Below are 63,908 nucleotides of genomic sequence, written 5' to 3'. Positions count from 1 at the left end.
GCGGTGACACCGCCATCCCCAGCGTGTCCCCAAGCACTCACCGCCTGCAGCCGATCTGTCAGCTCCCGGCGCCTGTTACGGCACTTAGCTGCTGCCAACTTGTTCCTCTCCCGCCGCACACGGCGCTTCTCCTCCTCCTCTGGTGTCAGCTGCCAGAGGGACACAACCATCAGCCAGCTGCCACCAATGTCCCCAAGGTCCCACCATCCTCTGGGTCCCTCCCACCCACCCAGGGGATGGGGATGCCACTCACCGTCTCCTCGCGGCTGCGCCGGGGCCGGGCGCGGGTGGGACGTGCCGGCGGCGGCGCCGGCCCCGTGGTGAAGGCACCCATGCCGGGCGTGGAGTAGCTGGGTCCCGGGAGGTCATAGGGATCGACGGGGGCGGTGGGGGGGGGATGTGCCATGGGTGCCCCCAGGGGCTGCGACTGGGCCACCGAGGAGATGAGGGTGGGCTGCACCAGCCACTGCAGGTCCTGGCTGGTGGTGATGGCCGTCACCGTGGGCACGAAGGAGCCGGGCATGTCCCCCAGGCCGCTGCACTCCTGCAGAGATGGGGTGGGGGGGTCAGAATCTGCCCAGCAGCACCCATGGGTGGGCTGCACGAGGGCCTTGTGCCCCCAGCACCGGTGTGTAAGAGCTCCCTGGCACTGGCGTGCAAATCCTTCCTGGCACTAACGTGCAAGAGGTCTCTGGCACTGATGCACGATGCCCTCGTACCCCTGGCACCAAGGTGAAGGAGGTCCCCAGCACCAATGCATGAGGCTCCCTGTTCCCTGAAACTGACGTGCAAGAGCTCCCTGGCACTGATGCCTGACACCCTCGTGCCCCTGAGACCAATGTGCAAGAGCCCACCGGCACCGATGCATGACACCCTCATGCCCCTGACAGCGATGTGCAAGAGCCCACCGGCACCGATGCATGACACCCTCATGCCCCTGACAGCGATGTGCAAGAGCCCGCCGGCACCGATGCATGACACCCTCATGCCCCTGGCACTGATGCCTGACACCCTCATGCCCCTGGCACTGATGTGCAAGAGCCGCCTGGCACCAATGCACGACGTGCAAGAGCCCGCCGGCACCAATGCACGACACCCTCGTGCCCCCGGCACCGACGTGCAAGAGCCCGCCTGCACCAATGCACGACACCCTCGTGCCCCCGGCACCGACGTGCAAGAGCCCGCCTGCACCAATGCATGACACCCTTGTGCCCCTGACACTGACGTGCAAGAGCCGCCCGGCACCGATGCACGACACCCTCGTGCCCCTGACACCGACGTGCAAGAACCCGCCGTCACCAATGCACGACACCCTCGTACCCCTGACACCGACGTGCAAGAGCCGCCCGGCACCAATGCACGACACCCTCGTGCCCCCAGCACCGACGCGCAAGAGCCACCTGGCACCGATGCACGACACCCTCGTGCCCCTGACACTGACGTGCAAGAGCCGCCCGGCACCGATGCACGACACCCTCATGCCCCCGGCACCGACGCGCAAGAGCCGCCCGGCACCGATGCACGAGGCCCCCCAGCACTTGTGCACCAACGTGCAAACCCCTCCCAGTCTGGCACACGAGGGGCCCCAGCACCCAGCTCAGGGTGGGCCCCCCCCCGACAGGGTCCCCTCTTCTGCTTCCAGCTGTTTGCAGCTGGCAGACACCCCCCCTCGCTGCACCAGGACACCCCCCCACTTTGCACCAGGACTTGGCACGCTGCCAGGGCACCCTGAGGGACCCCCCCCAAATCACACATGGAACTGGGGGGGGGCACTGAGCCCCGCCCCTTTCCCGGTTGCACCGGGGGGCGGTGGACGGGGATGCACTGAGTTCCCCCCCCGCGGTTGCACTGGGACCCGTTTACGGGGGGGATGCACCGACACCCCCCCGGTTCACGCGTGGGGGGAACCGCAGCCACACTCCCACCCGCCGCCGCAGCGCGCCGGCGGGGGCGTGGCCAGAGCTGTGGGCGTGGCCACACGGCGAGGGGGCGTGTCCCCCACGCGCGTCTCCCCCGCCCCCCCCCCTTAGCAACAGGGGGCGGCCGCCGCGTTCCAAAATAAACCCGCGCGCGCCGTACGTGCGCCGCGTCATCACGGAGGGTTCCAGCGCGTCACGCGTTTACGCACGACCCCGCCCCCTCGGCGCCGCTCGCCCGCCTCCCCCTGGCGGCCCGGCGCGGAGCTCACCTGCGCGGCCGCCGCCGCCGCGGGGCTCCCGAAGGAGTCGACCGAGGAGAGGTACTGGGACTCGGCCGAGGGCGAGGAGCTGCAGCGGGAACCCGAGTCGTAGTCACCGGGGAAGCCCTGGTACATGGCCCCGGGGGCGCGGGGGCCGCCCCGCCACGCCAAGGCTGCGGGTCAGGCTACCGGCATCCCGGTTTACCGAGCTCCGCCCCGCTCCTCTCTCTCCCCCTCGCCGGATTAGGGTGACGGTTTTGGCGGTGGGGGGGGAGTCTCTCGGTGCGAAGGTCCCGCTCCGGTCTGCCGGACCGTGGGAAGTCCCGGTGCGCCGCTACGAGCCCCGGTGCGTCCGTCCCAGGCGCCGGTTCACAGCTACAAAGCCTCGGTGCGCTGCTACAAGCTCCGGTTCGCCGCTATAAGCCCCGGTGCATCCGTGACAGGCTCCGGTGCGCCACTACAAACCCCGGTGTGCCGGTACAAAGTCCCGGTGCAGCCGTCCCAGGCTCCGGTTCGCCGCTACCAGCCCCGGTGTATCCGTCCCAGGCTGCGGTTCGCCGCTACCAGCCCCAGTGCACGCGTCCCAGGTTCTCCGGTAGAAAGTCCCGGTGCGCCTCTACAAACCCCGGTGCATCCGTTCCCAGGCTTCGGTTCGCTCGTACAAAGTCCCGGTGCGCCGCTATAAGCCCCGGTACATCCGTTCCCAGGCTCCGGTTCTGCGGTGCAAAGTCCCGGTTGGCCGCTATAAGCTCCGGTAAATCCGTTCCCAGGCTCCGGTTCAGCCGCTACGAGCCCCGGTACATCCGCTCCGCCGGTGCAAAGTGCCGGTGACGCTCCCGCCGCTTCCCCCGGTCTCCGCTTTTTATGAATGAAATGCTCACCGCCGCGCCTCCGCTTTATACGGCGGCGCCCCGCCCCCTGCGCTGACGTCACGCCCGCTGCCGCCGCCGCTCTGGACCCCCCGGGACCCCCCCGACCCCGCAGCTGCCGTCGCTGCCGTTGCCGCTGCCGTTCTGCGGCCCCGGGAGCCGCCGCCGCCGTTAAGAGGCTCCGCGGCGGGCGGGGAACGGGGGGGATCCCTCGCCCCGCCCCTCCGGAGTTCCTGTGACGCAATTAGCCATATATGGGCTTGTCTCGGAGTGTTTGTTTGGTATCCTAGCAATGACGTCACAGGGAATCCCTTCGCCGCCGCCGCCGCCGCCGAAACGCGTATTAATAGAAACGGGCGCCGCGGTTCTAGAAACGGCCTGAACCGTCCGGGGCAACGGCCCCGCACCCCCGGTAACTCCCCCGGTAACCCCTCCGGGACCCCCCCCCAACCCGGTGACCCCCCCCCCCCGGGACCCCCCCCCAACCCGGTGACCCCCCCCCCGGGACCCCCCCCCCAACCCGGTGACCCCCCCCCGGGACCCTCCCCAACCCGGTGACACACCCCCCGGGACCCCCCCCAACCCGGTGACCCCCCCCGGGACCCCCTCCCCCCCCAGCACGTGGCCCCGCGGCCCAAAGGACCGTCCCGGGATGGGAGGGGTCCCGGTAGAGGGGACGGGACGGGACCGGACTGCAGGGCCCCGGTACCGGAGCACTGGGAACCTCTCCCCGCGGTGTTACCGGGACCGGCCAGTGAGTCACCGAGGGGGGTCCCGGGACCGGGGCACCGGGAACTTTCCCCCGGGGTGTTACGGGCATTGGGCTCCAGAGCACCGCGGGGGTCCCGGTATGGGGGTCCCGGTACCGGGCCAATGGGAACTTCCCCTCTGGGGTATTTACCAGTACCGGACTGCAGAGCACCGGGGGCTCCCGGTACCGGGGCCATGGGACCACCCCCCCACCTCCGGGATGCCACCGGGGCTGGGCTACAGAGCACCGTGAGTCTCCGATACCGGATGGTGGCACACCGGGGGGGCGGTTCCCGGTACCGGCGTGCATGGGCCACGTTCCCCATGCCCCGCACTCCCGGGATGGGCATGGGGAGGGGGGGTGGTCCCGGTATGGGGGTGTCGGCAACCAGAGCCCCCGGGGGGGGTCCCGGTCCTGTTACAGGACCGGGGTTGACACCGGAGGCTGATGTCACGGGCGGGAACGGGCGCTGAGTCACGGCGGGGCCACGGCGACCCGGGGGGGGGCAGTTCCCACGCCTCTTCATTCATTCATTCCTACATTCATTCACACCTCCTGTCATTCATTCTTGCCCCGCCCCCAGCTCGAGGGGGCGGGGCCGGGGGTCCCAGCCCCGGTTGTCCCCGCCCCGCCTCCCAGCTGCCCCCAGGCCCCGGGTGTCCCCGGTCCCGGTGCTCCCCGGTGTCACGGGCCCTGGTTGTCCCCGGTCCCGGTGCTCCCCGGTGTCACGGGCCCCGGTTGTCCCCAGCCTGGGGGGTCCAGCCCCGGTGCTTCTGGTCTCAGGTGCCCCCGGTCCCGGTGTCCCTGCCCGGTGCTCCCGCTGCCGGATGGCCGCAGCCCCGGGGTCCCGACCAGGCTCTCCCCGGTGTCTCCAGCCCCTGTGTTCCCGTCCCCGGGGTCCCGGTCCCGGTGCCCCCGGACTCCCTCCTGTGTCTGGGCCCCGGTGTGCCCATCCCGGCGGCCGGGCCCTGGCCGGGCTCTCCCCGGTATCCGGGTCCCGGTGTCCCGGCCTCGGGGTCCTCGGACCCCGGCTGGGCTCTCCCCGGTGTCCCGGCCCCGGTGGCCTGGTCGGGCTCTGGCCGGTGTCCCATCCCCGGTCCCGGGGTCCTGGCCCCGGAGTCCCGGCCGGGCTCTTCCCGGTGTCCCGTCCCCGGTCCCGGCCCCGGGGGTCCTGGTGTCCCGGCCGGGCTCTCTCCGGTGTCCCATCCCCGGTCCCGGGGTCCCGGCCGGGCTCTCCCCGGTGTCCCATCCCCGGTCCCGGTGTCCCATCCCCGGTCCCGGGGTCCCGGCCCCGGGGGTCCTGGTGTCCCGGCCGGGCTCTTCCCGGTGTCCCATCCCCGGTCCCGGGGTCCCGGCCCCGGGGGTCTCGGAGTCCCGGCCGGGCTCTCCCCGGTGTCCCATCCCCGGTCCCGGGGTCCCCATCCCGCCGTCCCGTCCCCACGTGTCGCCGCCGCGGCCGGAGTAAACACGGCGCGTGTCGCCCCGGCGACGGCGTTCCATGCCCCTGACGTCACCACGTCCGGCGTCCTTTGTTTACGTCGCGCGGCAACCGCCGTGCCCTTGGCAACGGGAGGCGGGGCGAGGCCGGAGGGGGGCGGGATCAGGACGGGGGCGGGGCCTGCGCCGCGGGGTTCCCACGCGTTCCGCGGGGCGAGAGGGGACGCGGGGGAACACGGGGGGCCCCGGGGGGGGGGGGCCCGGGCGCCCAGGCGCCCCCCTTCCCCGGCTGCTGAGTCAGCACAGCCCGACCCGGCTGCGGTGGGGCTAAAAATACCTGGGGGGGGACCCCAGTGCTCCCCCACCGTGTCCTGGTGTTATCCCCCCGTGTCCCCCTGTGTCCCTCCGTGTCCTCCCATGTCACGCTGTGTCCCCCCACTCGTGTCCCCGTGTGTGTGTGTCCCCCGTCCCTCCCGCTCTCCCCACGTCCCCTGCACAATCACACACGTGGCTGTCACAAGAGTTTTTATTAAATTGTGCCCCCCCCCCCCCCGCAGGGTGGGGAGGACACGGGGGGGGCATGACACCCCCCTGCCCCCTTCGACTGACACCCCCACGCAGGGGCGGGGGGGGGATGTGGGGGGATCCCGGCCACCCCCCCCCCCGCAGTCACCTCGGGGGGGACACGGGGGGGTCACTGCGGCTTCACTTTGGCACTTGGGAGCTTGGCCTGGATCCTGGGGGCAGAGGGGAGTTGGGGGTGGGCACTCCAAACCCCCCTGGGGGCACCCCAAGACCCCCCAAGGGCACCCCGGGCTAGGTTTGGGGTCCCCAGGGGCAGCTTTGGGGTGCATGGGGTGGTTTTGGGGTGCCAGGATGGGGGCAGGGATGGGGTCTCAGAGTGGGGGTGGTTTTGGGGTGCCCAGGGTGGTTTTGGGGGGTGGGGGGTGCCCTTACCTGGCACGGAGGTGACTCAGGTGGTTCCTCACCAGAATCATGTACTGGTCGATCTGGGCCTGGGGATGTCAGGGACCGGGGGGCAATTGGGGACATGGGGGGGGTGCAGAGGGGTACCCCTTGACCCTCCCCAGACCCCTGTGTCCCCCCATGCCCCCCGTGTCCCCAACACTCTCCATCCCCTATGTCCCCCCGCATCCCCCACCCTCTCCAGCCCACGTGTTCCCCCATGTCCTCCCATGTCCCTCACCCTCTCCAGCCCCCGGTTCCCCCCACAACCCCCACCCTCTCCAGCCCCTGTGTCCCCCCACATCCCCCACCCTCTCCAGCCCCCGGTTCCCCCCACGTCCCCCACCCTCTCCAGTCCCTGTGTCCCCCCATGTCCCCCACCCTCTCCAGTCCCCGTGTCCCCTGGTGTCCCCGTACCTGGTGGTGCCGGTAGAGCACGGGGAAGGTGAACGCACAGATGACGCCTGGACAGGGAGTGCCACCTCAGGCCAGGTCCCTGTTCTGTCCCTGTGCCATACCCCCGTCCCCGCAAACCCCTGTCCCCAGGCTGTCCCCATGCTCTGTCCCCTGTCCCCATGGTGTCCTCCATCCCCCTGCTGTACCCATCCCTGTGCCATCCCCCTGTCCCCAGGCACTGCTCACGTCCCCTACACCTGTCCCCTTGTCCCCCAGCCATATCCACACTCTGTCCCCTGTTCCCATGCCAGCCAGCATCCCTGTGCCTATCCTCAGGCCCCATGCTGTCCCCTGTCCCCATCCCCTGTGCTCTGTTCCCATGCCCCATCCCTGTGCCCTATCCCATGTCCCTGTCCCCATGCCCCATCCCCTACCCTATCCCATGTCCCTGTCCCCATGCTGCATCCCCATCCCCTGTCCCATCCCCATCCCCTGTCCCGTGTCTTCCACGCCAATGCCCTGTCCCCATCCTGTGTCCACATCCCATCCTGTCCCCATGCTGTCCCTGTCCGCGTCCTGGTGCCGTACCCACTCCCAGCAGCGTCAGCCCGTTGCAGACGGCCCCCACGTAGGTCAGCAGGTAGAACAAGAAGGCGAACTGCAGCCAGAGCCCAGCATCACGTCACCATCACCACCCTGGGTGACCCTCATGCCACCAGTGTCCTCATGCCCCACGTCCCCAGTAGCCCCCCCCATGCCCTCATGCCTGGGGGGCATCCCATGTCCCCCTGTCCCTCAGTGTCCCCTGTACCCCCATGCCCAGGTCTCCCCATGACCCCAGTGTCCCCCACATCCCCCATGCCCCTGGTGTCCCCATGCCCCGAGTGCCACCCATGCCCCCAGTGCTCCCCATGCCCCCAGTGCTCCCCATGCCCCCAGTGCCCTCCATGTCCCCATACCCCCAGTGCTCCCCATGCCGCCAGTGCCCCCCCAGCCCCTGTGCAGGGTGACAGTCACCTTGAGGGACTCAGGGAGGCTGTGGACGAGGAAGAGGCGGGCGAGGGTGCGGGTGGCGGCGGTGAGGTGCCGGGCCAGGCGCCGGGCCCAGCGCTGCTGCTCCTCGGGGCTCAGCCCCACGGCCCCCTCCAGCTGCGCCCTGCGCGAGGACAGGGACAGACACGGGGTGGGGACGGGGACAGCAGGGACAGCAGTGGGGACGGGGACAGCAGGGACAGCCCATGGGGTGGGGATGGCAGGGACACACTGTGTCATGGGGATGGGGGCGGCAGGGACACCCCATGGGATGGGAACAGGGATGGCAGGGACACCCCATGGGATGGAGACAGGGATGACGGGGACAGGGATGACAGGGACACCCCATGCCATGGGGACAGGGACATCAGGGCCACCCAGGGCGAGGGGACAGGAATGGCAGGGCCACCCCACAGGGACAGCATGGGCACCCTGTGCCACGGGGACAACAGTGCCACCGCACACCGTGGGGACAGTGACAGGCAGCGGGACAGGCAGGAGACGGCACCGGGAGGGTGACGGTGACAGCCCTGTGAGGGTCCGCGGCGTGGCACTCACCGGCAGGGGTGCTCGGGTGGGTGCCGGCGCAGCACCCGCAGGGCGGTGCGGTGCAGGCGCAGGGGCAGGGTGATGCCCAGCACGGCCAGCGCCCCGTAGGCGCCCACGCTGATGGCGCTGAACCGCGCCAGACACCCCAGGGTGCCCAGCGCCCCCACCAGCGCCAGCGCCGACCACCCCGGCGCCCGCCAGTACAGCAGCTCCCACACTGCGGGGACACCGCGCTGTGCCCAGGGCTCCCAGTGCCCCCCAGTGCCGCCCAGTGGCCCCCCCAGAGCCTCCCTGTATCCCTTCCAGTGCCTCCCAGTATTGTCTCCAGAGCCCCTCAGTGCCTCCCAGTGCCCACTCCAGAGCCCCCTGTGCCTCCCAGTATCCCCTCCAGTGCCCCACCCAGAGCTCCCTCAGTGCTCCCAGAGCCCCTCCAGTGCTCCCCAGTACCCCCTCCAGAGCCCCTCTAGTGCTCCCCAACGCTCCCCAGTGCCTCCTCCAGTGTGCCCCAGCTCGCTCCAGTACCCCTTCGAGCCCCACAGGGCCCATAGGGTGCTCCCAGTATCCCTCCAGTACCTCCCAGTGCCCCCCGACCCCCCTCTGTGCTCCCAGTGTCCCTCCAGTGCTCCCCAGTTCCTCCTCCAATGCCACCCCCAGTATCCCCTCAAGCCCCCCAGGGCCCCTCTAGTGCTCCCAGAGCCCCCCCAGTGCTCCCCAGTGCCTCCCAGTATCCTCTCAAGAGCCCCCATGCCCCCCCCCAGCACCCAGCTGTCCCCACCCTGAGTGACAGTCCCAGGTGTGGGGAAGGGCAGCACCCACCCCCCCGGGCCCCCCCCGCCATTGGTGCCCCCTGCACCCACCTTGGCCCTCCATAGCTCCCGCGGGTGCTGCTGGGTTTGGGGGGGGACTTTGGGGGGGGACCCCTATTTTTAGCCACCAATCCCGCCCGGACGCCTGGGTCCACCCTGCAACCGGACGCCCGGCTCCCCCCCCCCGCCGTGATCTTCCCCCCCCAGCAGTGTCCCGAGCCCGTGATTGGCTGCTCACCTAGGACCTCGGCTCCCGGCAGGCTCGGTGATTGGTCGGGGGGGTCCGGGGGCGGCTCCGGGATGGGGGGGGGGGTCTGGGGGGGGCGGGCGCGGGGCGCCCCCTGCGGGCGGGGGGGGGAGCGCGGGCGGGGGGGGGCCCGCGGGCACTGCTGCTGTGGGAAAGGGGGGCAGTGGGGGGGTCAGGGGGCTGCGGGAGGGGGGGCCCGAAACAGTGTCCCGGGACCCCCATGGCCCCAAGCCCCCCCATTGTCCTGAGACCCCCTCGGGACCCCTCCATGGTTTCCAGCCCCCCCCTCCTTTGGGTACCCCGTGACTTCCCCATTGCCCCCAGCCCCCCCAGGGGTGCCCCAGGACCCTTCATATCCCACGCCCCCCTTGGGGACCCCCCATTGCCCCCAGCCCCCCTGAGGATGCCCCATGACCCCCAGCTCCCCCAAGGTTCCCCAGGACCCCCCATGGCCCCAAGCTGCCCCCCAGGGACTCCCATCACCCCAAACTGCCCCCTCAGCCACCTCCATCACCCCAAGCCCCCCCCCGACCCCCCATACCCAGGCTCATCTGGGTCTCCTCAGTCTCGGGACCCCCCAACTCTGGCAGGGGACCCCCCACCTCCAGCTGTCCCTCGGGAGGGGTCAGGGGTTCCTCGGGACGCTTGGGGGGGACCCTGGCAGCCAAGCGGGGGTCCGGCCCCCGGGGGGACCCCCCGGGGGGCCCCGAGCTCAGGCGGGCAGGGCGTCCTCGACGGGAGTCTCGGCGACAGCGGGGTCCCGGCTCATTGGGGGGACCCCCCCCCTTAAAGGCGATGTAGGAGAAGGTGAGTTCCTGGTGGGGTCCCCAGGGTCCCCCCCATGCCGCCGTCGCCCCATCTTCATCCTCCTCTTCCTCCTCGGGGGGCTCTGGTGCCGCCTGCAGCTCGGGGAAGTCCGGCTCCTCGTTGCCACCTTGTGGAGGGGGGGTTTGGGGGGATCAAAGGGGGGGGTCGGGGTACCCCCATGCCCCCCCCCAAAGTTGCACCCTAAAATGGGGGGCTCGGCCCCACTCACCCTCCGTGGAGTCCGGTGTGGTGGAGGCCGTGGATGGAGCCTCTTCTGGAGGGGTGCAGAGGGGATGGGGGGGGCGTGCTCCCACCACCACCGTGTCCGTGCCCCCCCCCCCGCGTCCCTGTTGCCCCCCCCCCGCAGCACTCGTGTCCCCCCAGTGCACGGTGCCCCCCCCAACCTGCTCCCAGTCCCTATGTCGCACGCTGGTACCCCTCCCGGACACGCCCTGTCCCGGTGTCCTGTCCCCGGTGTCCCTGTCCCCCGGTACGCTCGGTGCCTCCATCCCCGGTCCCTCCATCCGGTTCCCTCATCCCTCGTTCCCCCATCCGCAGCCACTCCCGGTGCCTCCAGCCCAGTGCCTCCGTCCCCAGCCGCTCCCGGTTCCCCCATCCCAGGTGCCCCCATCCTTGGCCCCTCCCGGTTCCCCCATCCTTGGCCCCTCCCGGTTCCCCCATCCCCGGTTCCCCCATCCCCAGCTGCTCCCGGTTCCCCCATCCCCGGTGCCCCCATCCCCAGCCGCTCCCGGTTCCCCCATCCCCGGTGCCCCCATCCCCAGCCGCTCCCGGTTCCCCCATCCCCGGTACCCTCATCCCCAGCCGCTCCCGGTTCCCCCATCCCCGGTACCCTCATCCCCAGCCGCTCCCCGTGCCTCCATCCCCGGTACTCCCATCTCAGTTCCCTCATCCCCGGCCCCTCCCGGTACCCCATCCCCGGTCCTCCCATCCCCGGCCCCTCCCAGTGCCCCATTCCCGGTGCATCATCCCTGGCCCCTCCTGGTGCCCCCATCCCCGGTACCCCCATGCCTGGCCACTCCCGGTCTCTCCATCCGCGGTGCCTCCATCCTCGACCCCTCCCGGTGCCGTCGCCCCGGATACCTCCATCCCCGGACCCTCCCGGTTCCCCATCCCCGGTGTCTCCACCCCCGGTACCCCCATGCCCGGTGCTCCCATCCCCGGTCCCTCCCAGCGCCCCATCTCCGGTACCCCCATCCCGGTTCCCTCATCCCCGGCCACTCCCGGTGCCTCCATCCCCGGCCCCTCCCGCTGCCGCCGCCCCTCCCGGTTCGCGGTGCCGGTGCGTACTGCAGTGGGCGAAGCCCAGGACCTGCCCCATGGCGGCGGCCCCCGCATGGGGCTCGCGGTTGCCCTCGGCCCCGTTGCCCCCGGGCCGGCCCCGCCGCGCATCACCACGGCGCCATGGCGGGGCCCGCGGCGGCGGCGGCGGACAAAGGGCGGCGGCGGCGGCGGCGGGGGCGGGGCTCGGGCAGGCGGCGGGCGGGGCTCGGGGCGGGGCCGCACTGGAGAGCCGGGAACCGGGCACCGGATACCGGGAACCGGGCACCGGCACCGGATGCCGGCCACCGGCACCAGGCACCGGGGTCTGGCATCGGGCACAGGAGCCTCCCAGTACCCCTCCCCAGCACCCCCCGACCCTTCCCAGTACCTTCAAGACCCCCCCAGTATGCCCCAGTGCCGCCCAGTACCTGTCAAAGTCCTCCAACGCCCTCCCAAAGCCCCCCAGTGCTCCCCACAGCCCCGCTACCGACTTCCCAGTGCCCCCAGTATCCCCTCAGAGCCCCCCGTTGCCCTTCCAGAGCCCCCCAGTAACTTCCAGAGCCCCCCAGCACCTCTCAGTGCCCCCAGTACACTCCCAGAGCCCCCCACAACACTTGCCACAGCCCCCAGTACCTCCCAGTGCCCCCAGCACCCTCACAGAGCCTCCCCAGTAACTTCCAGTGTCCCCAGCACCCTCCCAGTGCCTCCAGTCCGCGGAACTGGAGAGCTTGGGTGGACAGGGGTAGGAGGGGCTGGGAGGGCACTGGGCGTACTGGGCACCCGCCCCTCTTCGGTGGGGCCCCTCAGGAACCGTTGCCCTTTTAAGACGGCGGAGCCACTCCGCTGCCGTTACCGGGAGGGGCAGGGCCTCACGGGGGGCGTGGCAGGGCGTGGCCGCGGGCCGGGACCGGCCGGTCCTTCCCCCCCCACCGCGCCGCCACCGGAAGGGCCCGGCCCGACCCCAGCGCGTCGCCGCCGCTGACAGCATGAGGTGAGCGGCTGGGGCGGGGGGCACCGGGAGTACCGGGAGTGGGCACCGGGGAGCACCGGGAATACCGGGCACTGGCGCTGGGGGCACTGGACAGTACTGGGAGCTGGTACCGGGGGTACCGGGAGCACCGGGGAGCACTGGGAGCTGGTACTGGGGGGTACTGGGAGCACCGGGAACCGGTACTGGGGGGGTTCTGGGAGCATCGGAACTGGCACCGGGAGCACTGGGAGCTGGCACCGGGGGCTACTGGGAGCACCGGGAATCACCAGGAACTTGCACTGGGAGTTTGCACCGGGGGCACTGGGAGAAGTGGGGCGCACTGGGAGCTGGCGCTGGGGAGCACTGGGAACTGGTAGCGGGGGCATTGGGAGGACTGGGGGAGCTGGGGAGAACCGGGAGCTGGCACTGGGGGAACTGGGATTACCGGGAGCTGGCACTGGGGGATCACCGGGATCTGGCACTGGGGGAGCTGGGGATCACCGGGAGCTGGCACTGGGGGAACTGGGGATTACCGGGATCTGGCACTGGGGGAGCTGGGGAGAAGCGGGATCTGGCACTGGGGGAGCTGGGGAGAAGCGGGATCTGGCACTGGGGGAGCTGGGGAGAAGCGGGATCTGGCACTGGGGGAGCTGGGGAGAAACGGGAGCTGGCTCCGGGAAGCACCGGGAGCCGCCCCGGTGATGGGTGGGACCCCCGGGGGACGGTGACAGCGGGGACCCCTGGCCCGGGGGCACCCCTCCGCATGGGTGCTGCCCCCCCCGCCTCAGTTTCCCCGTGGGGGGGGTCAGGTCGGTCCTACATAAACACAGCACACGCTCCCCCCACGCGTGCCCCCCCTCGACCCGGATGTCCCGGCCCGGGGCTGGGGGAGGGGCAGCGCTCGGGCTCTTGGGTCCTCCCCGCACCCTAAGGAAGTGGAAAAGAGGAAGGAAAAAGGGGGGGGCTGGTGGGGGTGTTGGGGTGCGCTTGTGGGTTGGGTGCTCGGGGAAAGGGGGGGTGCGCTTGTGGGTTGGGTGCTCGGGGGAAGGGGGGGGGGGCGGTGTCCATGGGTGCCCCACGGCTGCTCCTGGGGGGGGTCCTCCCACCCCCGGGGGTCCCCAACCCTGGGGGTCCCTCCCACCCAGGGTTTACCTATGTGTGGAGGGTACCCCCACCCAGGGGGTCCCCCACCCAGGGGGTGCCTGTGCTGGGGGGCATCCGTGCACCCAGGGGGTCCCAAACCTGAGGGGTCCCTGTAAAGGGGGGTCCCCAAGCTGGGGCCTCTGGCACCCTGGGGATCCCCTGATCTCCGCACCCAGAGGGTCCCCAAGCTGGGGGCTCCGGCACCCTGGGGGTCCCACACCTGGGGGTGCTTGTGCTGGGGGGTCCTGCACCCAGAGGGTCCCAAGCCATGGGGTGTGCCCACACCTGGGGGTCCCACCCCATGGGACGATGCCCATATTGGAGCATGCCCACCCAGCGTTGCCCCCACCCCACTCCCCCCCCCCCCCCCCCCGCAGCGAGACGGTGGTGTGCAGTGCCCGGGCGGCGGTGCTGCTCTACGATGACACCCACAAGCAGTGGGTGGCGGCGGGTGGGGGTCCCCAGACCCTCAGCTGCGTCCAGCTCTACCACCACCCCGGCGCCAATGCCTTCCGCCTGGTGGGGCGCAAGATGCAGCCCGACCAGCAGGTGAGGGTGTCCGGGGGGCACCCATGGGTGCAGGGGGCTATGGGGTAATGCTGAAGATGGCGGGGGGGGGGGGGGGCTATGGGATAACACTGGGCATGGGGCACCCATGGGGGTAGGGGTTATGGGGGAACACTGAGCATGGGGGGGGGTATGGGGCACCCATGGGTGCAGGAGGGGCTATGGACCAATGCTGAGTATTGGGCGAGGGTCTATGGGGCACCCATGGGTGCAGGAGGGGCTATGGACCAATGCTGAGTATTGGGCGAGGGTCTATGGGGCACCCATGGGTGCAGGAGGGGCTATGGACCAATGCTGAGTATGGGGGGAGGGTCTGTGGGGCACCCATGGGTATGGGGGTGCTCTATGGGACGCCCATGGGCGCAGAAGGCTCTATGCGTCAACACTGGGCATAGGGTGAACACGGGGCACCCATGGGTGCTGTAGAGGCTATGGGGCAATGCAAAGCATGAGGATGCTGTATGGGGGGCCTCTGTGGGCCACCCCTGAGTGTGGGGGGCTGGGGGCACCCCTGGGTGCGGGGCTGCCCCCCACACCTGCGGGTGCCCGCAGGTGGTGCTGAACTGCCCGCTGGGGCGGGGGCTGCGCTACAGCCAGGCCACCCCCCAGTTCCACCAGTGGCGGGAGGCCCGCCGGGTCTGGGGGCTCAGCTTCGGGGCCCCCCGCGAGGCCGCCCTCTTCGCTGCCGCTGTCCTGCGGGCCCTGCGGGCGCTGGAGGAGGGTGAGTGTTGGGGCGGGGGGGCGGGGTCATTGGGAGGACCCATGGGGGCCCTGACCCCATGGCCTTGCCTTGTGTCTCCCCCTCCCATCCAGGCACCCCCCTGTCATGGCCGGACCCCGATGCTTCAGCTCCGGAGGAGCCCGAGCAGCAGGAGAGGTGGGGGACCCCCAAACTGGGGGTGCTGGGGGGGGCACCATGATGCTGGGGTGCTGGAGGTCCCCCATGCCACGGGGGGACTGTGGATGCTGGGGGGGTCCCCATGCCTGTGGGGGACTGTGGGTGCTGTAGGGCCCCCCCATGCCATGGGGGGCCGTGGGTGCTGACCCTTTCCCCACCAGGCAGGCGCTGGAGGAGCCTGAGCGCCGTGTGGCGGCTGCAGGTGAGTGACGGGGGGGTGTCCAAGGCTGACTCCCCCCCCAACACTGGGGCTGGGACACCCCCCCCCCCCCAGTCCCCCCTCTAAACCCCTTTCCTCCCCCAGGCACTCAGGCTGTGCCCACTGGAGGCCCCCCGCCGCCCCCTGGCCCCCCACCGCCCCCGGGCCCCCCCCCACCCCCCGGCCCCCCGCCAGCCACGGGGGTCCCGCCTGCTCCCCCCTTACCGGTGGCGGCGGGTGCTGCCGGGGCGGGGCCCGGGGGGGGCTCCGGTTTTGCCGCCGCCATCGCGGGGGCTAAACTCAGGAAAGTTGGCAAGGTGAGGGGAGGGGCACAACTGGGGAGGGGGGCAATAACCTGGAGGGGGCTCTACATCACCCCCTTTCTCCTGGCAGGATGAGGCGCCGGGTGTCGGGGCCCCCCCTGCACCCCCCAAGGGCGAGGGTGCCCGGGGGGGGGGGCGGGGGGGGGCTGATGGAGGAGATGAGTGCCATGCTGGCCCGACGGTGAGGAGGGGGGCATGGTCGGGGAGGCGGTGTTACCCCACTCTGCCCAGCAGCCCTCCCTCGAGCTGGGGGTACCGCTGTGCCCATGCTGACCCCCCCTGCCCCCCCCAGGAGGAAAGCCACCCTGCAGGGGGACAAGCCAGTGCCAAAGAGGGAGGAGGATGTCACCAGCGTGAGTGCCTCCCCCATATACCACTTTTGCCCCCCCCCAATTGGGGGGTGCTCCTTGTGCACCCCCCACTCCCCCTGCCCCACCACAAGGGCAGTTACTCCCCTTGTCCTCAGATGCTGGTGGACCCCCCCGTGTCCACCCCCACCCCCCCGACCCCTCTCTCTGCCCCCGCAGGACGAGGCGGAGCCGGGCACTAGGACCTCGGTGCAGCCCGCGGGTGAGTGGCGGGGACTACAACTCCCAGCGTGCCTCGCGGCCCGCCCCCGTGGCCAGGCACACTGGGACATGTAGTCCGATAGGCGGGGGAGCGTTGGGGGGCTCCTTTAGGGGAAGGGGAGAGGTTTGGGGGACCCCACCACCACCACCACCTGCTGCCCTTTCCCCACAGAGCCCGTGCGGAGGCCCTGGGAGAAGGCCAGCTCCACACTGCCCAGGTGGGTTTGGGGCGGGGTGTCCAGGGGCTGGAGGGGGGCTTTGGGGTGCCCATGGAGGGGGGGGTTTGGGGTGCTGGGGAGGTCTCTAATACCTCCAGAGCAGGACTTGTGGGGCAGTTGCTGGGGGGTGTGGGTGGGTGGATGGGACAGGCAGGTTGGGAGTACCCAAACACAAGACAGAGGGCACCCAGAGAGGTCTGGGGGGGTCCCCAACCTATTTCTGCCTCTCCCCCAGGATGAAGTCAGCCATCCCGGCTGCCCCTGCCGATCCCCCCAGCTCTGCCGATGAGCCCGACCTGGAGCGAATCAAACAGGTGCTGGGGTCGGGCGTGGGAGGTCTGGGGTGGGGGGAGCCATGGGAGATCCCCTCACCCCGTGCCCCCTCCTCCAGGAGCTGCTGGAGGAGGTGCGGAGGGAGCTGCAGAAGATGAAGGAGGAGATCATTGAAGGTGCGGGGGCGCATGGGGCAAGGAGGGGGGCGCATGGGGCAAGGAGGGGCATGGGACAAGAGCAGGGAATAGGGCATTGGGAAGTGGGGGCAATAGGGGAGGGGGGAGCACTTTGGGGGGGCTCCAGGTCGGGCAATTGGGGGGGGTAATTGCAGGACACCCCCCCGTGACTCTGCATTTCCCCACCCACAGCGTTCATGGTGGAGCTGCGGAAGCGGAGCGTGCCATAACCCACCCCCCCCCTAAAATGGGCCCGGATGCCCTGCTTCCCCCCACCTAGCCCCCCCATTTCACACCCCCACCGCCCTGGGGGGGGGGGCTCCTGGCCGGACCCCCCCAGGCTGTGCCTTACCGGCTGGGGGGGGACCCAAGCAGCTCCCCCCCCCACTGTGCCCCCCATCACCACCAGTTTGGGTACCCCCTTTTTTAATTCGGGGGGGCCACAAATGAGGGGTGCTCCCCCTTCCCCCCCCCGGGGTCTTTTTTTATGCCACTTTTGGGTTTTTCACTTTTTTTTTTGGGGGGGGGGGGGGGGGAGGTTGGGGTATCCCCCTCCCCTGCCACAAATAAATGCGGTTGTTTTATACATGACACCCGTGTCCTCATCCGTGTCACCCGTGGGGGGGCCCGTCACACCCCCCCCCAGTCACAGCAATGAGAGGGACAGTGGGGGCTTTGCTTTGCTTTAATGGCACATGTCAGACTCCCCTGCAGGAGAAGAGCCCCGCCTGCCCCCTAGCCCCGCCCACAGCCCTGCCCACTCCCCACCAATCACAGCCCAGCCATGTGGTTGTGGCCCCGCCCCAAAGCTGGCCCTGGCCCCAGCTCTTGGCTCCGCCCTCCAGCTTCACCCTGTGCCCCACCCACAGCCCTTGGCTCTGCCCCGAAGGGCCAGGCCCCGCCCCTTCGGTGTTGCCCCCCACCCTTAGCACTGCTCCAAGCCTCACAGCAAAGGCACCAGGCCCCGCCCCCAAGCGGCATGCCACCCAAAGGCCCGCCCACCACTGCTGGCTCTGCCCCCAAGTGACATCCCACCTGAAGGCCTGCTCGACGCCAGGCCCCGCCCACAACCATTAGCTCCGCCCCTAATTACAGCCTGGCCCACTCCAGGCTCTGCTCCCAAGCGGTCCCACCCACCACCATTAGCTCCACCCCAAGTGGCCCTTCACCTGAAGGCCAGGCCCCGCCCACCACCACCTCTACCCACGGTGGGCAAGCCCCGCCCCTCCCCTCGGGGCCCCGCCCCCAGCGCCCTATTGCGCCCACCTCTACCAAGCCCCGCCCCTAAAGGAAACCGCCGGCGGGAAGAGCAAGAGCGCGCTTTTAATGGCTGGGTCCAGCAGGGGCGTGTCCTGAGCCACCGCCTTCGGCGCGGGGGGCGTGGCCGGCGGCGGGCGCGGGGGCGTTACCCGAGCCGGCTGGGGCGTTACCCGAGCCGGCGGGGGCGTGGCTAGAGCCGGCGGGGGCGTTACCCGCGCCGGCGGGGGCGTGTCCAGGCGGCAGGCGCGACGCGATGGCGTCCAGCTCCTCCCGCAGCCGCTCCAGCCGCTCCCCCACCTCCCGCAGCGCCGCCGCCTGCTCGTCCTCCCGCCGCCGCGCCTGCCCCGCCTGCCGGGCGTACTCCAGGTAGAGGCAGAGTCCTCCCACGCCGAACACGATCGCTTCCCCCAGCAGCTCCGCTCCCAGCTCCGCCGCCGCTTCTTCGTTCAGCGGTTTGACGGCGGCGCCGCGGAACCCCATCAGCCGCATCTTGGCGCGCATCTCCACCCAGTGATACACTGCGGGGAGGGGGGGGCCGGCGGGGAGCGGCGGGGCACCGGCAAGGCCCCCGCCGGTACGCGTTCCCCCTCCGGTACCGCCCCCCCCGCCGCGCGTCCTTCCGCCGCGGCCCTCCCCGCCGTGCCCTCCCCGCCCCCCCGTGCCCTTCCCCCGCCCGCCGCCCCCCCCCCCCCCCCCCCGCCCCACTCACGCTGCGCGGGCGGGAGGCAGATGTAGGCGCGGAAGAAGGGGCTGGCTCGCGCCCCGGCCTTGATGCGGGCCGCCAGGGGGCGGCTCAGCTGGCGCGCGCCCAGCGTCAGCAGCTTGGCCAGCGGGAACGCGCCCGCCACCATCCTCCGCCGCCGCGCGCCGTGACCTCACCGCCGCGCGACCCGGGGGAGGGGCGGGGCGAGCAGGGCGCGCGTCCTCCTGCCCCTCGGCCACGCCCTCTCCCGCCACTGGGACACGCCCCCGGCCCCCGCCACGCGCGACGGGACCCCCCCCCGCACGTCGGGGCGCCTGTGGGAGACCTGCGGGTGACCTCGGACCCTCCGGGGTGACGCTGGAGCGCTCCCGGTGGCACCGGGGCACTCGTGGGTGACATTGGAGCGCACGTGGGCGATGCTGGAGCACCCGTGGGAGACACTGGACCACCCGTGGGTGATGCTGGACCCCCCTGGGGGACACCGGAGCGCCCATCGCTGACGCCGGTGCCCTACCGGCGGCCATAGACCTCCCCGAGTCACTCTGAAGCACCCGTGGGTGATGCTGGAGACCCCTGGCACAGCCCTGGGGGACAGTGAAGCCCCCCTGGGTGACACCGGAGCACTCGTGGGTGACCCTGGAGCCCCCCTGGGTGACGCTGGAGCACCTGTGGGTGATGCTGAACCCCCCCGGGTGACGCTGGAACCCCCTGGGTGATGCTGGAGCACCTGTGGGTGATGCTGGAGCCCCTCGGGTGATACTGGAGCACTCGTGGGTGACACGGGACCGCCCCTGGGTGACACTGAATCTTCCTGCGTGACACTGGAGCCCACCTGGGTGACACTGGAGCTCCAGTGTGTGACCCTGAAGTCCCCTGGGTCACACTGGACCCCCCTGGGTGACCCTGAAGTCCCCGTGGGTGACGTTGGACCCACTTGTGTGACAGTGGAGCACTCGTGGATGACTCGGGACCCCCGTGGGTCACCCTGGACCTTCCCCCCCACCCCCGGCTGACCCTGGAGCCCCGGGACCTGTGGGGCAGCCTCCCGGCGCCCCCCACCCGAGACGTGGGCCGGGCTCCACGCTACCACCGGGTCACGTTGCACCGACTGAGCCCCCCTGGGTGCGCCCCCCCCCCCCCGTGCCCCCGCCCCTCCCGGGGGCGGCGCCGCCGGAGCCGGTGCCGGTGCCCCGAGGGCGGCAGAGCCCTGCGCTGAGCCGGTACCGGGGGTCCCGGGAGGGGGGGGGGGCGGGGGGAACCGAGGGGGTCCGGGGGAGCGGGGGGCGCCGGAGGGGCCCGAGGGGGTGTCGGGGTGAAGCGTAGGGGACAGGGGTGCAGCGGGGGACACGCGTGGGGGTAGACGGGACACCGGCCGGGGGACCCGGGACACTGGGGGGGGGGGGGGGGGGCAAGGGACACCGGGGGTGGCACGGGGGGGAACCGGCATCAGCGGGGAGGGGGACCATGGGGGTGTGGGGGTGAAGCGGAGGGGACATGGGGGCACTGTGAGGGGCAGCGGACGACACGTGTGGACGACCTGTGACACTGGGGGAGGGGGGACAAGGGACACTGGGGGGTGGGCAAGGGGCACCAAGGTGGCACCGGGAGGAACCAGCATCACCGGGAGGGCGGCCACTGCCCACCCCCCACGACGGCCCGCGGTCCTCACGCGTGTCCGCGGACCTGGGGCGAGGTGTCGGTCACGGGGTGGGGGGTGTCGGGGCGGGGGTGTCCCGGTCCCGTTCCCCTCCCCGGAGGGACACAGGCGTCCGGGCACCACCTGCAGCTCCCTGGTAACCAGCGCGTCAAAGGGGAGGGCGGCGCCGATAACGGCGCAGGGGACGACACCGGTACCCCCATCCCTCCCGGTGCCCCCCCGGTACACTCCCCCCCCCCCCCCCCCAGGAGCTGCAGTCACCATCATGGGCCACCGGGCAGTGCCCCCGCCCAGCCGGGTCCTGCACGGGGCAGAGGTGAGACCCCCGCCCCCCCCGGACCCTCTCAACATTACCCCTGGGGTCCCCCCACACCCTGGGACCCCCCCACTGCTGCCCCCCCCCCCCCTTCAGGACCCTCCCATTGCCTCATGGGGACCCCCACCCCACCAGGACCCCCCCAGCTGCCACCTCCAGGACCTCCCCCCCAGGACCATGGGGGTCCCCATGGTGGTGGCCCCAGTCATGGTGGCCCCCGGGTGATGGCCCCATCAGGGTGGCCCCGTCATAGTGACCCCATGGTGGTGACCCCAGTGGTGGTGTCCCCACGATGGTTGCCCCAATGTGGTGAACCTGGTGGTGGTGTCCCCACGGTGGCCCCCCCCGTGGTGTCCCCATGGTGTCCCCTTGCAGGAGGAGCGCTCAGCCCAGGCGACGCTGGCCGCCTGGCACGAGTACCGGCACGCCTGCGAGCTGCGCCTGCGCCTCGACCCACCAGCAACTGGTGAGTGGGGACAGGGTGAGGTCACTGGGGGGACACCGGGGACACCCTGACACCTCCCACCCCCCCAGGACCCGTCTGCAACCGCAGCTTTGACATGTACGCCTGCTGGGGGGACGCAGCCCCCAACAGCACCATCACCGTCCCTTGCCCCTGGTACCTGCCCTGGCACCACCGAGGTAACGGGGGGGGATGGCACCCACCCCGGGGGTCCCCCTTGGTGCCCCTGGGTGCTGTGGCGTGACAGGACAGTGTGCTCAGTGCAGGGCGGGGTGGTGGCTCGGCGCTGCGGACCCGACGGGCGGTGGGTGATAGACGAGACGGGGCGGCCCTGGCAGGACCATTCGCAGTGTGAGGACCTGGTGGAGGAGCAGCCGCTGCAGGTGGGGGCCCGGGTGCCGTGGGGTGCCGTGCCGTGGGGTGCCATGCCGTGCCACGCTGGGCCATGCTGGGAGATGCCATGCTGGGATGTGTCACGCTGCCATGCCATGCTGGGATGTGCCGCACTGTGCCGTGCATCGTGTCTCTGCTGTGCCACACTGTGCCATGCTGTGCCCCGTGCCGCAGAGCTGCACTGTGGTGCACTGTGCCACGCTCTGCTGTGCCATGCACCGTGCTGTGTCCCATGCCGTGCCCCATGCCATGCCCTGTGCTGTGCCACGCTGGGCTGTGCCCTGTGCCATGCTGTGTCCCGCTGAGCTGTTGTGCACAACACCATGCCCCGGGCCATTTCTTGTGCCATGCTGCGCTGTGCCATGCCCCGTGCTGTGCTGTGCCATGCTGTGCCCCGTGCCGTGCTGGACCATGTGCCGGGGGCTGCACTACGCCAGGCTGACACGTGCCATACCCCACGTTGTGCCGTGCCACGTGCCACTGGGCTGCACTGCACTGGGAGCTGCTGGGCTGTGCCAGGTCATACCGTGCTGTGCCATGCACTGGGCTGCGCCATGCTGTGCCATGTCGCATCGTGCTGTGCGCTGTGCCATGTCGTGTGGCACTGCATTTTGCTATGCCATTTTGCACCATGCTGCACTGTGCTTTGCCATGCTGCACCGTGCCACACCTCTTTGCACCATGCTGTGCTGTGCTGTGTGGCACTGTGCCATGCCATGTTGCTCCATGCCATGCCATGTTGCACCATGCCGTGCTGTGCCATGCACCAGTGCTATGTTGCACTGTGCCGTGCCGTGCTGCGCACTGTGCTGTGCTGTGCCGTGCACCGTGACAGGCCATGTTGCACTGTGCCATGCCATGCTGTGCACCGTGCCATGCTGTGCCGTGCACTGTGCCATGCTTTGCCATGCACTGTGCCATGCTGTGCTGTACCATGTTGCACTGTGCTATGCCGTGTTGCACTGTGCTGTGCTGTGCTGTGTACGGTGCTGTGCCATGTTGCACCGTGCCACGTCCTGTCACGCTGTGCTGTGCCATGTTGTGCTGCACCATACCATGCTGCACCTCACGACGCTGCACCCCACACCACGCCCTGCCCCGTTGCCCCATGCCACACCATGCCCTGTGCCACCTCCCAGCGTGGTGCCACCTCCCTGTCCCCTGTGTCCCCTGTCCCTGCAGTGGCAGGCCTGGCTGCTGGAGCAGTTCCGCCTCCTCTACACCGTGGGCTACTCCCTCTCCCTCGTCGCCCTCCTCCTGGCGCTGCTGCTGCTCCTGCTCTTCAGGTACCCACACTGGGGCACCCCTGGGTGCTAGCGGGGCATGCGTGGGTGCTGCCACCGCTCCTCATCCCTGCAGGCGCCTGCGGTGCACCCGCAACTTCATCCATGCCAACCTCTTCCTCTCCTTCGTGCTGCGGGCGGGCGCCATCCTGACGCGGGATGCGCTGCTGCAACGCCACCTGCGCCCTGGCGCCGGGCACCCCTTGCAGCTGCTGGGCCAGCAGGTGGGCACCCATGGGGGATGGTGGGCACCTATGGCAGGAGGCACCCTTGGGGGGGCACCCAGGGGTGGGGGGGGCACCCATCGGGGAGTACCCAAGGGGGGGGGCACCCATAGGTGGAGGATGGTGGGCTGTGCTTGGATGGGGGACCCAAGGTGGGGGGGCTGGTCCACCATGATACTGGTGCCACCATGATGCTCGTCCCATCGTGATGCCAGTGCCACCATAATCCTGGTCAAACATGACGTTGGTCCCACCACGATGCTGGTACTACCATGATGCTGGCGCCACCACGATCCTGGCGCCACCACAATCCTGGCTCAAACATGATGCTGGTGCCACCACGATCCTGGCGCCACCACGATCCTGGCACCACCACGATCCTGGCTCAAACACGATGCTGGTGCTGCCACGATGCTGGTGCCACCACGATCCTGGCACCACCACGATCCTGGCTCAAACACGATGCTGGTGCCGCCACGATGCTGGTGCCACCACGATGTTGGTGCCACCATGATCCTGGCTCAAACATGATGCTGGTCCCACCATGATGCTGGTGCCACCACGATGTTGGTGCCACCCTGATACTGGTCTAACATGATGCTGGTGCCACCCCAATGCCGGTCCCTTCCCGACGCCGGTGTCCCGGTGGCGGTGCCGGTGTCCCTGCGGCAGGCGGTGGCAGGGTGCCGGCTGGCCCAGGCTCTCACCCAGTACTGCGTGGGGGCCAACTACGGGTGGCTGCTGGCCGAGGGACTCTTCCTCCACAAGCTCCTGGTGTTGGCGGCCTTCTCCGGCGAGCGCTGCCTCCCCGCTTTCCTCCTCCTCGGCTGGGGTGAGCCTGTCCCCGTGTCCCCCCCATGTCCCCACGTGTCCCCACGTCCCCTCCCCAACTTTGTCCACATTGCTCCAGGAGCCCCCGTGCTCTTCGTGGTACCATGGGTGGTGGTGAGGTACCTCTACGAGAATGAGGGGTGAGGCTGCCGGACACCCCCCTTCCCCATTTTGTCACCCCTGGGGGACACTGTGATGTCCCCAACAGGGGACCCAGGCATCCGGCTGAGCCCCGCGCCCCGGCAGGTGCTGGGAGAGGAACGAGAAGGTGGCAGTGTGGTGGATCATCCGCTGCCCCATCCTGATGGCCGTGGCGGTGGGTGACACAGCAGGGGGGTGGCCATCCTGGGGCAGTGTCCCCATCACAGGGGGTGTCACCTCCAGTGTCCCTGTCCCCAGGTGAACTTCGTGGTGTTCGTACGCATCATCCGCATCTTGGTGGCCAAAGTCCGGGCGCATCAGGTGTCCCGTGGAGACACCAGGGTCAGGTGGGGATAGGGGGACAGCGGGATGTGCAGGGGGACATGGGGACACTGGGGATGGGCATGGGGATGCCAATGACATGGGGACACCAGGGTGTGCATGGGGACAGTGGGGATGCAGGGACACACGTTGCATAGCCCATCCCTGTCCCCACTGTGCCCCCATGCTGTCTGTGCGATGTCCTCGTGCCTACCCCAGCCCTGTGCACATCCCCACGTGTCCCCATCCCTACAATGTCCCCAGGCATGTCCCTGAGTGTGTCCCCATCCCTGTCACATCCCCAGGTGTGTCCCCATGCGTGTCCCTGTCCCCATAACACCCCGAGTGTGTCCCCATGCCTGTAACGTCCCCAAGGATGTCCCCCACCATGTCCCTATTCCTGTGGCATCCCCAAGTGTGTGCCCAAGCGTGTCCCCCAAGCGTGTCCCCACACATCTCTGTCCCTGTAATGCTGCCAAAATGTGTCCCTGAGGGTGTCCCCATCCCTTCCTGAGGGGGTCCCCGGGGGTGTCCCCTGTCTCCCTGGGGGTGTCCCCGAGCGTGTCCCCAGGGGTGTCGCTGGATGTCCCCGAGCATGCCCCCGCCACAGGCTGGCCAGGTCGACGTTGACGCTGATCCCGCTCCTGGGGGTGCACGAGGTGGCCTTTGCCCTGGTGGGGGAGGGGCAGGGGGGGGGCACCCTGCGCCTGGTGCGGCTCTGCCTCCAGCTGCTGCTCTCCTCCTCCCAGGTGCGGGGGGGGCAACGGGAGGGGCATGGGGCGGGCATGGGGGGTGCGATGGGGGCTGCAATGGAGACTTGCAATGGGGGGGCTTGGGGGAGCAATGGGGGGGCTGCAATGTGGTGGGGGGTGTAATGGAGGGGTGCAATGGGGGGGTGCGTGGGGGGGGCTTGGGGGAGGCATTGGGGGGCTGCAATGGGGTGGGGTTATAATGGGGGGGTGCAATTGGGGGGTGTAATGGAGGGTGCAATGGGGGTGGAATGGGGGGCTAAAATGGAGGGGCAATGGGGGAGTGCAATGGGGGGGCTGCAGGAGGTGGGTGCTGCAATGGGGTGGGGGTGCAGGGGCAGGGGTGCTCAGGGGGTGGGTGCTGAGGGCCGAGGAGTGCACATATGTGTGCGTGCGACCACATGCACCCACACCTCTGGGTGCACCCCCACCCTGGGGTGCCCCCGCCTCCCCCCCGTCATCCCCAGGGCCTCGTTGTCAGCGTCCTCTACTGCTTCGTCAACAAGGAGGTGCGTTAGGGCGCGTCGCAACGTGTCGGGGCGGGGGGGAGCATGTCGCGACGTGGTGTGACGTGTCGCAACGTGTCCTGGTGCCCACAGGTGCAGGCGGAGGTGCGGCGCGGGTGGCAGCGGTGCCGCCTGGGTGCCCCCTGCCCCCCCGGCCCCACCCGGGCCCCACCCCGTGGCACCCGCCACTACGTGGCCGTGGGGGGGCAGCGCCCGGCACCCCCCGATTCCGGAGGGCACCCGATTGCCGAGAGCTGCTGCTGAGGGGGGACACACACACAGCACCTTGGGGTTCTGGGGGGGCGTCCCAAAAGTTTCTGGATGCCAGGGGGGTGGTCCCTGTCACCTTTTGGTGCCGGGGGGAGTCGGGGGGGGCTTGGGGGGGTCACCTGACACTTTGGGGTGCTGGGGTGGTCCCCAATGGCTTGGGGTGCTGGGGGTGGAGGGTCTGGGGGTCCCCAAAACCTTTGGGTGCGGGGGGGGGGTTGTCCAGGACCCCGACACCTTGGGGTGCTGGGGGGGGGGGGTCCCAATGGCTTGGGGTGCTGGGGGTGGAGGGTCTGGGAGTCCCCAACACTTTTGGGTTCAAGGGGGAGGTCCAGAACCTTGACACCTGGGGGGGGGGGGGGGCAATGCCTTGGGCTGCTGGGGGAATCGGGGGGCTTGGGGTGCAAACTGACACCTTGGGGTGCTGGGGGGGGGTTCCCAATGGCTTGGGGTGCTGGGGTGGAGGGTCGGGGGGGGGGGCAATGCCTTGGGCTGCTAGGGGAGTCGGGGGGCTTGGGGTGCCACCTGACACCTTGGGGTGCTGGGGGGGGTCTCCAATGCCTTGGGGTGCTGGTGGGGTTAGGGGGTCTTGGGGGGGTCCTTGGCAGCGTGGGCTGCAGGGTGGGGAGGGGCATGGCAGGGGTGTCTGGGCTGTGGGGACCCGGGTGTCCCCAGCTTTGTACCCTAAAAAACATCTGACACCCACGAGTGGCTTCTGTGAAATCACCTGGGGGGCAATGGGGGGCTCTTGGGGGTGTCACTGGGGGGCACTGGGGGCTACTGGGCTGTCACAAGTGGCCAGGGCTGGGTGTTACTGGGGAGGGTGTCACTGGGGACTGGCACGGGGGTCACTGCGGGTGTCAGTGGGTGACCTGGGATGGTGCCGCTGGGAAACCGGGGTAGGGCGGGGAGATCCCCGTCACCGCCAGAGCCCTTCCACGCGTGGACTACACCTCCCGGCACAGCCGTTGCGCATGCGCAGAGTTACGGAGCAGCAAGGTGGCGGACTCTCTCCCAGCTCCCCCCACGCGGCGCATGTGCGGAGGCTTCGCACCGCCCCAGGCGGACTACAACTCCCAGCGTCGACCTCGTGGCGCATGCGCGGAGAACGGCGTGATAGCGCATGCGCGGGGCACCCCGGAAGCGGCGCGGAGAGGCGGAGCGGCCGCGCCCGGCACCTGCCCGGTGAGCGGGGGAGGGGCGGCGGCACCGGGCGGGGCCCGGGCCACGGGTGGTGGGGGGGGGGGGCGTGGGCGGGTAGCGCCCCGGGGCGTGGCGGGGCCCTGCGGGGCGGTGGCGGAGCCCCGGGGCCGGTGTTCGGTAACGCCCGCGGGGCCGCTGGGCCGGGGCCCGGCGGAAGGCAGGGTACGGAGGTGTCCCCGTGTCACACCGGGGGCCGGCATCTCCCGCTCGTGACACACCGTGGGGCGCTGGGGCCGTGCCCGCGGCACACCGGGGGGCAGGCGTGTCCCATCCGTGACACATCGGGGGGGGACGGGTCCGCGCTCGTGGGACACCGGGGACGAGCGTGCCCTCGCTTTGCACCCGGGGACGGGGCTGTCTTCGCCTTGCGCGAGACCGAGGGCACGTCCCTGTGTCGCGCGTGGGGACACGCGTGTCCCAATGTCGCGCGTGGGGGCGGGCGTGTCCCCGTGTCACACCTGGGGCGGGGACAGGCCCGGCCTCGCGTGGCCCTCGAGGGTCATCGGCTCTGCGCCCCCCCACCCCCACCCCGGGAGATATGGGTCGGGCGGGACCCCCCCCGCCCCGGGGCCACGCGGGACCGTCCCCGCGCCCCTCCCGTCCCCGCGGACCAGGGGAGGGCGGGGACAGCCGGCCACGCCCCCTCGCCTGCCACGCCTTCCGTCGGCCACGCCTGCCGTCCACCGCACTGCCACCATCCATATATGGGCATGGCCCAAGCGCGGCTTTCTGATTGGCCGCCGCCTCGCGCGCAGGGCCCGTCAACAAACGGCTGCCGCCGCCGGTCCTTAAAAGGGCGGGGCCGCGCGGGAGTGGCGGGCACGACTTCCGCGGGCGCTGCGGCCGCTTTAAGGGCCGGGCCCGGCCCCCTGCGGGCCGCGACGGGCGGGAGCCAGTGGTGCCGGTGAGGGGGCGGGGCGTTTCTGAGGGGGGTGTGGTCTCGGGGCTTGAGGGCGGGACCTTCTGGGCCGGGTGCGCGAGGGGGCGGGGCTTCTGAGTGTGCAAATGGGGCGGGGCGTGGGGGTGACTGTGCAAGGGGGGAGGAGCCGGGTGGGGCACAGCCCGGCCACCGCCCCAGTGACCCCAGTACAGCCCAGTAACGGTGCTGGGAATGGCCCAGTAATGGCCCCGTTAACCCCCCCAGCCCCGTGCTTGCCCCGCCAGCCCCATAGTGTCCCCAGAGCCCCATAGTGTCCCTGCCAACCCCATACTGTCCCCACCAGCCCCATACTGGCCTTGCCAGCCCCATGCTGTCTCCACTGTCACCACCCCACCCTCATCATCCCCATTAACACTCCTTTCTCTCCCCCGGTAGTCCTGGGCACGGGCGCCGGCAGCCCGCGGTGTCGGCAACGTCGGCAGTGCCATGCTGCCCTGATGGAGCCCAACGCCTTCCCCCAGCTGCAGCTCTGGTGCCCACGGCCCTTCGGCACCTACTCCCAGAACAAACCATGCCCTGGTCCTGGCTCCACCAAGAAACCCTTCTCCTGCCGTCCCACCGAAGAGCCTGCTGGAGCACGGGCTCCCTCCGAAAACACGCCGCCGGCTGCTGCCGATGCCACCCCAGCTCCGCCGGCATCGGCAGAGGAAGGTCGGGTGCTGCTGGACACGTGGTATGTCATCAAACCGGGCAACACCAAGGAGAAGGTGGCTTTCTTTGTGGCACACCAGTGCGGCGGTGGCATCGGTGGTGGCAGCACTGGTGGCCGTGCCAGCACCATGAAGGTAAAGGGCAACTGGGGCAGTGACAGCTCCAAAGCAAAGCGACGCCGACGATGCCACGACCCCACTAAGAGCAAGCCAAGCCCAGCATGGGCTACTGGCGGCAGGGACCCAGCTTGCCCGCGCCCCAGTGAACTGTCTGCCGCTGCAGGTGAAGCCCCCGACTTGCTGTCGGTGGCGGAGATGGTGGCGTTGGTGGAGCAGAGGACAGCGCTGGCGTTGCAGAGCTTTCCACGGCCCTGCGGCGCTCCCACCGCCCCCCTTGTCTTCGTGGAGGCGGCTGGCAGTGAAACCAAAGCGCCGAGTGGCTCTGATTGCAGCCGGGTGGCCGAAGCCGTTGCCCACTTCGAGTCACGGCAGCGGGAGCACGGCGGCACCCGACCCAATGGGTTGTGCCGCTCAGGCGCTGAATGTGCTGCTGCAGCAGCGGCATCATCGGCACCGGGTCCCGGTGAGGTGCGCATCGCCTTCCGCATCTCCAGCGGCCGCGAGCCCTGTGCTGGAGCCACGGCTGAGCAGGGTGCTGTCGGGCGTCCCAATTGTGTCTTTATGAGCTGTGGGACGGCGAGCGGTGGCAGTAATGCCGGTGGTCGCACCAAGGACAAGATCACCTGTGACCTCTACCAGCTGATCAGCCCGTCCCGTGACGCACTGCCCAACAATGTGGAGTTCCTCCTGGCCACCGCTGGTCCCAAGGGGGACGGGGACGGCCCTGACGTGGACATGGGGTGTGGTGAGGGGTCAGCGACTGCTGTCAAGCCGGAGACGGGTGAAGGAACCGTCGAGGCGTCATCGGTGTCGGCGCGGGATTGCGCCTCTGGATTCCATGTGGACGTGGTGGTGACGGGGGTGGTGGACCAGTGTGTCTTCTTCGGCAAGGACAGCGCCAAGAAGATGAAGGAGGAGACGGTGCGGCTGCCGGCAGCAGCACAGGAGGACCCACCGCCAGGGCAGCTCTTCCTCCTGCCCGTCCCTGAGGAGACGCCGGTGGCGGAGGACACGGAGGCTGGCGAGGAGCCATCAGCTGTCCCCGACCCCTCGCTTTGCCGTTTGTACCGTCACGTCTCCCACGACTTTTTGGAGATCCGCTTCAAGATCCAGCGGCTGCTGGAGCCCCGGCAGTACATGCTCCTGCTGCCAGAGCACGTCATGGTGAAGATCTTCAGCTACCTGCCCACCCAAGCGCTGGCCGCCCTCAAGTGCTCCTGCCACTACTTCAAGTCCATCATTGAGACCTTCGGGGTGCAGGCCACTGATTCCCGCTGGAACCGTGACCCCCTCTACCGCGACGACCCCTGCAAGCAGTGCAAGAAGCATTATGAGAAGGGGGACGTGTCCCTGTGCCGGTGGCATCCCAAGCCCTACCACCATGACCTGCCTTATGGCCGATCCTACTGGATGTGCTGCCGGAGACCCGATAAGGAGGCACCCGGTTGCCGGGTGGGCTTGCACGATAACAACTGGGTACACCCGGCCACCCGGCGCGATGACGGCAGGTGAAGGGACAAGCGCCGGCGGGGACAGTGGTGGCAGATTTTGGGGACATGGAAGGGGGAGGTTGTCTGCGGCGGTTGTTGGAAAAGGGCAGAGGAGAAGGTGGAAAAAAAAAAATCATCAAACCCCAAAACTTGAAGGAAAAAAAGAAAAAGGAACGAAGTGGAGGGGGCGGAGAGGATGGGGGGTGGCAGCCTGGAGGCTGATGGCCCTGTCGGGGGTGGAGGGCCCGTGGAGGGTGATGGCTCTGTGGAAGGTGACATCTCCGTCTGGGGTGATGGCGCGATGGAGGGTGAAGGCCCCGTGGCGATGACCCCAACTGGGCTGATGGCCCCAACTGGGCTGATGGCCCCGTGGAGGGTGGTGGCCCCATGGAGGGTCATGGCCCAATGGAAGGTGATGGCCCCATCCGAGCTGATGGCCCCGTGGAAGGTGACATCAGTCCCGTGGAGGGTGGTGGCCCCCTCTGGGGTGATGCCCTGTCCGTGGTGACGTCCCCACGGAGGGTGATGTCCTCTCAGGAGTGGCGTCCCCCGCCGGGGTGACCTCCCGGTACCGTCCACGTTCGCGGTGACGTTCCCATCCAGGGTAACGTCTCTGGGGCCATGTTCTGGTCCAAGATGCCATCCCGCTGGGAGTGATGCCCCCACCCCAGGTGGTATCTGTGGTGACATCACCACGTCTGGGGTGACATCCCGCCGGGGTGATGGCCGCTGCACAACCCCCCCCCCCCCCCCCCCGGGGTTGTCCGCGCATACGCGCATCCGTACAGGCGCCTACGCGTGCGCCAACCTGTGCCTTGTTCCACTGCGCATGCGTCTGCTCTCGCCCGGAGCCCGCGTCTAGGGGAGGGGGCGTGGCCTAGCGCAAGCACCGCCCCGCGCCCTATCAGCGGCGCCCCCGTCCAGCTGCTACCCGCCATGGTCCCGCCCCAGGGGGGCCACGCCCTCTCCCGCGGAGGCCACGCCCCCGCGCCATGCGGAAAGGAGCCGCTGGCTCCCGCCGGGCCCGGGCCGCGGGTTCGGGCACCGGTCCCGGCCCGGTGGCGGTGGCGGTGCCAGTCCCGGTGGTGGGTCCCGGGGTCTGCCCGCGGTCCCGCCACTGCCCCCGGCCGCTGCTGCCTCTCCTGGCGCTGGCCGCTGCCGCCGCTCTCCTCTACGTCGCCTGGCCCGGCGGGGAACGGGGCACCGGCCCGGTGAGCGGGGGACGACGACCGGGGGCGGGAGGTCCCATTGGGTCTCGGGGAGGGTGTCCCGGGGAGGGGTGCCCGGCGTGTTCTCGCTGTCCCCGGGAGCCCTCAGACCCCGTGGGGACCCTCCCGACGTCCCCCGGGGCCCCCAGCTCCTCCCAGGACCCCCAGTCCCCTGGGTCCCCCGGATACCATAATGGAGGCACCCAATGGATCCCGGGGCACCCAGACACCCCCCCCCCCCCCCCCCCCCGGGCCCCCCAGCATCCCCCAGGGCCCTCAGCCCCCTCCAAGTCCCCCAGGACCCCCCCCTAGATCCCATCATGGGGCCACCCGATGCATCCATGGGCACCTCAGACCCCTCCAGGGACCTTCACCATCACCCAGGGCCTCCAGAGCCCCCCCAGGGCTCCTCAGAGCCCCTGGGGGGGCCCCCAGTCCTCCTCAGGCTCCCCCAACATCCCCCAGGGCCCTCAGCCCCCTCCAAGTCCCCCAGAACCCCCCCCTAGATGCCATCATGGGGCCACCCAGTGCATCCATGGGCACCTCAGACCCCTCCAGGGCCCTTCAACATCACCCAGGGCCCCTCAGAGCCCCTGGGGGGGGGGGGGGGGCAGCCCTCCTCAGGGCCCCCCCAACATCCCCCAGGGCCCTCAGCCCCCTCCCTGAGTCCCCCAGACCCCTCTAGGGACCTCCAATCTCCCCTGGGGACCACCCCTGCCCCCAACACTGACACAGCCCCCCCCCCCCCCGCCCCCAGCCTCCCCCTGGCCCCCCCTCAGAGCCGGCTCTACGGGCGCTGCTGGGGCAGCTGGATCCCACCCGCCTGTGGGACACCTTCCTGTGGCCCCTCCTGCGGGAACGGGTGCCGGGGGGGCCCGGGAGCCGTGCCGCCCGCCAGGTAAGACCGCCCTACCCTCCCTCCCCACCCTAGGGTGCCACTGCACCCACCCTAGGGTGCTGCCGTGCCCCTCACTGGGGTCCTCATCCCCGCAGCACATCATGGGGTGCTTGGGCGCCCTGGGGGCCGCCTGGCACCTGGAGCTCGATGCCTTCAAAGCGGCGACTCCCCGGGGACCAGTGACCTTCACCAACGTGGTGGCCACAGTGGCCCCCACCGCCCCCCGCCGCCTGGTCCTCGCCTGTCACTACGACACCAAGGTCTTGCCCCCTGGTCCCGGCCAGCGGCTCTTTTTGGGGGCCACTGATTCGGCTGTGCCCTGTGCCATCCTCCTGGAGCTGGCAGCTGCCCTTGACCGGCCCCTGCAGCGCGCCAAGGACAGGGTGGGTGATGAGTTGCCCCAGGGCCCGGACCCCCCTCTCCCCGGATGCCTGGGTGTCTCCCCCTGGACGCCTGGGTCCCCCTCTGGATGCTGGGGTCCCAGCAGGGCGCGGAGGTGACGCTACAGCTGCTGTTCCTGGACGGGGAGGAGGCCTTCGGGGACTGGAGCGTCACCGACTCCCTCTACGGCGCCCGGCACCTGGCGGCGCGTATGGCCACCATCCCCCACGGGCCCCACGGCACCCAGATCACCACCATGGTGAGTGTCTCCAAGCCCTGTGGTGGTGGTTGGAGTCTGGTGGCACCCAAGGTGGGTGCAATGGTGGTGGGGTGGTCTGGTGTCACCTGAGGGTGGTGGCACAGCAGTGGGGGAGGTCTGGTGGCCGTGACCTAGCCGGGATGGTCCCATGGCACCCAAGGATGATGGCCAAGGGTGGTGGGCTGATCTGATGGCACCCAAGTGTGGTGACGTGGCATTGGCCCAGCTGGGACAGTCCCACGTGGCATTGGCCCAGCTGGGACAGTCCCACGGCACGGGCACCCTATGCTGGTGTCCCCATGGCCATGCTGATGTCCCCAGAGCCTGCTGGTGCTGCTGGACCTGCTGGGCGCCCGCCACCCTGCTATCCACAGCCACTTCCCCCGCACTCACCATTGGTTTCTGCGCCTCGTCGCCATCGGTGGGACATGGGGTCAGGATGGGGATGGGGACAAGGGGACAGGGTGGGGGACAGGGCTGGGGATGCGATGGGATGTGGGGACACCGATGGGGACAAGGCACAGGTGGGACGGGGGATGTGATCGGGTGGGGACACGAGTCGGGGACAAAGTGGGACACAGGGTTGGGACAGGGATGGGAATGGGGATGAGGGGCTGGGATGGGGACAGGGAGGAGGCTGGGGGTGTCACAGAAGGTTCTGACCCGCTGTGTCCCCGGCGCAGAGCAGCGGCTGCGGCAGCTGGGGCTGCTGCACACCTCACCCCAGGACCAGCCCTTCTTCCGCCTCAGCCCTGCACCGGGACCCGTCGAGGACGACCACATCCCCTTCCTCCAGCGAGGTGATGTCCCCATCTCCCCCGTCCCCTGGGGCACGTTGTCCCACTGTCCCTAGGGATGCACCATCCCCCGTCCCCACGCTGCGTGGCTGGGGCAAGCTGCAGGGTGGGTATCTGGGATCCTGTGGGCTGATGTCCCAAGGGGAAGGCATCCCCCCCCACCTCTGTGTCCCCCCAGGTGTCCCTGTGCTGCACCTTATCCCCACACCCTTCCCACGCGTGTGGCACACCCTCGAGGACACCGCGGACAACCTGCACCCCCCCACCATGGAGGACCTGTGCAAGATCCTGGTTGCCTTCGTGGCCGAGTTCCTGCAGCTCTGAGCCCCGCTGTCACCCCCGGCCTGAGGCCCCCGGGGACTCTGGGCAGCCCTGGGAGCCACCAGTAAAGTGCTTGGTGACCGATGCTGTGTCCTGTGCTGTCAACTGCTGTGGGGCCACCCCTGGGGACAGGGATGCATGAGGACATATGGGAACACATAATACAGATCCCAGTGAGCACTAGGGCAATTAGGGAGCCCAGGGCACACTATTCAGGCCATGGGAGAATCAGCCAGAGTAGTGCCTGCGTCCTGCTGAGGGGCAGCCAGGCCCCTCAGCCTCCTCTTCCCTCACCCTGAAGGAGCCCAAGATCCCCATTCCTCCAAAAAAAAAAAAAAAAAAAAAACCACAACCAACCAAACAAAAAAAACCCCAAAACCAACCCCATTTTATTGCTTGTACCGTACAAATATGAGGGCAGGTGACAGCTGCTGGCCAGCCACTGCCGTCGAGCTGGGGATGCTAGGCCACCACTGCCTTGTCGAGGGGTCTCAGCCCCCTGCACTGCTCCGGTATTTTTAAGTTAATTCAACTGAATTTGGGCAACTAGGAATGAAGTAAGAAAAAAAAAAAAATCGACTTTTCTCAGTTCTTCGCTGCAGGGAAGTGGCACCAGGCACCAAATTCCTACCGCCAAACTGTGGCCCTGGTGTTGGCTGCGCCAGGAGAGGCTGGGCAGCAAGTCCAGCTTGTCACTGGCCCAGCGTGTCAGTGTGGGTGTCCCACTGAAGGCAATGCTCCCCAAATGCCAGGTCCCAGCAGTGTCATGCCATGCTGGCAGGGTCTGGAGCCAACATCCCCAGTGACAGTGGCCTCTATGGAAAGACATCCAGGGAGCGTCTGTCTGGTGTGGAACCATCGTCGGCAATGGCATACAACGGAAGAAACTCAGGCACAACGCTGGCAGCTGGGGCTGCCAAGCCGGCTGTGTGGCGGCAAAAGCCCTGTCCCTCTGCAACACCACGCTGGGACCGGAGGCTGTTGTTCTGGTGACGCCATCATCCGCTGAGGATGCTGGAGGACGTGGCCAGCATCACTGAGCCCAGCATCACCACGGCTCCTGGCCTTAAGGCACCGGAGAAGCCAAACTATTGCTTTTAGGATCACGTTTTCCTTAGGGCTGCGTCAGCCGGCCGCAGGGTCAAGGCACTCCCCTCTGCTGAGGCACTGATTCCAGGGTACGGTTGGTTTTCAGTCACTGCAGGTTCAGTTCAAAGCAGAGCTGGGAAGATTTAAGGGTGTGAGACATGGCCCCCACGGTCTCAGGGGGAGTCCTGCCCTGTTGTCCCCCACGTTCCTTGGGGCAGCTGGCATTGGATCCCAGCCACATGGGGCGGGGGGGTTCCACCTCTCTTCTGCTGTCAAAACAGTTTCTCCCCACCTGGGAGCAGTGGGTTTTATCGGGCAGAGGGCTGGCTGAGCTCCCGGAGGGGTCAAGGCCATGGTTGTGGGGAAGTGGGGGTTGCTTTAAAAAGCTGTGAGCACTTCTAGGAGTTTAAAAAATAAAAATAATAATAATTAAAATCAAAGCAGTCCTAGGCTAGGGGCAGGAGGCACGGCTTGGTGCCAGTGGGAGCCGCAGAGCGAGAGCACTTCGTAGGGGTATGGCTTCTGAAAGGCGCCGCAGTGCAACGCTGGTGAGCCACAGCATCCCATCCCCCACTTCTGCTGGGCACAGAAGAGAAATCTCCCCCGCTGTGAGTGAACCCCCAAACCCTCTTCCTCCTTGGAGGCCAAATGCCGCTGCTGCCAGTTACTCCCGTATGCTGGCCGAGTAGGAGAACTGGGGGAAGTGTGTCCGCTGGTCATTCTCCAGGGAGCCCATGTTGTCATCTGCAAAGCCGGGGACAGGGAAGGGTTTGAGAGCGAGACACTGACAAAGCCTCCCCAGTGTGTTCACAAGCTTCCCCGCTCCCTCCTGCGGCGGAGATGCCACTGAAGCTGCCCAAGACCTCTCCAGGGCAGCGAGAGGGACCCCAAGCTTTTAAAAAGTGTGACAGCAATGCCACCAGCCTCTCAGGTGACACCCACCACCATGATGGTGACAGGAAAATGAGGCTGCACAAGAGGAAGGGGTATAGGTGATAAAGGAGGTCCCCATTTCTGGGCAGGGTTGGCACTCACAGCGATCCGGCGGGGTGATAGTGATGGATTGGGCGGTGAACTCGTCGTCAAAATACCGTGTGTCAATCTCGGACGTCACTTGGGGCTTGAATGGTGGGACCAGCTGATGGAGACCAGGAGAAATTTGCTCACCGGCAGCGTGCCAAGCGCGTGCCTGCCCCTTCACCCCCTCAAAGCACTCCCTTCCCTTCCTACCTTCTTCTGAACCACATCCTGCCAGTTGACGGGTGCGAAGAAGCGATGCTCCATCACCTCCTTGGCATCGTTGGGACCTCCGCCAAGCCTGCGGGCGCAGGGAGGCATGTCCAGAACCACCAGCAGTGTTGCGGTTCCCCCCTCCCTCTCCATCCCCGACGGACCCTTACCTCTGTTTGGGATCCTTCTTGAGCAGCCCAGCCAGCAAGGATTTGGCCTCGGGGCTGAGGGTACGAGGGAAGCGGATCTCCTCCATGAGGATCAGCTCGAAGAGCCGTTCATGGTCCTGGTTGTAGAAGGGGAGGCGGCCGCACATCATCTCGTACATGACAACCCCCAGGCCCCACCAGTCCACGGCACGGCCATAATCGTTGTCCTCCAGGACCTGCACGGGGGAAGACGGAGAGTATAGTGCCGACAAGCCCAAAGAACCAGGCGGCAACACAAGGAGGGAGAAGGGAAACTCATCCTAGATACAACCGCTCCCGCAACCCAAGCGTTTGGAAAAGCCGCTGCTGAACAGCTACCATCTTGGATGTTGGGAATAACCTCCACATAAAAACCTCTTTGGCACAAGAGTTTCGAGGAAAGCCTGGCTGCGGGAATGCTTCAGGTACCTCTGGAGCCAGGTACTCTGGAGTGCCGCAGAAGGTCTTCATGGTGGCTCCATCTGTGATGCCTTCCTTGCAGAGCCCAAAGTCAGTGATTTTTATATGGCCATCTTTGTCCAGCATGAGGTTTTCCAGCTGAAAAAAAAAAAAGTAGACAGGTGGGAGAAAAGGTTTAGAGCTCAGCAAAGTTGGGAGCATGGGAGGAGGATGCTGCTCCCCAAAAGGCTCCATTGGATGGCTGGGGTCTCGATCCATCGCCACGCGATGGGGACAAGGGCGACACCTCCCTGCAGGGCAGGTTCAAGCGCTCTCTGCTGAAGCCGAGCTCCCACCCTCCCTCCAACAACGCATGCGAAAACATCCCCAGCCCCGGGTGGAGAGCGGCTCTTCGCCACCCACAGTGAGTGGGAGCGGAGAAAAGCAGCTCGTGTCAACCGAACGCAATGCTCTGCTGCCTGAAACCCTTCGAGGCCCCCTCAGGGTGATTTTTAAGGGAGCCAGGAGTGACTCCACACCCCCAAACACCAGCCCAGGAAGATTAAAGTTGCGCCGGCACTAAGACGGGGTGAAGGCACTGCTTATGGACACTGCCGCTGCTGGGCTGGTACCTTAATGTCCCTGTACACCACATCCCGGGAGTGCAGGTACTCCAGTGCAGAGACTATTTCCGCACCGTAGAAACGGGCTCGGTCCTCCGTGAAGACGCGTTCTCTTGAGAGGTGGAAAAACAGCTTGAGGGGGAAAAAAAAAAAAAAAAAAAAGACAACAGCTGATCAACAAGTGCTTAAAAAAAGCCCCGCAGTGAAACCCAGGTTAATCGCTCTCAGCATGCAGCTAATGCGGTCATATGTGTCCTAAGCTCCTCGCCTTGAGTGGTCAAAATATTGACGGCCCCTCTCTCCGCTCTGCTGTCAGGAGCTGGGGTTGAACACGCTGCCGTGCATTGAAAGTCAGAGGGGCTGCGCCACCAGCTGCATTCCCCCTCCTAAGGAAAGCACATTGGGGTGCAGAAACAAAGCTGGATGTGAGCGCAGGGTGGAAGGTAACAGAGCCAGCGATGGCTGGAGGTGCTGCAGTGTCCGCAGCTCCCTGGATGATGAGGAGGGTGGGCCTGGGGGTCCTGCTTCCTCCCCTGGACAGTTTCTTCATGCACGCAATGGCCTCGCTGCGATATAGGGCGCGAGGAAGGCAAGCGAAGAGCCAGGAAAGCTCGGGCGAGAGGAAAGCCGTGTGCTCTCTCTCTCAAAACAGGTGCTGAGGGGAGATTGTGGAATAAATTGCCCGCTAACAAGCTGAAAACAGGTATGTAACATGTGGACAAGATCCTTCCAAGCCCCGGGGGAGTGTTGGGTCTTAAGCTCCCACCTCTCCGCCATTGGCGTACTCCATGACGAAACACAGCCGGTCATTCGTCTGAAAGGCGTATTTCAGCGCCTGCAACAGGGGAAAAAAAAAAAAAAAAAAGGTCTTGGAGAAGCTGTGGGGCTCTGCACTTCCAGAAGCAGCGGTGAGGGGAAGGGAAGGGTTGTTTTGGGGTGTGCCAAGCATCCCAGCGCGCTGCCCCTTTGCTCCCTCGCTGCCACCAGCCGTACTTACGGTGAGGAAGGGGTGCCTGGTGTTCTGCAGCACCCGGCTCTCCGTAACAGTGTGCGCCACCTCGTCCTGCAAAGGGAGGAGAAATTAAATGCCATTTATCCCCTATCATTTCTGGAAAATCTGAGATTTTTCACTGCTGCCAACTATTCCCAGAAAAAAAACAGGGATGGGAGCTCAAAGTGCCAACCTCTGCTCTGTTTTTGTCCCTGCATGGCAAAGGGTTTGCCGGCTAGATCGTCCAGAGGAGGACGTGGCTGCACTGCATCCCCTGAGAGGGGCCGGCGAGCGGATCCCATGGTGTCACCCAACTGTGCGTTACAACACACGCCCACGGTTTTGAAATAAGGATAATTCCTGGAATCCCCCAGCATTTAGAGCACAGCAGGAGCCGGCCATTGCTCTGCGGCTTTGGAGGCGTGTTTTCAAAGTCATCCCAACATTCGGGGGGTTGGACTAGATGACCTTTAAAAGGTCCCTTCCAACCCAAACTATTCTATGATTCTATGATCCTCTAAGCCCTGCCAGCTCCTGACTCTTCCCCTCACACTCCGCTGGGGCTCGGCACGTACTTTCGCAATGATGACCTCTTTCCGTAGGATTTTCATGGCATAATAGCGGCCAGTGGCCTTTTCCCGCACCAAGATGACTTTGCCAAAAGTCCCCTTTCCCAGGAGCTTCAGGTAATCGAAATCGTTCATGGTCTGGGAAGAAACAAGGAGACGGAGGTGAGAGTTTGCGGCATAGGCAAGCGGGATCCGGGATGGGAAAGGGTTTTCCGAGCTATTTCACCCGTGATTATCCTGGTGACAGTAGACACCACAAGGATGAGGTTTATCCCATAAACCTCCTTCATTGCCTGGTGATCCCAATCCACCACAATCCCGTTTGTAGCAAGAGATGGTGCCGCGCCAGGGGTGACTTACGGCCTTGGTGCGGGTTTTGCTGACAGCCACCTCCATCTCCTCGGCACCGGTGCTGTCGTTAGGAGATCCACACTTGTAATCCATTGCATCCGCCTCTGGTTCCTGGTTCTTCAGGCTGTTTGCTACCGTCTGGATGGCTCGCATCCACTCCTCACTATGGAGAAAAAGGGGATTGGCAGCACAGGGAGGTCGTGAGGATCACCGAGGGGGGCTGCGCCTGCCCCTCCAGCAGGCAGATGGGAGTCACAGCCAGGAGATTTTGGGGCTCTCCTGCAGCTAGGATCAATGCAACGTGCTATTCATCTGGATTCCCAAAGGAAGGGGCCATCCCGCACACCTACCGCTCTTCAGGAGAGTCCACGTGGAAGGTCCTCTCAATGACTGTCGTCCACTGCAAGCATCGGATGACAAAGGTGTTGGGCCGAGGCCGCTCAGTCTTCATCAGTTGGCACTCTGTGAAGATTAAAAAATAAATGAAAAAAGGAAAAAGAATGGTTTGGATCAAGTATTCTCATCCCAAAACCTTCCCTAATGGCACTGGGGATGAAGACACCCTGCCCGATGCCAGCTCGTAACTGCAGACAGACCCAAAGCCGCCCGCACAACGTACCCGCTACTGAGAAGTTATTCAGAGGTGGCAAGCTGTGGTCAGATGTCTCTGGCCGTTCCTTGTAGCCAATGAAGGAGCCGTCACTTTTAAGCAGAAAATACCGGGGACGCCACGTTTTGATGTATTCCCCTGCAAGAGAGAGGGGGGTGTGGGGCGTGGCGCAGGGATTTTCAAGGAAGGACCCCTCATGGGAGGGGTCATCCTATTACTAAGATGGAAAATTAAGCAGCAGAAGGACCCCTTGTAGATGGAAAGTTAAGCAGCTGGGGTTTTTTTCAGGCTGTTTCTAGGAGCTGCTTTGGAGAAGCTCCTGCAAAAAAGAGCCTGCTGCTGTAATTTAGGAGCGGTCTGAGTAGCAGGTTAGCCTGAAACATGCTTGCTCCGAGGGAACACAGTGCAAAAAAGCTTCATGCTTCCCCTGGCAGCTCCAAAATTGACCTGAAGCAGCCTCGGCAGCTCTGGATAAAGAAATAGCATCGGAGGGAGGCCCTGGCTTCCCTCCCTCCAGCTGCATTTGTGTGGAAGAAGGAGGAATCCACGAACCTGCTGGACACAGGGATCCGGTTGGGCTGCCAGCGGGAGAAAGGCGGCTGGAGACGGATGGCTTTCATGCCTGCTCCCCTTGCAAACCGCCCTCAGCAAGGGAAGGAAAAATAAGAGCCACCTTCAATGGGTCTAAAAATAAAACCCTGCACGCGCATCTGCTACAATGCTGTGACGTTCCCTGTGTTCAGCTAAAAATAAAAGGGCTGGCTGGGGGTCTCGCTGCAGGGCCACCGTGGCAGGTGGCCTGGCAAACCAGGTTAGAGGGTCTGCGGGGAGATGTTAGGATTGTTGTCCAGCTTCCTAACGCGGCAAGCAATTAAAAATGATGCTGCCGGAGGATTTGCTTGCAGCACAGACCAAATGCCAGCGAAGTGGTGTTGTTGACTGCCGGGAGAGCTGCTGAGATGAGCCAGGAGCAGGAGAAAGCTGAAGGGGGAAGGCGCCGGCAGTTTTGGGATGCCCTGTGGTGCCAAGGTGCCTCGCACCCCATTTTGGGGCGAGGGGAAGTGTAGAACCCCCTGCGCTTGCGCCAGGGAAAGGTTAAAATCGCCAGTAACTGGAAACCAGAGCTATCCTTTCCCGGCAGCAGCTGCAGCGCCAGATTCCCTGTGGTGACCCGGCTTTGGAGGGGTGCCACTGCTGCTGAGCTGGCTCCGGCTCGCTTCCCTCACCTCTCTTGTGCAGCCATCCCTCCTTTACGACCGATACTTCATTCATGGTGGTGCCGTGGGCTCTAACCCCCTCTCTGCTGCAGGGCCGGGGAAGCGGCTAACGCCGGCGGTGGCGGCTGTGGGAGGAGCAGCGGGAGCAGAGACGACCTGCGGGGGAAGAGATGCTCAAAGGAAGCCGGCAAAGCTCCCAATGCTTTTCTTTCCCCTCCCTCGAGGGGAGGCAGCTGGTTTCAGCATGAAGCCACCCCCATGCGACGATTAAAAAGTCCTCCGCTGCACCAGTTTCCCAACGCGCCCCCCCCGCCCCCCGCCCCCAAATTAAAAATCAGCATGGCAGCCTTGCAAACCTGGAGATGCCGGGATGGAGCAGGTTTGTTGGCATTGTCCCTTTACCTGGCCGCCACGCGACGAGGGATTAAAAAGCCTCTGGAGAATTGGACAAGCTTTGGTGGGGGGGGGGTGGGGGGGGGCACAGTCCCTTGCAAAACAAACAGCTAGAAAAAAATTAATCGGAGTCACCTGACAAGTTTAACTCCCTGGGCTCCAAAATCCTGCTGCGCCAGGCGATTGGAGGCGGCGGGACAAGGGGACGTGCCACATCTCGGCAGTGGCCAGAGGGGATTGTCCTTGGACTTTCCCCAAAGTCACCTTGGGCTTGCTGCCCCCCCATCCCCTGGCTTTAATCAGGTTAAAATAAAACCCAACCCCATAAACTTATGGCCAGGCGCAAGAGTTTGGGGTTTTCCAGCTGCATCTGAAGCAAGGCAAGAGCTGGAGCAGCCCAAGACAAATTCCCTGGACATGGTGTTATCCCAATGGAGCTCCCGCTCCCCTCTAATCCCTCGGGATCAATCCCAGCACCTGCCTAATTCCCAGACCTCCAGCTTAGTTTTAAAACCTCCGATCTCACCTTTAAAACTTCCTCCACTGTGGGGACGAGGGGGTTTCCGAAGGGAAACACAGCGGGTGGGAGGAAAATAATTTCTCTTCCTCGCTCCCATAAATCTGCCCGTGCCTTCCCGATGGGAAGCCCACCCCCTCAAGCATCCCGGGATGCTCCTGTGATCCCAGATGGCGAGGAGGATTTTGGGGACTCCACTTCCCCCTGAGGCTCCTCTGCTTGCCCAGCAGTGGGCAAGGGCGCAGGGCAGGCAGGCAATTTGGGCAGAACAAATACAGGCAGGACCTGGCAGTGCAGAGAGCTAACATTTCTCCAGCTGCTGAAGGGTCGGTCTCCAGACAGATCCGCTCCTGGACGGGCTCCGGCAAAGAGCTCGTCGACATTAATTAAAAAGGAAATAAAAAGCTTGCTGCAGAAAAGGGCTCTAATTAATTTTGGAGCTGGGCCGGAGAGGCTGAGCCCACTGCAGATGTCCCACGAAGGATCTGGACCACGGATGCAAACGAGATCACAAGAGGCTTTAATAAAAAAAATCCCCCAAATTAGGAAAAACAGTCCCTAAATGAGCGATTCGACAGGTATGGAGGATGCAGGATTTTGGGATTGTCTCATCCCGCAAACGAGTTTTGGCACAGCAGAGAGGGTCCGGCACATCCACAGCATCGCAGGCAGGTAAAAGACATTCAGGATGCGAGAAGCCTTCGAACCCAGCAGCGGAACAAAGATGTTTTCGGTGAGGTCCGGGCATCGCTTGTTCGCATTCAGGGCTTGTTTCTACGCTGCGCTAATTATCCCGGCTGCAATTAAAAGCCTTCAATTGGTTGTACCTGACCTTTGATTATATTTTTGTGCAAAGCGCAGGACAGCGAGGCTCTTGAACCTGGAGCCTGCGGACTTCTCCGAGCCAATACCGAGTTGTCCTTCAACAGCAATATGGAAAAAAAAAAAAAAGGTGTTGGTCTAAAAAAAAAAACCACCACCCCAAATTGTTGCTTTTTCGGTGTGTTTAAGGATAATTACAACAGCGGGAGAATTGTGATTCAGGAATCACTGGCAGCTTGAAGCATCAAACCCCATCATGGTCCCTTCCTTGTCCTTGCAGGTACCAGAGGATTTTTAGTATGATCCTGATGGTTAATGAAGAGTGGGAAGGAGCAGCAGTCATTGACAGATTCTTCGAGCCCTGATCGTTACGGTTGTTTCCGATGACGGACGGGGATTGTATCCGCCAATGAGGCATCCTGACAGCCCCACAGACGCTGTGAGAGGTTTCCAAGCATGCACCAAAAAGCAGCGATTAAAAAAAACACCAAAAAAGCCCCATTTCATGCGCGTTCAAGAGACTTTAAATGAGCTGCGAAGCAGCGCTGTAAAAGATTTGCATCTTGAAGGGCAGCACCGCGCATCCTGTCCCGGGGACAAGCAGTGAGCTTTCGGAGGTTTGAAAGGTGTTGGTACCGAAAGCCACAGGGATGGTGCAGCCCAAGCCCCCTCCTCCAGAGGGGTGTGGGGGGTGCCACGTGCCCTCCCCACTCTGCAGGCTGGCAGGGAGTTTCGGTTGATACTCACTTACGAAGGGGCAGAGCCCTTGGCCAGGCCTGCTCAGGGGGTGGCTAGGGAAGGGGATGGGTCCCCCAGTGCTGCTGCTCCTCCCTGGGGGGGGACGGACTGAGGGGGGTGTCCCAGCACAGCCCCCCCACCCAACAGAGATGCCCCAGTCTGCAGAGAGCCCCCAAATCCTGTTCTCCCATGGCAGAGCCCATCCCCCTACACCCCCCCGACAAGAGACAATCCCCAAACACCAGAGGCCTAAAAGGAGCCCCCCCAAAGCCTGCCAGGGCCCCAGTATAGGACTCTCCAAGCCTGCCAAGGCCCCCCACATCAGAACCCTAGGATAGCCCCCCCCCCAAGCCGGCCTGACCCCCCCACCTCAGCCCCTTGGGACACCCCTCCCCAAGCCTGCCAGGCCCTAGGACAGGCCCCTTATGTCAACCCCCTGGATACGCCCCCCCCAAGCCTGCCCATCACCCTCATCTCAGGCCCCTGGGACAGGCCTCCCAAGCCTGCCATGGCCCCCCATTCCAGGCCCCCCAGCCTGCACAGACTCCCCCAATCAAGTCACCCCTAGGACAGAGCCCCGCCCCCCCCCCCGTAAGCCCCCCTCAGCCCAGCTCAGCCCCTCACTGCACTCCCCCCCGGCGGCGGGTGGTTCGCTCCCCAGAGCATCCCCCCCGCCCGACGGCGGACGGGCGCATCGCGAGGCCATGGGGGCCGCTCCCACCCTCCGCTGGTGGTGCGGTCCCCGCGGCGCCCCTCAGGAGACGGGCGGGTCCATTCGGCGGCGCGAGGGGGGACGGCGCTGCGCACCCCTGGCAGAGCGGCGCGCGTGGTGCGTTCCGCGCGGCGCCCAGCGGGGGGCGGGCGAGCCCATAGCGCGGCGCAGGGGGTGGGGGGAAGCAGGGCCGACTCCTCACCTGTCATGGACGCCGCAGGCCCAGCCGGCTGCCGTTGCTCATCCCGGTAGCGGTGGGGCTCCCCCCCCCCCCGTTCCGCCTTATCAGCTCCGACGGCGCCCGCGCTCCCGGAAACCCCGCCCGCTCCGGGCCCACGCACGCAGGAAGCGGAGACGGACGGGGAGGAGGTTGGGGGGGGGTGTCGAGGGGGGGACGGAGAGGGAAGGACCCCACTCACCTCCCCGGGGCCGCACTGCGCAGGCGCTGCGCGGCCGCCTCCGACTGCGCATGCGGCGCAGGGACAGCGCGCCTGCGCGAAGGGGTGGGAGAGAGGCGGGGGACGCACAGCCTCCCAACGCGCATGCGCCTCTCGCCCTGCGGCGCTCACTGCGCCCGGGGGGGGGCGGGGCCGGCGGGGAGCAGAACCTCCTCCCGTTCCTGCTCATTTGTTTATATTTAAATATAGCTGCATAAATTCACACTCCGACCACCCACGCGTGGCCGGAGAGGGCGAGGAGCTAGGCGATGATGCTTGCTTGATACCCACGAGGCGTGGGCACCCCTCTCCCGGGATGCACCACCCACTCACGGGTGCACTGAGCTGATCCAATCTCAGCACCCCGGGGGTAGTTTTGGGGGGTCCCGGCCACAGACTGGGGGGTCTCAATCGACACCAAACGGAGCTGTTTCCACACTTTATTGCAAAAAGCTCCCCCGCAGGCTGGCGGGTGATGTAGAAAGCCGAAAATTGGGAAAAACCACTCATTTTCACACGCCAAACAACGCCAGAAGCACAAAGAAAACCTCCCAAAATAGGGTAAAATAAAGAAATCAGTGGTTTTTCTTATTAAAAAGACCACCTGGCCCTGAATCACCACGCAGCTGCCTCCACCCCCACTGTCTTTATTTTGTGGATTAAAAAATGCCTTTTCAAGGTTTGCAGCATTGCCGGACAGGTGCGGGGGGAAGACACCCCCGGTGACGTCAGAAATAAATTTGGGGGGAAACAAATTTGGGGGAAAAGCAATAATTTTGGTAAAACTCCACGGCGGCCATTTTAGATTTTGCAGCGGGATGAGCTCGAGCCTAAAACTGCGAGCGGGAGACTGAAGGTGTTGCTTTAAATTAAGGCAATTTTTGGATTTTTTGAGCCTCCGAGGAGTTTTTTTGAAGCTTTTGGGTTGTTTTTTTTTGGTGGCTGCTCCAAAATCCTTAAAGATTAAGAATCCCCGCAGCAAGCCGCCACTCCGTAATGACTATTTACGGAATTGTTTTGGTGCAAATTCATAAATGCAGGGAAAAAAACCCTGCAGAGGTACGAAAAACCCCTCTGTGTGGAGTTCTCCAGGTCCAAATTCCTGAATAAAGGAAAGAACCTGCAGAGGAGGGAAAAATAGGGGAAGAAAAAAAAGACATTTTGGTGCTGGTAGGAGATGGAGAGCAATGATTTGGCCTCGCACCTGCCGGCTTTGCGGCCAGGGGCAGGCAGGGATGCCCAGCAGGCAAGAAATCCATCAGGAAAGGCTTTTCCCCTCTTCCCTCTGCTGTTTTCCCATGAGATTAGTTTCCCTGTGGGATTAAGCCCTTCCCCGTGGGATTAAGCATCTCCCCATGGGATTGGCATTGTTTCCTCGTGGGATTAGTGAGGAGGAAGGCAGGATGAGACTGCCGGTTCTTGAGCGTGAATAAATGGGATGGGGGACAGCGGGTGACCATCAGGAGGGGACGGGACAAGCGGAAAACTGTTGAGATGATCCATCTGGTGCAGGAAGAAGCGCCACAGGATCAATCCGGTTTCTTCCCCAGCCGTTTAAAGACGCTAACGGTGCCAGCACTGTCCATCTGAGCGCCGGGGGTCTCGTTAGTGCTGCTCACCTTCCCGCACCCCCAGGTCCTTTTGATTGTCACCCGAAATTCGGGTTCACTTTTATCCTTCGTGCTGGTAACATCGTCGTCCTGGGCTTCAACAGGCACCGCGGCAATACTGATGACGCCGATTTTGGATGCTGCCAGTTGCGGTTTCACTGCCGTACGGATACCGGTGGCATTTCTGTGACCAAGCCGCTGGATGGCGGTGGTGACGGTGACCGGTTTGGCTTCCGAACTGGTGGCTTTCGCCTTGATGGTCCCTCCCGGCTTGGCGCTTTCCTTACGGGGAGGCTTGGCGAGTTTTTTTAGGACGCCGGCATATTGGAGGACAGAGCAGTCGTCATCGCTCTCAGTGGCTTTGTCCCCATCGGTCCCCAAGGCGTCACCCAGTCTGCTGAAGACCCCCGTGGGCTGGGAGACAAGGGTGGGGGGAGCCCATCAGCATCCGCACCCCCATTTTCAGGTGCTCTATTTACCCTTCTCTTCCCCTTCGCCCCCCGAATTCTGCCACCGTGACGGAGGCAAGATGCACGCTGACCTTGCCCACAAAGCGTTTTGGGATGCAACGATGCAAAACGCTGCCTGCAGCAATTAAATTAACGATTAGGCTATAAAACAGGTCTATAAATCACCCGTAAAATCATATTCCCTCTTATTTTTCTTGAGGGGCTGAATCTGTAACTTGTTTTACACCCCAAGACTTCCATGCTGAGGTTTTTACCTCCAGAGGAGAGAAAAAAATCTCCTGTATCACCAAATAAAGAGCTTTTTGTCTCCAGAGGAGAGAAAAACCCTCCTGTATCCCCCATTAAAGGGGTCAAAATAGAAGTGCAGAAAGGAATCACCCAGGGACTGGGGATCCGCTTGCCTTTGGTGACTCCATCCTGCTTTTCCCCAGTGTTTCCCCACCATTTTCTGGTTATTCAAGGTTCCTTCAGCCCCTCGGCGGCGAGTGGGCAGCTGTGAATCCCGAAATAATCTTCGGGGAGAGAACCCTCATGTTGGGATCTCAGCGGCTAAATGGAGCCGCAGCTGAAAACTTGCGTCCTCTCACCTTCCCTCCCGTGGTCGTGTCCGCTTTTGCCTCAGCTCCCAGCCGGTCGAAGACGGATGTTCTCTGCAGACCTGTAGTTTTCAAGAAAATGTGTTTTTTTGGAGGTTTCCCTGGAAAATGAAGCTACGCTGGGTCAGTGCCGAGGGCTCGTGGCCTTTCAGCCCCATCCTACCCATCGGGGCACCCGGCAAAATAAAATCCACTCGATAAAAGCATGTGAAGGGCCACCCATCCCCTTCTTCCTAAGACTTAAAACAGACGTGAGAGGAACCTTTATGTCTTGCAGCGAGTTAATATAGGCTTGCAGTAACACAACTTCTACCCAATAACCCTCTGGATATGAAAATCCTTGTGGGATTTGTAACGATGAGCTAAACTCGGACTAAACTGGGCTTGTAGAAGAGAAAATGAGGATCAAACTACCCTGCTGGTACCTTTGGCCGCTTGCTGCTCCAGGATTTTCTTTGTCCTTGGTGTGGTGCCCTTGGGCATGTTGATGATGTATTTCCCTTCCATTTCCGCCGTCACCCGGCGGCGTTTTACTGGGATCGTTGGAGTTTCATCTGCTGTGTTGCATAAACCTGGTGGGGTGAAGGAAAAGTGAAACGAGAGCTCTCGTTCCAACAAGACTGAGGGGGTGGAAGGGTTTTATGAGCTCTTGGGCACAATCCCGGGCTCGAGTGAGCTCTCACACCGGCTGCTTTGGCACCAACAGGCCTTGTTGAACCTCATGAGGTTGGCATGGGCGCCCCCCTCTCCAGCCTGCCACAATTCCTCTGGATGGATCCCTTCCCTCTGGAGCATCAACCCCCCCCACCCTCAGCTTGGGGTCACCCCCAAACTGTCTGCAGGTGCACTCGACCCCCCTGTCCATGTCCCCAACAAAAATGTTAAATCATACTGGTCCCAGGACGGACCCCTGAGGGACGCTGCTCATCACCATTCTCCACCCAGACTTCAAGCTGGAGTGTGACCATCCAGCCGATTCCTTACCCACCGAGGGGTGCACTCCTCAAATCCGTGTCTCTCCATTTTAGAGACAAGGATGTTGTGTGATTAGCTCAAAAACCCTGTAGCTGGATCCAAAACAGCTGCTAAAATTCAACCAGGGGGATATTAAATGGGAAACAGAAAGGAAAAAGCAACTTTTGGCATTGTTTCTGCTGGGACCCGTCACCCTCCCTACCTGCCTTTGTGGCGGCCAGTTTGTTAGAGACAGTGACGGAGATTTTGGAGGTGTGGGGCCGTTGTCGGAGGAGGGTGGCAGGAGGCGAGTCTCTGCTCAAGCTGTTGGCAATCATCCGGCTGGCGGCTGGAAGGGGAGGATGGCGCGGTGAGGGAGAGGTTTTCAACTCCAAGGGGCTTCGGCGAGTACGACAAGCGTCCATCTTGTCAGCTAAATTAAAGAGCGGTCCTTCCCCAGGATTGTGGGGAAGGCAGCCGTTGTTTGACCCCTTTATTTTCAAGATAATTAATTCACCTCGTTAATCAGGTGAGGGGATTTAATCTCCCAGAAACCTCCCGCCCATGCTCACCGCTGTTGGTGTTGCGGCGCAGCTCGGCTTGAATGTTGGGGGAGCTGGGGCAGAGGGATTCGGTGGCTGCCTTGCACATTTCCTGAAGGAAAAACACAGGGAGGAGGGTTTTCCCTCGGGCTCTTCAGAGGCGAACGAGAAGCCTCGAGGCAAAACTTTGCTGCTAAATGAGCCGGCGAGGCTTTACCTGTGACAGCGAGGCTTTACCATACCTGCCTGTACACGATTTTGGCGTGTTTGAGGATGGCGATAATGTCTCCCACCACTGTGATGCCCAGCTCGTTCATGATCTCCTTGTTCAGATCCATCAACATGTTCTTCTGGATCCTGAGGTGAGGAAAGACCCGGCTTAACGAGGTCTCCCCTCGTTACAAGCTCTGATTAATGAAGCCTTGCGTGTGGCGCACCATAATATCCCTGACCTGGGTTCGGATGCCACCTTATAGGAACAGCACTGATAACGAAAAAGAAGCTCCTCACAGACGAATAACTAACGTAACTTAATTAAGGAGCGGGATAATTGGTTAATTCCTTCCTTCCCCCTCACTGGGGGGATCTTTTGGTGCTATTTTCCCCCTGTGATGCGATGAAAAGGTGCTGCCTCATTGCTGACCTCACCTGTTATCCACAAACATGACAGCATAGTTGACGGCGGGGCCCGGGGGGATCCCAGCTTCCTTGAAAAACTGAATCCATTCGGATGTTGCTGAAAAAAAGCCACGGAAAAGGAAAAATTAAGTGGATATGGAAAAAGGGGTGGGGCTGTTGCCTGGGTTTCGGCAGGCACTGGCCGAGAGGCTCATTCCAGGCGTTTGCAGCTGTCATCGTGCGATTAGTGGGATCGGGAAGAAAACTGCTCCTGGGATGGTAGAGGGGGATGGGGATGGTCTCCCAGATGAAAATACGCAATTTGAGGGGTTTTAGGGCAATTTAGGATGATTGGGGGGTGGGGGGGGCAGGCAGGGGGGCGCGCTCGCAGGGAGGGAAATGTCCCTTACCCATCGTGACGGACACCATGGTGGAGGAGCTAGAGGACATGGGCGTGGGGCTAGGCAGCAGCACCAAGAGCAGCCTGATGGGTGAGAGAGCGGCTGCATGGCTCCTCTGACCGCCAGTGAGCAGGCACGGGGCTACTGCTACCCCCCCTGCCTGCACCCCTGCCCCCTCCTGCCGCCCCACAGCCCCTCCCCTTCCCTCCTGCCCCACAGACCCCCCCACCCTAAACCCCCTCCTTGCCCCCCTGCTCCCTCCTCCTGCCCCACACACCCTCCTTGCCCCCCCCTCCTGCCCCACACACCGTCCTTGCACCCCCCGCCCCCTCCTCCTGCCCCACTCACCCTCCCCTTCCCTCCTGCCACCTGCTCCTGCCCCACAGACCCTCCTGCCCCACACACCCTCCCCTTCCCTCCTGCCTCCTCCTCCCGCCGCACAGACCCTCCCTGCCCCACCCGCCCCCTCCTCCTGCCCCACACACCCTCCCTGCCCCCTCCTCCTGCCCCACACACCCTCCTTCTCCCCTCACCTCTCCGCTCTCGCCGCGCCCCATCCCACCGCCGCCGCCGCCGGGCCGGGCCCCACCGGAAACACCGGTCACGGAGCGCCGGAAGTGACCTCGCCGGCCGGCCCAGCCCGCCGCCAGTCGCGCGCGCCGGGGCGGGGGCCGCTCTAGGCAGCGGCGGCGCGGGAGGGGGGAAAAGTGAGGGGGGACTGTAGAGCCCTGGAGGACCGAGAGCGCCCCCCTGCGGGCGGCTCCGGGAACAGCCGCCCCCGCGGACGCGGGTGTTTCCGGTACGGGGGGGGCGGAGGGCACCGGGCACCCCTGGGAGCCGCGGCCTTGAGGGGGGCCCTGGCCCTAAACCCGGCCCTAAGCCCGGCCCTGGCACAAACCTGGCCCTAAACACGGCCCTAAATATGTCCCTGGCCTTAAGCCTGGTCCTAAGCTCGGCCCTGGGCCTAAACCTGGGCCTAAATATGGCCCTGGCCCTAAACCGGGCCCTAAGCTGATCCCTGGCCCTAAACCCGGTCCTAAAATATCCCCGGCCCTAAACCTGGTCCTAAACTCGGCCCTGGCCCTAAACCCGGCCCTGAATATGGCCCTGGCCTTAAACCGGGTCCTAAGCTGAGCCCGGGCTCTAAACCCGGTCCTAAAATATCCCTGGCCCTAAACCCAGTCCTAAATATGCCACTGGCCCTGAACAACCCCTAAACATCACCCTGACCCGGGCCCTAAACCCTTCCCTAAACATCATCTTAACCCTGAAACACAGCCCTGACCCCCCCAAATTCAGCTGAGCTGCGGGGGGTGATGCCAGACCGAGCTTAACCCCTGCCCCTAACCCCCCTCAACACTAACCCCCTCCCCAAAAATGGGTCAGGGTTTGGGGGGGGCTGATCCCTGGGGCTGAGCACCCCTTTATTATGGGGTCCCCGAGGCACAGGGGAAGGGTCCCAGCAGGGTGTGGGGGGTCTGCACCCCGAAATTGGTGTCCCCCGCCCTATTCCCAAGGGGGATCAGCCCCAGTGGCTGTGGGGATGACCAAGCACTTCCCCTCCCCGCCCCAGAAGGGTTGGGGCACGTGAGCACTGTGATCCCGTGAGTCAGCTGGGAAGGCCTCTGCCCCGCCTGAGTTTTTGGGGGTCTCTCCCCTCATCTGTACGCCAAAAATCCCATCTGTGCCGCACCCCGGGGAGGTCTCGCCTGTCTGGGCATGTCGGGAGAAATCCGGTTTGTTCTGTTCCAGCGTCACGCCGGGATGAAGCCTGACGGCACCTACAAGCAGGTATGGTGCTGGTGACACCCTGAGACCCCAAACTGGGGGTCATGGAACTCCCTGCCCTGTCCTGGCACCCCACAACCCCGAACTGGGGCACCCCAGAGCTCCCTGCCCCATCCTGGCACCCTAAAATCCCAAATTGGGGTGCCCCATAGGCCCCCACCCCAGCACCCTACAACCCTGAAGTGAGGTGCCCTATAGCCCCTTGCGCAGCACCTTACAACCCCAAACCAGGGTGCCCCATAGCCCCCTGCCCAGCATCCTACAACCCCAAGCCAGGCTGCCCCATAGCCCTCTGCCTGGCACCCTGCAACCCCAAACCGGGGTGCCCCATGCCCCCCATTTCCACCCAGACCCTGCACCCCATGGGGACCCCCAGCTATATGGGGGGTGGTGGTGTCACTTTTCCCTGGGCATTTTGGGGTGGGTTTTACCTGGTTCGGTGTCCCCTCCACCCCAATTCTCTGCGCCCCATCACAGCTGGACCCACTGGAGGACCGTGGGGCACAGCCCACCCGCTTCCCGCCAAAGGTAACTCCCTCAGCCTACGGGGGCTGGCTTCTGTGCCGGCTGGATCCGGTGCCATCCCTTGCCGTATCCCACCGGTGTAGGGGGTGGCTTTAAGCCCCATAAAGTAATTTATTCCTTAATTTTGGGGCACCGACGTCCCCTCTCCATCCCAGTGCTCCTGCAGTGCATTGCTCTCCGCCATCCTCCTCACCCTCTTCATCCTCATCTTCCTCCTCTTCTTCAATCTCCGGCTGAGCTCAGCCCTCCGCGGTGATGCTGATGGTGAAGCTGGCGGCGATGCTGGATCCTGCGGTGATGCATGCCGGTAAGACGAGCTTACGGGGGGGTGACGCTCCCCTGAGACCCTCGGCATCCTGGTGCTACAATCTCATTGGTGCCGGTGCCACCAAATTTCCACCATAGGATCGTCCTGGTGGAGAGCATCCCGGAGGGAATGACCTTCAGTGGCAGTTACGTGCTGAACCCATCCACCTTCTCCACGTGGATGAACCTCCTGGGGACCATCACTCACAGCCTGGACATCGCCTCCTTCTACTGGACCATGACCAACGAGGACACACAGACACACGAACCCTCCGCCGCTCAGGTCTGCACCGCCGGCATCCAGCATGCGTGGCACAGCTCCGATTCTGGTGCTTGAACCCGGCGCCGGGTACTGTTTTCTTGCCTTCCCATAATTTTTAATAATTTCTGCTTTTTTTCACCTCAAACCACGTGCTGATTCAGGGTGAGCAAATCCTGGAGGAACTCCTCCAATTATCCCAGCGTGGCATCACTGTCCGAATCGCTGTCAGCCATCCGTCAGCAAAATCGCCCCTGAACGATCTCCAAGCGCTGGAGCAGAGCGGTGAGCAATGGAAATAAACCAAAATTGTTTTTTGGGGGGGATTTTGAGTGGGAGACGCCCAACCTGTGGTCGTGCAGGTGCCCTGGTACGCACCGTCGATATGCCGCGGCTCACTGGTGGCGTGCTGCACACCAAGTTTTGGCTCGTTGATGGCACCCACCTCTACGTTGGGAGCGCCAACATGGACTGGAGGTCTTTGACCCAGGTGAGCAGCATGGCAGCACTATCATACCACCGGATGGTGCCAAACATGTGCCGAACAGTGCCGGGGCTATCTCAAAACAAGCCCCCCATCCCTGTCCCCATCAAGGGATGCTCAATGCCATAAGATGGGACTTAGGGCATTGGAGAGGGATGAGGGCACCATCTGGTGATGTGATAGTGCCACCGTGCTACTCGCTGCAGGTGAAGGAGCTCGGCGCCGCCATCTACAATTGCAGCTGCTTGGCCAAAGATTTAGGCAAAATTTTTGAAGCTTATTGGGCTCTTGGCATTCCCGGCGCTTCCATCCCAGTACCGTGGCCAGCAAATTATTCCACCACCTTCAACATGGAGACGCCATTGGAGTTGAAACTCAACGACACCAATGCCGCTGTCTACTTCTCGGTATGTCCCCAATCCATCATGGTTGGTTTTCCTGGTGCCAAGGATCGGCTGTGCTGGTGCTTGATCCATCTCCAATGATTCCGTCAGAGCTCCCCGCCGGCTCTCTGTGCTGCCGGTCGGACCCAGGATCTTGGCGCCCTCCTCAACGTCATCGATGCTGCCGAGGACTTCGTGGACATTGCGGTGATGAGCTACCTACCCACCACCGAATTCTCCCACCCCCAAAGGTTTGTATGGTCCTATGCCAACCCCGGCTTGCTGGCACTGGTGATGCCTAACTGCTTTCCCTCCCCAGATTTTGGCCGGCGATTGATAACCGGCTGCGGAAAGCTGTCTTCGAACGCCAGGTCAAGGTTCGGTTGTTGGCAGGTTGTTGGCGGCACAGCCGCATGACCATGTTCCCCTTCCTCAAATCCCTCGCTGCTGTCGCCGATAATCGGACCCGCTACAACGTGGAGGTGGTGGGTATCGCGGCATGACCGCAGTGTGCAGCGGGTGATGTTTCAGTGGGTGACAGTCTCCTTGCTCCCCACAGCGGCTTTTCATGGTGCCAGCGAGTGCAGCACAAGCCCAGATCCCCTACGCCCGCGTGAACCACAACAAGTACATGGTGACAGAGAAGGCGGCGTATATCGGTGAGCATGGCGTGAGTGGCGATGCTGCCGTGCAAGTCACCGCCGGCTGCTGGTGACGGTGGCTTGGGGGCGGTTTTTGGGGTCCCCCACCCAAATTTCCTTGCAGGGACATCAAACTGGTCTGGCGACTACTTTGTGCGGACGGCGGGATCAGCGCTGGTGGTGAACCAGACGGTGAGCCGAACCAGTGCCAGCACTGCCACCGGCACTGCTGCCAGCACCATCCGAGAGCAGCTGCAGGCGGTTTTTGAGCGGGATTGGAGCTCCCAGTACAGTGCCGACATCAGCGATGCTGAGCGGTGGGGAAGCCTCTGCGGCTCCCGTTAGGTGCTGGGGAACGGACCGCTGGTGAACCACGGGTTCTGTCTGTGCCGAATCTGTCCGCCCTGCTCCAATTTGGGGAAAAAAACAGAAAAAATGAGTTTTTCTGGACTTTGCATTGCTGTTATTGAGGTGGGGGGTCCTCTGCGCCATGGTGATGGAGAGCGTTGGGCCTTTGCCGAATACCGTGCCAGCAATGGGAGGGAAGCCGGGACACCCCTCGAGTCTTGGCAGTGCCAGACCCATACCAGCAAAGAGCCAGATGAAATGCTCGGCTGTCAGTAAAACATTTATTGGGGAATCATTGCAAGAACCAGTGCCGGTAGCATCTGGCACAGCACGTACTGGTACATCCCTGGCTCCTTTCTCCGCTACTGGCATGGAGCTGGGTTTTACTGGTCAGGGTGACCGATGGTGAGGAAGAGGAAGGTCTTTGGTGAGCTCTCAGCTGCCAGGGTGTTTGTCAGGTTTGCCATGGCGGCTCAGCGGTGCTGTGGGTGTTGCCGGCTCTGTGCCGGGAGGAGCGTGCCGGGTACAACGCGGGGATCCCAGCCTGGCCCCTGGAGCCTGTTCTTGGGGACGGGGATGGGATGTGGGGGCTTGGGGTTGCGCCGCATCACCGGAGCTCCCTGCGGGGGAGGGGGGAGAAGCATGAGAATGGGGTAAGCAGTCCCCCCCGCCTTGGTGGGGACCTGGGGCACCCAGGGACCCTGAATGCCCAGGGACTCCAAGCACTCATGACGTGGGGCACCAAGGGACATGGAGCACCAGGGACCCCCAAGCACCCATGACGTGGGAGCACCAGGAACCAGGGACCCCGAGCATCCATGATGTGGGGCACCAGGGAACACGGGGCAGCAGGAACCCCGAGCATCCAGGGACCTGAAGCACCTGGGAGACACAAAGCACCCAAGGGACCCCAAGCACCCAGTGTCCCAGAGCCCCATTGTCCAGGAGCCCACAGTCTCTGTGTGAGCCCCCCACCCTGTGTCCATACCTTGGTGTGGGGTGAGGTGTATGGTCTTCCAGGCAGGTTCTGCTCCATGATGCCACCAAAGACCATGCCACCATCACGGTGGCCGTGCTGCTCCCGTCTGCGGGGGGACCCCAGCACGATCAAGTTACTGGCAGTGGGCTCCGTCTTGGAACGCTGGTGATGCTGGTGGTGCCAGGTGCCGTAGTGGGTGGGGATGGGGGCTTGGCAGATGTCCTGCTCTCTGTTGTCACCGGTGTCCCCAACCGGCTCAGCCAGACTGAGCCCATCCATCTGGGTGATGGCCTTCTGGATGCTGCAATGGCTGGCAGGGTTGAAGGCACCTTCCTCCATGCCAGGGAAGATCTCAAGTGTGCCGGCATCCTTACGGGATGCCCTCAAGTCCTCTTGGCAGAGCTGGTAGTACCGGGTGGCCTCGAAGCTGGTCTTCACCTGCTGCAAGGAGATGAAGGGATGCTTGAGGGCGGCGCTGGGCACGATCCTCTCGTGCGAGTCCCAGGTGAGCATCCTCTTGACCAGCTCTACCATCCCATGCAGGTCACAGCGCTCGGCCAGTGCCTCCCGGCTGGGATAAAACACTGGGCGGATGTTCACTGCCGCCAACTGATCCAGTGAGGAGAAGACATACTTCCTCCTCTCTGTTGGCTTCGCCATCTCCTCACCTGGTGGTTTGAGCTGCCAGGAACTGGTGGGATGTGGCACCCGTTGGAAGAAGGACCACGTCTTCTGGGCGGCGCAGAGCAACTCACCCCGTGGTAGCCCCAAGGTGGAGCAGATGTAGCGGACCTGGTCATACTCGTTGACGCCAGGGTAGAGAGGCCAACCCAAGTGAAGCTCGGCCATCACGCAACCCAAAGACCAGACGTCCACCTTTTCGCAGAAGGGCAACCCCAACAAGATCTCTGGTGCCCGGTAGAAGCGGGATTGGATGTAGGGTTCCTTGATGTGGCGGACCTCGGTAAAGATGCTGGCCGAGCCAAAGTCGATGAGCTTGACACGGAAAGGATAGCGTGCATGGTCCACCAGCATGATGTTCTCTGGCTTGAGGTCGGCGTGGATGATGGAGAGCTCCTTCAGCTTGACCAACGCTGCCAACACCTGCGCTGTGATGGTACGGATGTGCCGGACAGGCAATGGCATGAAGTTGTTCTTCTTTTGGAAGTCAAAGAGATTTTGCTCCAGCAGCTCAAAGACCAGGTAGGTACAGGCACCATCACCGAAGGACTCGAGGAAACGGACGACGTGTGACTCCTCTGTGTCCATCTCCCGCAAGGCCTGCAGCAGCCTCAGCTCATTCTTCGCCACCTGGCCATGATGGCCTTCGTTCTTCAGGATCTTGATGGCCACCATCTCCCCTGTGCTCCTCCGCCAGCCCCGGGTCACCTCCCCAAAGGTTCCCTTCCCCACCGTGGCCACTATGTCGTAGCACTCGGCACCCACCACCAGCGTCCCCATGGTGAGTCAGCTCCTTGCCAGGGGCTTGGGATCCCCCACTCAGCACCCAAGATGGGCTTGGGACACCCAACTACCTCAACCTGGCCCCCAACAGTGCTGCAGGTTCCAGCATTGCCATGACGACACCTTCTGTTCCTGACATCAGCAACCGCTCCCCTGCACAAGGGATTGCAGCCCAGGTGGACGAACCCCCTGAAACCCATCCCTGGTCCCCCAAAACCCATCCCTGATCCCCCAAAACCCATCCCTGATCCTCTGAAACCCATTCCCAGCCCCCCAAAGCCCATCCCCAGCCCAACATAACCCATCCCCACAAAACTCATCCCCATGCCCCTGAAACCCATTTCCAGCCCCAGAAAACCCATCCCCGGCCCCCCAAAACTCATCCCTGGTCCCCCAAACCCATCCCCACTCCCCAGAACCCATCCCTGGTCCCCCAAAACCCATCCCCAGACCCCATAGACACACTCGGGGCTTTTTTTGGGGTTAACATTTATTCTGGCTGAGCTGAGAGCAAGGGGCCGGGGGCAGGGCGATGCTGCCATTCCCCCTCTGCCCCGGTTAATATTAACACCTGGAAAATGGGCAACAAAGCTTCAAACACCCCCCCAAAAAAGCCGTGTTAGGAATTTTTTTGGGGGTAAGGGGGTTAAACAGGGTCTGGGGGAGCAAGTGATGCTCCACCACCCCATCACCATTTCAGGGCTCCTTGAAGATTCCCGTGCTCAGGGTGGGGGTTCACCGCTCACCGCAGGGTTGGGGGCTCAGTGCCAGCTTAGGCAGCTGAAATTTAGGGGTCCCCTCACCCCCAAACCCCCCCAAATTGAAGCGTGGGGTGAATTCTGTCATCACTGGCTGCTGATTGAATTCAGGGTCCCCGGGGGAGAGCTCAACATTGGGTAACTGCATCTTTCCCACCTTGGATTGGGTGATGGGGGGCTCTGGTGGAGGCCCCCCAGGGACGAAACCCACCCTGGGCACCCACTGCCGTCGCCGGGCCTTGCCCTCCGCTTCCCCGTTGACATGGGGATGGGGGTCCACCACCCGGCTGTCTTCTCCTTTCTCCTTTGGCTTCACCAACACCAGCACCGCCTTCTTCACACCACCCATCCTCATCCTCCCCTCGGATTCCAACCCGCTCCTGGCAAAACCTGTGCCAAATTTTGGCAATTTGACCCTCGACCGGCGTCCTGGTGCCGTATCCGTCCTGGTGGTCTCCTCCATCCCATCCATCCCTGGCGGCGCCAGCTCCAACACTGGCACCTTCAATGCCGGCATGCTAGTGGGTTTCGGTATCTTCCGGCTTACTGGATCCTCCATTTGCTTTACTGGCATGGTGAAACCCACGGTGGGGATGGTGAACCGGGGGATCAATGGTTGTGCCCCCCCATCACCCATCGCCCCCCTGGTTTTCAGCTTCAACCTGATCGTGCCAGGAGACTCCGGCGTCTTCCTTCCTGCTATGCCAATGCTCAAGCTCTCGGCACTTCCCCCACGTCTCATCATTTTGGGGTCCCCCCTGATCCGGATATCAGGGCTGGATCCCCCAAATTTCGGCAACTTTACCCCCCCCCCCAGCTCTGGTCCGGCGGAGAGTTTAGGCAAAGATGGCACACAGCGGCTGCCTGTCTCTGGCAGGGCGATGCCCACGCGCGGTACCCGAAGCCGGGGTGTCCTGGGGGACCCCGGTTCTGCTGACCTCCCATCGTCCCCCCCTGACCCCCTGATTCCCAACTGTGGCAGTTTCATCACTGCACTGGCATCTTGGGGACCTTCCTCACCACCAGCACCCTTATACCCATCCTTGACACTGAAAGGTGCCAGGGATAATTTGGGGACCTTCAGCTTGACCCCAGCACTGCTGGCACCAACCGTCCCCAAAGCCAGGTCTAAGGCCACGGTGGGACTGGTGACAGCAATACCAGGTGGCGCTGGCACTGCTGTGCCATGGGACGCCGGGGGATACCTGTTGCCATCGCCGCCCATTTTGAGCTTGGCGAGGGAAAACCCAAACCGCGGCAGGGTGAATTTGGGAGGTTTGGGTTTAGCGCCAGTTGCCGGCGTGTCCCCGGTGAACCGTGACGGGGTGGCAATTTCCACTGCTGGCAGCGGTGCTGTGGGCTCCAGCTCCAGGCTGAGCTTTCGGAGCCCTTTAGCAAACCTGGCTGCCACGTCTGGCATCACCGTGGCATCCCCCTCATCCGGTACCACCGTGGCACCGGCACCTGCTGGCAACGCCAAACCCACACCAACACGCGGCACGGCGATATCAATGGACGGCACCACTGTCGCTGGGAAGGTTGACCGAGTAGGTGCCGCTGGCGGTGACTCTGACCGCCGCGCCAGCAGCTTCGCTTCCAACCGTGGTTGCCCACCGGCAATGGCTGGCTCTGGTTTGGGCATGCTGAGCTCAGGGACCAGCTCCACAGCGGCGCTGGGGATGGCGATGGCGATGGAGGGGACACGGATGCCAGTAACCCCCCCTCGCGTGCTGGCGTCCCCCTCCTCATCCTCTACTGGGGCTGTGCCGAAATTTGGCAGCTTGGTTTTCAGCACTGGGCTCCCCCCACCCTTACGGCTGCTGCCAGGGGTGTCTCCCTCCCCCAGCTTGATTTGGGGTTGATTTATGGTTGTGCTGGGCTCCGGCATCACTGCCGGAAGCGGCAGTGCTGGCACGGCCACCTCCAGCTGCGGCAGCTGTAATGCCAGCTCCTTGGCTTGAGGGGCGTCCGGCTGTGCCGGGCCGACAAGGCTCAACCCCACAGTGACTTTGGGTGCTGCCACCTCCATGGCCGGTAACCAGGTGCCGGTACCTGCCGGCACCTCGGCGGCAAGGCCAGGAACCTCCGGTTTCACTGGTGGCTCCTCCATCGCTGATGTTTTGCTGGCTGCTGCTTCCTTCACTGTTAAGCGGGACAGCATCGCACGCGGCCGCTTGGGCTCTGCCGCTGGTGGCACTGTGGTGGATGTGGCAGTTGGCACTGGTTCGGCAGCACTCCGGCTCTTTACCAGCTTGGGGAGCTTGGGAAGGGCAAACTCCACGGCCACAGTGCTGGCAGGTGCCACGCTCACCGTGCTGGGTGCTGGCGGTGGCTTCTTGGAGGGTGTCAGGATCGGGATGCTCTGGGTGAGGGGGGGGAGATGGCACCTGGCACCCACCGGACCCAGGCATGCACCCATAGGGACCCCCGAACATCCCGCATCCATGGTGCTGCATCCATAGGGACCCCCCGAACTTCCTGCATCCCTGTCCTGCATCCATAGGGACCCCCTGAGCATCCCGCATCCCTGGTGCTGCATCCGTAGTGACCCCCCAGCATCCCACATCCCAGTCCTGCATCCATAGGCACCCCCTGAGCATCCCGCATCCCTGGTGCCACATCCGTAGTGACCCCCAGCATCCCGCATCCCAGTCCTGCATCCACAGGGACCCCCTGAGCATCCCGCATCCCTGGTGCCGCATCCGTAGTGACCCCCAAGCATCCCGCATCCCTGTCCTGCATCTGTAGGGACCCCCGAGCATCCTGCATCCCTGTCCTGCATCCATAGGGACCCCCTGAGCATCCCGCATCCCTGGTGCCGCATCCGTAGTGACCCCCAAGCATCCCGCATCCCTGTCCTGCATCCATAGGGACCCCTGAGCATTCCGCATCCATGGTGCTGCATCCATAGGGACCCCCCGAACTTCCTGCATCCCTGTCCTGCATCAATAGGGACCTACCAGCCTGGCCACCTTCCCCTGGTGTCCCTCGCTGCCGGTGCCACCAAGGAGGATGCGGGTGCCGGGTGCCCGACGCCGGAGGCAGAGCGAGACCTTGCAGGACCTGGCGCCCTCCAGCAGCCGTGCGACGTCCTCAGGGGGGGCCCCCTCGAAGAAAACCCTGGCGCTGAGGAGCCGGTCACCTGTAGGGGCCACAGGGGCTGTCACCCTGAGTGCCACCCCCACCTCAAATCCAGGGGGGTTTCGGGGACCCCCCACCTTGGTGGATGTGCAGGGATTTGGGCGCCTTGGTGATGTAGAGGCCGTGGCGGTCACGGGCCACAGTGACACCCGTCACCCCGGCCTCAGGCGCCGTCTCCAGCTCCACCAGCTCCGCGTCCTCCTATGGGGCAGAGGGGGGGTGGGGGTGGGATCTGGCCCTTCCCCCCTGCCCCACGCCGTGCCCCAACGCCCACCGTGGCCCTCACCTCCATGGGGGGGATGGGGGGGGTCCTGTCCTCCGGAGGGTTTCGCTGGGGTCCCAGGGGGGACACAGGCAGGTGGCAGGGGCTGGGGGTGCTCCGATGCCTCTGGCTCCTGCAAATGGGGGGCACAGACCCTCAACCCCCCCATTGCAGCCCCCCAACCCCCCCACTGCACCCCCCAACATTTCCATTGCAGCCCCCCAACCCCCCACCGCAGCCCCCTCCCCCCCTGCCCCACACCCACTGGCAGAGTGCAGGCAGCCCTGGGGCAGGGGGTCCCCCTTTCCCACTCTGCACCCCAAAACCTCTCTGCTGGGATCTGCCGAGACCCCCCTCACCTCCCGGCTTCTTCCCGCTCCAGCGCTCTGCTAGGAAGTGGTTGTGTCCACCCCTTAGCCAGGATGGGGAGACCCAGGCATCCGGGCCCCCCCAACAGAGAACCCAGGCATCCGGGCTCTCCATCCCACGCTGGCTCAGCAAAGGTCACCCGCTCCATGCCGGAGAACCCTCCCTTCAGCATTGCACCCTGAACTTCCCGCTGGCACCCACCCACGCACCAGCAGGACAAGGGCGTCCCTTGTCCTGTGTCCTCCCCATCACCACCCCAAGGGAATTCCGGGAATTTGGGAGACTCAGCACAAAATCCCATGGGACAGAGAGTGGCATGAGGCTGGATTCAGCCGGCCAGGCCTGTGGCCGCAGTGATGGACTCCCAGCTCTGCAGCCAGGGATGAGCCGAGTGGGAGACGAGCTGGAGGGGACGGGGACACATCCTGCAAACTGTGCCCCCCTGCCAGGTCTGTCCTTGCTCCAGGCATCGGTGCCTGCCTGTGCGATCCGCAGGCTGCATGGATGCAGGGGTGTGCTGAAGCGTGGGTGCACGGCTGCATGGGTGCACGGGTGCATAGGTACATGGGTGCACGGGTGCAAGAGCGCACAGAAGCATGGGTGCAGAGAGGCATGAGTGCACGGCTGCACAGATGCATGACTGCACAGGTGCATGGATGCCAGGGTGCACCGAAGCATGGGTGCATGGGTGCACAGGTACACGGGTATTGGGCTGGTGGGGTGCAGGGTTTGGGGGGCGCCCCTGGGCTGGGGGATAGCACCCCCAGGACCACCCATAACACCCTTGGGACCCCCATAGCACCCCAGGATCCCCAAAACACCCCTGAGACCCTGCCCATGGGACTCTCAAAGCACCCCAGGACCCCCACAGCACCCCCATGACCCCCAGAACACCCCTAGCACACCCCATGGGAACCTCAAAGCACCTTTGGGACCACCAGAGCACCCCTGCAACCACCATAGCACCTCCTGGACACCTGTAGCACCCCTGAGACCCCCCATGGGACCCCCAAAGCACCCCTTGGACCCCCCATAACACCCCTGGGACACCTATCATGCCCCCAGGATCCCCGTAGCATCCTTAGGACCCCCAGAGCACCTCTAGACACCCATAGCGACCCTTAGACCCCCATGGCATCCCTAGGACACCCATAACACCTCTGGGACCCCCAAAGGACCTTTGGGATCCCCATAGCACCCTTGGACCCCCAAAGCACCCCAAAAGCACCCCTGGGACCCCCATAGCACCCCCAGGGGAGCTCAGATGCCTGGGTGCCCCCCCAGCAGCTGAGCAATGTGCTGACTCAGCAAACCCTGCCGGCAGCACCCATGGCCGTGGGCGGACACATGAATGGAACTATTGATGGCAGAGCAGCGTGGGGGCCCTGGGGAATTCGGCAGCACCCGCTGCAACCACCCTAAGCCTTGGTGTGGTGGATACTGACACCCTGAGCTCTTCCCAGCACCCAGGGGGGCTGCAGGGCCCCCTGAGGACCCAGGGGGGCTGCAGGGCCCCCGAGGCAGAGCTAAGCATGCAGGGGTGCTGCATGGCCCTCCAAACACCCAGGGGTGCTGCAAAGCCCCCTCAGCACTCAGGGGTGCTGCATGGCCCCCCAACCACCCAGGGGTGCTGCAAAGCCCCCTCAGCACTCAGGGATGCTTGCTGCAAGACCCCCCAGCCCCTGCAGGGCTGAACGCCCAGGGGTGCTGCATGCCCCCCCGAGCACCCATGGGTGCCCCACTGACAACCCCTCCCCAACCAAACACCTGGTGCCACTCGGCGCAGGGTGGGGGCTGGATTTAGCAACCGGCGGGGGTGGCACATGTGTATTATCCACCTTTCCAGGCACTGCATGACCTTAGGGACCCCCAAAACTTCCCTGGGGGTCCTGGACCACAGAGTACTAATTTGTCCCTAAACCTTTACAGCTTGTGGCAGGCCCCTCATACATTATAAGCATCAGGACCAAGTAGCTTGCAGGTTTGGGTTTTTTTGTTTTGCAGGTGGAAGCAATGAGCGAAGCAGGCTATTGGTGCTGGAGGTGACTCAGGCAAGGTGAGCTGTGACTAGTGGGCTCAAGTAGCAG

The 63,908-nt window shown here is 64.8% G+C and overlaps 11 protein-coding genes across 14 annotated transcripts in view; 5 read left to right on the top strand and 6 right to left on the bottom strand.

The window, feature by feature from the left end:
• FOSB (FosB proto-oncogene, AP-1 transcription factor subunit) overlaps positions 1-2,314 on the bottom strand; it is a 3,571-nt gene extending 1,257 nt beyond the window's left edge. For both annotated transcript variants that reach the window (XM_059833178.1, XM_059833179.1), the window contains exons 1-3: positions 2,189-2,314; positions 254-544; positions 42-149 (exon numbers count right to left, since the gene is read on the bottom strand). In XM_059833178.1, the coding sequence (XP_059689161.1) occupies positions 42-149; positions 254-544; positions 2,189-2,314 (525 nt within the window). The remainder of the gene's footprint in view (positions 1-41; positions 150-253; positions 545-2,188) is intronic.
• A 3,607-nt stretch (positions 2,315-5,921) lies between these two features.
• On the bottom strand, positions 5,922-10,973 carry RTN2 (reticulon 2). Its single transcript, XM_059833144.1, is given in 11 exon segments — positions 5,922-5,973; positions 6,194-6,252; positions 6,620-6,666; positions 7,187-7,256; positions 7,616-7,747; positions 8,185-8,396; positions 9,224-9,299; positions 9,835-10,121; positions 10,124-10,166; positions 10,269-10,313; positions 10,890-10,973. Coding segments are annotated over 11 exon segments (1,098 nt in total). The 3' UTR covers positions 5,922-5,930.
• Positions 10,974-12,279: 1,306 nt separating this feature from the next.
• VASP (vasodilator stimulated phosphoprotein) lies at positions 12,280-16,912 on the top strand. The gene is given in 15 exon segments (XM_059833180.1): positions 12,280-12,311; positions 13,811-13,982; positions 14,553-14,721; positions 14,814-14,877; positions 15,060-15,100; positions 15,203-15,414; positions 15,491-15,547; positions 15,549-15,601; positions 15,713-15,773; positions 15,948-16,004; positions 16,007-16,063; positions 16,164-16,207; positions 16,443-16,521; positions 16,599-16,656; positions 16,849-16,912. Coding segments are annotated over 15 exon segments (1,167 nt in total). The 5' UTR covers positions 12,280-12,306; the 3' UTR covers positions 16,887-16,912.
• Positions 16,913-17,979: 1,067 nt separating this feature from the next.
• OPA3 (outer mitochondrial membrane lipid metabolism regulator OPA3) lies at positions 17,980-18,767 on the bottom strand. The gene is made up of 2 exons (XM_059833143.1): positions 18,626-18,767; positions 17,980-18,434 (listed from the first exon to the last, which is right to left on the bottom strand). Exons 1-2 carry the CDS (start codon positions 18,765-18,767, stop codon positions 17,980-17,982), a joined length of 597 nt encoding a protein of 198 aa, XP_059689126.1.
• Positions 18,768-20,541: 1,774 nt separating this feature from the next.
• On the top strand, positions 20,542-25,767 carry GIPR (gastric inhibitory polypeptide receptor). Its single transcript, XM_059833142.1, has 13 exons — positions 20,542-20,592; positions 20,968-21,058; positions 21,127-21,265; positions 21,303-21,438; positions 22,631-22,734; positions 22,808-22,955; positions 23,628-23,787; positions 23,866-23,926; positions 24,033-24,102; positions 24,186-24,274; positions 24,859-24,997; positions 25,465-25,506; positions 25,597-25,767. The coding sequence occupies exons 1-13, from the start codon at positions 20,542-20,544 to the stop codon at positions 25,765-25,767; spliced, it is 1,401 nt and encodes a 466-aa protein (XP_059689125.1).
• Positions 25,768-28,333: 2,566 nt separating this feature from the next.
• On the top strand, positions 28,334-30,289 carry FBXO46 (F-box protein 46). Its single transcript, XM_059833176.1, has 2 exons — positions 28,334-29,412; positions 29,455-30,289. Exons 1-2 carry the CDS (start codon positions 28,351-28,353, stop codon positions 30,193-30,195), a joined length of 1,803 nt encoding a protein of 600 aa, XP_059689159.1. The 5' UTR covers positions 28,334-28,350; the 3' UTR covers positions 30,196-30,289.
• An 876-nt stretch (positions 30,290-31,165) lies between these two features.
• On the top strand, positions 31,166-34,121 carry QPCTL (glutaminyl-peptide cyclotransferase like). The gene is made up of 7 exons (XM_059833174.1): positions 31,166-31,384; positions 32,139-32,279; positions 32,375-32,662; positions 32,767-32,919; positions 33,241-33,340; positions 33,603-33,719; positions 33,895-34,121. The coding sequence occupies exons 1-7, from the start codon at positions 31,166-31,168 to the stop codon at positions 34,038-34,040; spliced, it is 1,164 nt and encodes a 387-aa protein (XP_059689157.1). The 3' UTR covers positions 34,041-34,121.
• Positions 34,122-34,403: 282 nt separating this feature from the next.
• On the bottom strand, positions 34,404-44,732 carry AKT2 (AKT serine/threonine kinase 2). Of its 2 annotated transcripts, XM_059833187.1 has the most exons (14): positions 44,689-44,732; positions 41,314-41,460; positions 40,097-40,225; positions 39,828-39,939; positions 39,487-39,640; positions 39,133-39,264; positions 38,564-38,629; positions 38,333-38,401; positions 37,576-37,698; positions 36,974-37,102; positions 36,527-36,741; positions 36,357-36,444; positions 36,162-36,264; positions 34,404-35,870 (listed from the first exon to the last, which is right to left on the bottom strand). In XM_059833187.1, exons 2-14 carry the CDS (start codon positions 41,357-41,359, stop codon positions 35,791-35,793), a joined length of 1,446 nt encoding a protein of 481 aa, XP_059689170.1. In that variant the 5' UTR covers positions 41,360-41,460; positions 44,689-44,732; the 3' UTR covers positions 34,404-35,790. The 2 variants fall into 2 exon arrangements, with proteins under 2 accessions (XP_059689170.1, XP_059689171.1); XM_059833188.1 differs by lacking the exons at positions 41,314-41,460; positions 44,689-44,732 and adding an exon at positions 40,640-40,698.
• A 617-nt stretch (positions 44,733-45,349) lies between these two features.
• On the bottom strand, positions 45,350-50,670 carry C41H19orf47 (chromosome 41 C19orf47 homolog). 2 transcript variants are annotated; one of them, XM_059833166.1, is made up of 9 exons: positions 50,648-50,670; positions 50,124-50,197; positions 49,744-49,831; positions 49,338-49,452; positions 49,126-49,207; positions 48,777-48,986; positions 48,025-48,171; positions 47,591-47,661; positions 45,350-46,947 (listed from the first exon to the last, which is right to left on the bottom strand). In XM_059833166.1, exons 2-9 carry the CDS (start codon positions 50,161-50,163, stop codon positions 46,453-46,455), a joined length of 1,248 nt encoding a protein of 415 aa, XP_059689149.1. In that variant the 5' UTR covers positions 50,164-50,197; positions 50,648-50,670; the 3' UTR covers positions 45,350-46,452. The 2 variants fall into 2 exon arrangements, with proteins under 2 accessions (XP_059689149.1, XP_059689150.1); XM_059833167.1 differs by having other exon boundaries at positions 48,777-48,902.
• A 203-nt stretch (positions 50,671-50,873) lies between these two features.
• On the top strand, positions 50,874-54,939 carry PLD3 (phospholipase D family member 3). Its single transcript, XM_059833173.1, has 12 exons — positions 50,874-50,913; positions 51,867-51,905; positions 52,380-52,430; positions 52,583-52,734; positions 52,833-53,016; positions 53,157-53,277; positions 53,355-53,482; positions 53,683-53,883; positions 53,971-54,110; positions 54,179-54,344; positions 54,419-54,518; positions 54,625-54,939. Exons 2-12 carry the CDS (start codon positions 51,879-51,881, stop codon positions 54,843-54,845), a joined length of 1,491 nt encoding a protein of 496 aa, XP_059689156.1. The 5' UTR covers positions 50,874-50,913; positions 51,867-51,878; the 3' UTR covers positions 54,846-54,939.
• Positions 54,940-55,321: 382 nt separating this feature from the next.
• On the bottom strand, positions 55,322-57,288 carry HIPK4 (homeodomain interacting protein kinase 4). The gene is made up of 2 exons (XM_059833141.1): positions 55,837-57,288; positions 55,322-55,468 (listed from the first exon to the last, which is right to left on the bottom strand). The coding sequence occupies exons 1-2, from the start codon at positions 57,286-57,288 to the stop codon at positions 55,322-55,324; spliced, it is 1,599 nt and encodes a 532-aa protein (XP_059689124.1).
• Between the last annotated feature and the right edge of the window lie 6,620 nt (positions 57,289-63,908).

The sequence above is a fragment of the Gavia stellata genome, chromosome 41 (assembly GCF_030936135.1).
Source record: "Gavia stellata isolate bGavSte3 chromosome 41, bGavSte3.hap2, whole genome shotgun sequence".
NCBI lineage: Eukaryota > Metazoa > Chordata > Aves > Gaviiformes > Gaviidae > Gavia > Gavia stellata.
This window is presented reverse-complemented; position numbering and strand designations above follow the sequence as displayed.

Bases quoted from the DNA above. Each gene is read 5' to 3' on its own strand.
- OPA3 (XM_059833143.1), bottom strand. From the start codon at position 18,767: ATGGTGGCGGGCGCGTTCCCGCTGGCCAAGCTGCTGACGCTGGGCGCG. The intron at 18,435-18,625 runs GTGAGTGGGGCG...CCCTCCCCGCAG, and splicing joins CTGCCTCCCGCCCGCGCAGC to TGTATCACTGGGTGGAGATG.
- C41H19orf47 (XM_059833166.1), bottom strand. From the start codon at position 50,163: ATGTCCTCTAGCTCCTCCACCATGGTGTCCGTCACGATGG. The intron at 47,662-48,024 runs GTACCAGCAGGG...TGAAAACTACAG, and splicing joins GGAGCAGCAAGCGGCCAAAG to GTCTGCAGAGAACATCCGTC. The intron at 46,948-47,590 runs GTGAGAGGACGC...CTTGTCTCCCAG, and splicing joins ACACGACCACGGGAGGGAAG to CCCACGGGGGTCTTCAGCAG.
- QPCTL (XM_059833174.1), top strand. From the start codon at position 31,166: ATGCGGAAAGGAGCCGCTGGCTCCCGCCGGGCCCGGGCCGCGGGTTCG. The intron at 32,280-32,374 runs GTAAGACCGCCC...TCATCCCCGCAG, and splicing joins GGAGCCGTGCCGCCCGCCAG to CACATCATGGGGTGCTTGGG. The intron at 32,663-32,766 runs GTGGGTGATGAG...GGGTCCCAGCAG, and splicing joins TGCAGCGCGCCAAGGACAGG to GGCGCGGAGGTGACGCTACA.
- HIPK4 (XM_059833141.1), bottom strand. From the start codon at position 57,288: ATGGGGACGCTGGTGGTGGGTGCCGAGTGCTACGACATAGTGGCCACG. The intron at 55,469-55,836 runs GTATGGACACAG...CCTCCCCCGCAG, and splicing joins ACACCTCACCCCACACCAAG to GGAGCTCCGGTGATGCGGCG.
- AKT2 (XM_059833187.1), bottom strand. From the start codon at position 41,359: ATGAATGAAGTATCGGTCGTAAAGGAGGGATGGCTGCACAAGAGAG. The intron at 39,641-39,827 runs GTAGGTGTGCGG...TTTTCTCCATAG, and splicing joins GTGGACTCTCCTGAAGAGCG to TGAGGAGTGGATGCGAGCCA. The intron at 37,699-38,332 runs GTGGGAGCTTAA...TTCCCCCTCAAG, and splicing joins AGTACGCCAATGGCGGAGAG to CTGTTTTTCCACCTCTCAAG.
- GIPR (XM_059833142.1), top strand. From the start codon at position 20,542: ATGGGCCACCGGGCAGTGCCCCCGCCCAGCCGGGTCCTGCACGGGGCA. The intron at 24,998-25,464 runs GTGCGGGGGGGG...CGTCATCCCCAG, and splicing joins TGCTGCTCTCCTCCTCCCAG to GGCCTCGTTGTCAGCGTCCT. The intron at 25,507-25,596 runs GTGCGTTAGGGC...TGGTGCCCACAG, and splicing joins ACTGCTTCGTCAACAAGGAG to GTGCAGGCGGAGGTGCGGCG.
- PLD3 (XM_059833173.1), top strand. From the start codon at position 51,879: ATGAAGCCTGACGGCACCTACAAGCAG. The intron at 51,906-52,379 runs GTATGGTGCTGG...GCCCCATCACAG, and splicing joins CTGACGGCACCTACAAGCAG to CTGGACCCACTGGAGGACCG. The intron at 54,519-54,624 runs GTGAGCATGGCG...ATTTCCTTGCAG, and splicing joins AGAGAAGGCGGCGTATATCG to GGACATCAAACTGGTCTGGC.
- FBXO46 (XM_059833176.1), top strand. From the start codon at position 28,351: ATGGAGCCCAACGCCTTCCCCCAGCTGCAGCTCTGGTGCCCACGGCCC. The intron at 29,413-29,454 runs GTGGACATGGGG...ACTGCTGTCAAG, and splicing joins GGGACGGGGACGGCCCTGAC to CCGGAGACGGGTGAAGGAAC.